The following is a 72,089-nucleotide window of genomic DNA, read 5'->3' on the forward strand; positions in this document are numbered from 1 at the left end:
CTGTCTGGCTATTTGCTTAATGAAGACTTTCTTACACGACTATCTTATCTGGGCAGAGGTGGGTAGTAACGCGCTACATTTACTCCGTTACATCTACTTGAGTAACTTTTGGGATAAATTGTACTTCTAAGAGTAGTTTTAATGCAACTTACTTTTACTTTTACTTGAGTATATTTATAGAGAAGAAACGCTACTTTTACTCCGCTACTTTTATCTACATTCAGCTCGCTACTCGCTACTAATTTTTATTGATCTGTTAATGCACGCTTTGTTTGTTTTGGTCTGTCAGACAGACCTTCAAAGTGCCTGCCTTACTGGTGACGTTTCACTCCGTTCCACCAATAAAATGCAGTCACTAGTGACGTATGACTCCGTTCCACCAATCAGATGCAGTCACTGGTGACGTTGGACCAATCAAACAGAGCCAGGCGGTCACATGACCTGACTTAAACAAGTTGAAAAACTTATTGGGGTGTTACCATTTAGTGGTCAATTGTACGGAATATGTACTGTACTGTGCAATCTACTAATACAAGTTCCAATCAATCAATCAAAAGTGTGAAGGAAAAAAGACCATTTTTTATTTCGACCGTACATCCCGTCACAAGCCTAAAGACTGACTGCACAGTTCCTGTCTTCACAATAAAAGTGCCGCTCCATCGCGCCTGCGCTTTCAAAATAAGAGTCTCCGAAAGCCAGCGCAAACAAGCTAGCAAGCTACGGAGTTTGCCGCCAATGTATTTCTTGTAAAGTGTGTGAAAACGAATATGGAAGCTGGACAAATAAGATACCAAAAACCAACCACTTTCATGTGGTATTAGACAGAAAGGAGGAACTTTTTTTCTCCTGCATTTGAAAATGTGGATGTTAAGCACTGCTGTCTGATTCCAATCAATGCAAGTCATCAGAATCAGGTAATACACCAACTTATATTCTTGCCTTCATGAAAGAAAGGAATCTATATGTGTTAAACATGCATGTATATTCATTAAAACACCTTTAACATGTAAACAAAAACGGCAAAATAAATACATATAAATGATATACTGTATATATCAATGTATATATATATATATATATATATATATATATATATATATATATGATATGTGTGTGTATGTTACTCATCAGTTACTCAGTACTTGAGTAGTTTTTTCACAACATACTTTTTACTTTTACTCAAGTAAATATTTGGGTGACTACTCCTTACTTTTACTTGAGTAATAAATCTCTAAAGTAACAGTACTCTTACTTGAGTACAATTTCTGGCTACTCTACCTACCTCTGTATCTGAGTGATATTTTCTCTCGTCTGAATTAATTTATGGGATTACAGGGGCTCTCCGCAACCATATTTAATGTACGGGATAAAAATGAGGCTACGATTAAGAAGTCAAAGCTCTGGTTAGACTGCATGAACAACAACAAAACAGAGGTCTTTCCAACGTTGCATGATTTTTTGTGTGCAAATAGGATAGGTTAGGATAGGACTTTATTGTCATTGCACAAGTACAACGAAACTATGTCACCTCAGTCTGACAGAGTCAAACGTAACATAACTACTCACCTCAGTGAGCTGGCTGCACAACTGCGCAGGTACTTCCTGGAAATTGACGAGTCGGACGGTTGGATTCAATATACCTTTTCTGCCATGCTTACTGCCTTAATGGCATCTGAACAGGAGAGCCTCATTGATATCGCAACAACAGGATCCATGAAAATTGAAGGGGAGGAAGGGGGTACGTAGCTGGAGATTAAATGTTTGAAGAGGTACGAGATGGTAAAACGTTTTGGGAACCACTGAGCTAGAGTATGCAGAATCATGACTTACGGGTATGGAGGCTCTTCAACGGCACACAAGAAGCCTGCATAGAAGATGACAAGGTCAGACACGTGTGTGCAGATAGTCCTATCAACAATGGAAACACTCACTTGGAGGCTCTTCAACGGCACACACAAAGCCTGCATAGAAGATGACAAGGTCAGACACATGTGTGCAGATAGTCCTATCAACAATGGAAACACTCACTTGGAGGGTCAGCGCTAGGTAGCAGACAGAAAGGAGAGAGGAAGAAGTGTTGAACATTCAAACCAAGCATGCATGTTGCAGACGGGAGAAGACTCTTACTTGGTAGGAGTTGCTAGTCCATCATCATCAAACTCTTCTTGGTGATGTTGAAAGAAGATGGCCAGCTTCTGCAGGGCTTCATGTCTTGTCCTTCAAAGTCAACACAATCTCACATCATCACCTAGACAACAGCATTGGGATCTCACATCACCTAGACAACAGCCTTGGGATCTCACATTATCACCTAGACAACAGTATTGGGATCTCACATCATCACCTGGACAACAGCCTTAAGATCTCACATTATCACCTAGACAACAGCCTTAAGATCTCACATCATCACCTGGACAACAGCCTTAAGATCTCACATCATCACCTGGACAACAGCCTTAAGATCTCACATCATCACCTGGACAACAGCCTTAAGATCTCACATCATCACCTGGACAACAGCCTTGTGATCCCCACAGCAAGTCCAGACCTCCCAGGACATCTGGATGTACACTACTCTATATAACACTGTATATAATACTCTATATTACATTCTATATAATATACTGTTATATTGCATATTACCCTTTATATAATATATCACACTGTATATTATACAGTATATTACATCAAAACATGTATGCACGTATAACACTTAAGACCTTTAGTGCATTAGTATGTAAGCAAATAAGTGTACTAATATGTTTCAGTTTAACAAACTGTTCAAACTCAAAGTCAAGTACAAAGAACAAGAGAATCTTAATAAACATCTTAAACCTTAATAAAAAAAATGACAATTTTATTCATTTCATTAAATTAATTACTTTAAGGGAAAATGCACTTTTTTGTTTTGCCCATCATTCAAAATAATTATGTAAGGCAAGAACACTTTTTTTTTTTAATACATTCTAAATATGCGGTCAAAAGACCGTTTACAATGGAGCCTATGAGAGTTGCTCTATTCTGCCAAGAAAGCGTTTTAAAAATCATCCTGAAACCTCCATTGAGGTTTTTTACACATGTAAGTATATATGTAATGTAGTAACATTTATAACAATATATACATGATGTAAGTATATATGTCATGTAGTAACATTCATAATAACATGTAATATATACATGATGTAAGTATATATGTCATCTAGCAACATTCATAATAACATGTAATATATACATGATGTAAGTATATATGTCATGTAGTAACATTCATAATAACATGTAATATATACATGATGTAAGTATATATGTCATGTAGTAACATTCATAATAACATGTAATATATACATGATGTAAGTATATATGTCATGTAGTAACATTCATAATAACGTAATATATACATGATGTAAGTATATATGTCATGTAGTAACATTCATAATAACGTAATATATACATGATGTAAGTATATATGTAGTATCTAGTAACATTCATAATAACATGTACTATATACATGATGTAAGTATATATGTCATGTAGTAACATTCATAACATGTAATATATACATGATGTAAGTATATATGTCATGTAGTAACATTCATAATAACATGTAATATATACATGATGTAAGTATATATGTCATGTAGTAACATTCATAATAACATGTAATATATACATGATGTAAGTATATATGTCATGTAGTAACATTCATAATAACATGTAATATATACATGATGTAAGTATATGTCATGTAGTAACATTCATAATAACATGTAATATATACATGATGTAAGTATATATGTAGTATCTAGTAACATTCATATGTAATATATACATGATGTAACTATATATGTCATGTAGTAACATTCATAATAACATGTAATATATACATGATGTAAGTATATATGTCATGTAGTAACACTCATAATAACATGTAATATATACATGATGTAAGTATATACAGGTAAAAGCCAGTAAATTAGAACATTTTGAAAAACTTGATTTATTTCAGTAATTGCATTCAAAAGGTGTAACTTGTACATTATATTTATTCATTGCACACAGACTGATGCATTCAAATGTTTATTTCATTTAATGTTGATGATTTGAAGTGGCAACAAATGAAAATCCAAAATTCCGTGTGTCACAAAATTAGAATATTACTTAAGGCTAATACAAAAAAGGGATTTTTAGAAATGTTGGCCAACTGAAAAGTATGAAAATGAAAAATATGAGCATGTACAATACTCAATACTTGGTTGGAGCTCCTTTTGCCTCAATTACTGCGTTAATGCGGCGTGGCATGGAGTCGATGAGTTTCTGGCACTGCTCAGGTGTTATGAGAGCCCAGGTTGCTGTGATAGTGGCCTTCAACTCTTCTGCGTTTTTGGGTCTGGCATTCTGCATCTTCCTTTTCACAATACCCCACAGATTTTCTATGGGGCTAAGGTCAAGGGAGTTGGCGGGCCAATTTAGAACAGAAATACCATGGTCCGTAAACCAGGCACGGGTAGATTTTGCGCTGTGTGCAGGCGCCAAGTCCTGTTGGAACTTGAAATCTCCATCTCCATAGAGCAGGTCAGCAGCAGGAAGCATGAAGTGCTCTAAAACTTGCTGGTAGACGGCTGCGTTGACCCTGGATCTCAGGAAACAGAGTGGACCGACACCAGCAGATGACATGGCACCCCAAACCATCACTGATGGTGGAAACTTTGAACTAGACTTCAGGCAACGTGGATCCTGTGCCTCTCCTGTCTTCCTCCAGACTCTGAGACCTCGATTTCCAAAGGAAATGCAAAATTTGCATGGTTGGGTGATGGTTTGGGGTGCCATGTCATCTGCTGGTGTCGGTCCACTCTGTTTCCTGAGATCCAGGGTCAACGCAGCCGTCTACCAGCAAGTTTTAGAGCACTTCATGCTTCCTGCTGCTGACCTGCTCTATGGAGATGGAGATTTCAAGTTCCAACAGGACTTGGCGCCTGCACACAGCGCAAAATCTACCCGTGCCTGGTTTACGGACCATGGTATTTCTGTTCTAAATTGGCCCGCCAACTCCCCTGACCTTAGCCCCATAGAAAATCTGTGGGGTATTGTGAAAAGGAAGATGCAGAATGCCAGACCCAAAAACGCAGAAGAGTTGAAGGCCACTATCAGAGCAACCTGGGATCTCATAACACCTGAGCAGTGCCAGAAACTCATCGACTCCATGCCACGCCGCATTAACGCAGTAATTGAGGCAAAAGGAGCTCCAACCAAGTATTGAGTATTGTACATGCTCATATTTTTCATTTTCATACTTTTCAGTTGGCCAACATTTCTAAAAATCCCTTTTTTGTATTAGCCTTACACAATATTCTAATTTTGTGACACACGGAATTTTGGATTTTCATTTGTTGCCACTTCAAATCATCAAAATTAAATAAAATAAACATTTGAATGCATCAGTCTGTGTGCAATGAATAAATATAATGTACAAGTTACACCTTTTGAATGCAATTACTGAAATAAATCAAGTTTTTCAAAATATTCTAATTTACTGGCTTTTACCTGTATATGTCATGTAGTAACATTCTTAATAACATGTAATATATACATGATGTAAGTATATATGTCATGTAGTAACATTCATAACAACATGTAATATATATATGATGTAAGTATATATGTCATGTAGTAACATTCATTTGTAATATTTACCTATTTTTATTATTTCAAGCATACGTGGTGCATTAATTAAAAAAACAATCACTTTTTTTCCCTTTCAACAACACGACTGATTATTACTCACTGCAGACTTCATGAGGCAACAAACATAATTAAACATCACTTACTGTACAAGGTCTGCTGTCATTAGGATGCAGACTGCTAGCATGTTCATATATTCCGGTTTAGATGAAGAATGACTGATAATCCTCACAAAGAAAAGGGGGATGGAACCAATTGTCTTTTCCTGTTCTCGCCATTGCCGGGATTAAATTGGCTGAATGTCCTTGTCCTTCTACTATCCAGGTAAGAGGCATGATTTACTATCATCTACAATCAAGTTCCATAGTTCATAACTTTATTGTATTATAAGTGCTATGTCTGCGTTAGCACTTATAATAACAATATGACCAATACTTGTTAAGATTCAAGTCATGAAATGTAAATGGAGTATTGTTCAGTGGTCATTTGTTGGGTTTTATGGGCAAAATAGAGGACCTCCCATTGGCTTTGTTGTTTACGAGTTAGAATGCATTAAAAAAATACATGTCTTTCATAATGATTGTAAACAGGCAATATTTCAAAACGACATATTTTTGAGAACTGTATTTCCTCATGAATTCACTGTTACATATTGACAACAGACAGGTGTTACAAAATAGCTAAGATAGGAAAAGGTTTAGGATTAAATAAACTCTGCTGCAAATTAGAAACTGGTAGTGATGGGTCCGGCAACACCGATGCGTCGAGCTCATAGAGCGAAACCCTGTGTCGGTGCGCGTACCGCTTTTAGAAAGTCACGCGACCGATCATGAGCTGTTTTGGTCACGTGACCGATACGCGAACTGTGTCGCACTGACGCCTCCTCTGTGCCCTGTGAGCGGGTCTTTTCTACAGCCCGAGAAATAATAACTAAGAAGAGAAATCGTCTAAAATGTAATACGCCGGAAAAACTTTTTTTTCTTTCTTTTTTTTTATAAAAATGTGTAAAAAAATAAAATAAAATAAATTCCCAGTCCACAATCATCCACAACACGTTCTCTTAGATTTCCATGTTATGATACATGTTCACATTATTTATTGACTGTATCTAAAAAAAGATAAAAAAATATTTTTATTTAAATGAAGATATGAAATAAACCTAAATGAAATACAATGACTTGGTTTATATTATTGTATATACTAGGGCAGGGGTCACCAACGCGGTGCCCGCGGTCACCAGGTAGCCCGTAAGGACCAGATCAGTCGCCCGCTGGCCTGTTCTAAAAATAGCTCAAAGAGCAGCACTTACCAGTGAGCTGCCTCTATTTTTTAAATTGTATTTATTTACTAGCAAGCTGGTCTCGCTTTGCTCGACATTTTTAATTCTAAAAGAGACAAAACTCAAATAGAATTTGAAAATCCAAGAAAATATTTTAAAGACTTGGTCTTCACTTGGAATAAGCGGTAGAAAATGGATGGATGGATGGGTCTTCACTTGTTTAAATAAATTCATTTATTTTTTTACTTTTCTTCTTATTACTTTTAGAAATACAATTTTAGAGAAAAAATACAACCTTAAAAATGATTTTAGGATTTTTAAACAAATATACCTTTTTACCTTTTAAATTTCTTCCTCTTCTTTCCTGACAATTTAAATCAATGTTCAAGTAAAAAATTTTTTTATTTATTGTAAAGAATAAATATTTTAGCTTCTGGTTTTTCGACGAAGAATATTTGCGAAATATTTCTTCAAACTTACTATGATTAAAATTCAAAAAAATTATTCTGGCAAATCTAGAAAATCTGTAGAATCAATTTTAAATCTTATTTCAAAGTATTTTGAATTTCTTTTAAAATTTGTGTTCTGGAAAATCTAGAAGAAATACTGATTTGTCTTTGTTAGAAATATAGCTTGGTCCAATTTGTTAAATATTCTAACAAAGTGCAGATTGGATTTTAACCAATTTAAAACATGTCATCAAAATTCTAAAATGTATCTTAATCAGGAAAAATTACTAATGATGTTCCATAAATTCTTTTTTTAATTTTTTCAAAAAGATTCAAATTAGCTAGTTTTTCTCTTCTTTTTGTCGGTTGAATTTTGAATTTTAAAGAGTCGAAATTGAAGATTTTATTTAAATTTTTTTCCTGTTTTCTCCTCTTTTAAACCGTTCAATTAAGTGTTTTTTTTCAGCATTTATTCTCTACAAAAAACCTTCCGTAAAAGGAAAAAAAAAAAATGTACGACGGAATGACAGACAGAAATACCCATTTTTTTATATATATACATTTATTTATTTAGCTATTCTTGTTTAAATCACACTTATGTGTAACTTACAAATGACAATATATTTATTTATTTAAGTGTGTATCAAACTGGTAGCCCTTCGCATTAATCAGTACCCAAGAAGTAGTTTTTGGTTTCAAAAAGGTTGGTGACCCCTGTACTAGAGCATAAAATCAGTGTCAGTTGAGTCGGTCCATAGGTTGCCTGGAGGGATTTTTAATGTCCAACAGATGTCAGTATTTAGTGACACAGTATCGACACAGTATCAATACAGTTTTGCAATGTGTCGAAACACTTCATGACGCCTCATCAACCCATCACTAGAAACTGGCATCATAATATATTTGTATAAACTAACACCACAACCAAAATAAATATGTTCATTGCAAAGTGTTTACCGTATTTTCCGCACTATTAGCCGCACCTAAAAACCACAAATTTACTCAAAAGCTGACAGTGCGGCTTATAACCCGGTGCGCTTTATATATGGATTCATATTAAGATTCATTTTCATAAAGTTTCGGTCTCGCAACTACGGTAAACAGCCGCCATCTTTTTTCCCCGTAGAAGAGGAAGTGCTTCTTCTTCTACGCAAGCAACCGCCAAGGTAAGCACCCGCCCCCATAGAAGAGGAAGCGCTTCTTCTTCTACTGTAAGCAACCACCCGCCCCCGTAGAAGAAGAAGAAGCGCGCGGATATTACGTTTCATTTCCTTTGTGTGTTTACATCTGTAAAGACCACAAAATGGCTCCTACTAAGCGACAGGTTTCCGGTTCATGAAAAGACGCAATCTCTCCATCTGCACACGGACTACTATTTCACAGCAACTGCCTAAAGACTTTCAAGAAAAGCTGGCTACTTTCCGTGCATATTGTAAAAACAAGATAGCTGAAAAAAAGATCCGGCCAGAGAACATTATCAACATGGACGAGGTTCCACTGACTTTTGATATTCCTGTGAACCGCACTGTGGATACAACGGGAGCACGTACGGTGAATATTCGCACCACAGGGAATGAGAAGTCATCCTTCACTGTGGTTCTAGCTTGCCATGCTAATGGCCAGAAACTTCCACCCATGGTGATATTCAAAAGGAAGACCTTGCCAAAAGAGACCTTTCCAGCCGGCGTCATCATAAAAGCTAACTCGAAGGGATGGATGGATGAAGAAAAGATGAGCGAGTGGTTAAGGGAAGTTTACGCGAAGAGGCCGGGTGGCTTTTTTTCACGCAGCTCCGTCCATGTTGATATACGACTCCATGCGCGCCCACATCACGCTGGTTTTTAATATATTATTAAAGTTTGACTGACCTATCTGACTGTTTTTTTGACATTCCTTTAGCGCAGTTAGATGCGGCTTATAACACGGGGCGGCTTATAGGTGGACAAAGTTTTGAAATATGCCGTTCATTGAAGGCGCGGCTTATAACCCAGGGCGGCTTATGGTGCGGAAAATACGGTATATGTTTTTTTAACATTATCATTATTATAATTGTGTATATGCTGGACTTTAGGACCCACAAATTGTAGCATATGCTTATTTCTTGGAAAGATCTCCAAACAATGGGCAAACGCGGTGAAGCTGCAATATGGCGAGGACTGTTGGACTTACTCATGGCTCGGCGTGTGCTGGGCGAGAGGCGGCTCCCATGCTGCTAAAGCCAATGGACATAGGCTCGTTACATAAAGAGAGAGAGGAAAAAGTGAGCAAAGCCATATTTCATGACAGATGTATTGCTTTTTCAGGTGTGTGTGCAAGGCTGGAGGGGAAACGACTCCCATGTTCTCATGTTGCACTTGTGTGTACTCACATGTTTCAGCCATGGAGCTGGGCAGCAGAACGCTGAAAGGATGAAGAAAAAAGCAACACTTGAGATGGTTTCTGTTGGATTCAATGAGCCGTGTAAGCTTCTTCTACTTTTGAGCATATTCCTTACACTGATGCATGTTGAATTGTGCTCACAGCTGGAAATACAAACACAGTAGTATCGACGCCACACTTTTTCATCCATTTGGTGGGCTTTTTGTACACAGTCCAAGTTATTGCATGTAACAAGTCAGTTTGCCTGCACATCATCCAAGACATGGGATAGGCCACATGGCCTCAAATCTATATCCCGATATGTATTGCAGCCTCCTTCGATAACTATGTATAGCACCAAAATATTTGGTATATAAATATTACAAACCCCGTTTCCATATGAGTTGGGAAATTGTGTTAGATGTAAATATAAACGGAATACAATGATTTGCAAATAATTTTCAACCCATATTCAGTTGAAAATTATTTGATAAACATTTTTTGTTTTTGCAAATAATCATTAACTTTAGAATTTGATGCCAGCAACACGTGACAAAGAAAGTTGGGAAAGGTGGCAATAAATACTGATAAAGTTGAGGAATGCTCATCAAACACTTATTTGGAACATCCCACAGGTGTGCAGGCTAATTGGGAACAGGTGGGTGCCATGATTGGGTATGAAAGTAGATTCCATGAAATGCTCAGTCATTCACAAACAAGGATGGGGCGAGGGTCACCACTTTGTCAACAAATGCCTGAGCAAATTGTTGAACAGCTTAAGAAAAACCTTTCTCAAGCAGCTATTGCAAGCAACTTAGGGATTTCACCATCTACGCTCCGTAATATCATCAAAGGGTTCAGAGAATCTGGAGAAATCACTGCACGTAAGCAGCTAAGCCCGTGACCTTCCATCCCTCAGGCTGTACTGCATCAACAAGCGACATCAGTGTGTAAAGGATATCACCACATGGGCTCAGGAACACTTCAGAAACCCACTGTCAGTAACTACAGTTGGTCGCTACATCTGTAAGTGCAAGTTAAAACTCTCCTATGCAAGGCGAAAACCGTTTATCAACAACACCCAGAAACGCCGTCGGCTTCGCTGGGCCTGAGCTCATCTAAGGTGGACTGATACAAAGTGGAAAAGTGTTCTGTGGTCTGACGAGTCCACATTTCAAATTGTTTTTGGAAACTGGACGTCGTAGAGGAAAAGAACCATCCGGATTGTTATAGGCGCAAAGTGTAAAAGGCAGCATGTGTGATGGTATGGGGGTGTATTAGTGCCCAAGACATGGGTAACTTACACATCTGTGAAGGCGCCATTAATACTGAAAGTACATACAGCTTTTGGAGCAACATATGTTGCCATCCAAGCAACGTTACCATGGACGCCCCTGCTTATTTCAGCAAGACAATGCCAAGCCACGTGTTACATCAACGTGGCTTCATAGTAAAAGAGTGCGGGTACTAGACTGGCCTGCCTGTAGTCCAGACCTGTCTCCCATTGAAAATGTGTGGCGCATTATGAACAACTTGAGCTGTACATCAAGCAAGAATGGGAAAGAATTCCACCTGAGAAGCTTCAAAAATGTGTCTCCTCAGTTCCCAAACCTTTACTGAGTGTTGTTAAAAAGAAAGGCCATGTAACACAGTGGTGAACATGCCCTTTCCCAACTACTTTGGCACGTGTTGCAGCCATGAAATTCTAAGTTAATGATTTGCAAAAAAAAAAAAAAAAAGTTTATGAGTTTGAACATCAAATATGTTGTCTTTGTAGCATATTCAACTGAATATGGGTTGAAAAAGGATTTGCAAATCATTGTATTCAGTTTATATTTACATCTAACACAATTTCCCAACTCATATGGAAACTGGGTTTGTACAAATATTTCAAAATGATTTAGTTGCGGACATTTCCGGTTGTATTATTCTCTCCAAACTAATTTACTGTTGCTAAGTGGTCAATTTGTGCTGCAACATGGTTCTATCTACACGGATGTCATGTTAGCACTTATTCTTCAGTTGGGCTACTTCATCTTAGTTTTGGGTAAGGGTTACGGAGGCAGTAGTAGTCATATCAAGACTGATACTTAAAACTTTCAAGATCCTTGAATGATTCAATTTATGATCACAATTCTAACCCGACAAAAAAACAGGATGGCTGTGAAACAATATCATTTCAATTGACTTTTGCACAGTTGAAGGACCTTAGCCGCTAACGAGGACGTGTTTGCTGTCAGATGTGTATGATGATGCAATCAAAAGCTCTATTGTCATTTATATCCTAGATATGCCACACAACCCAATTGCATACCTGCCAACTTTTGAAATCAGAAAAACCTAGTAGCCAGGGTCCAGGGGCCGCAGGCCCCGGTAGGTCCAGGACAAAGTCCTGGTGGGGGGTTCAGGCTTCGCCCCCCGACGCAAAATGATTATTAGCATTCAGACAGGTTAAAATGTTGCTAAAACCATCACTTTTCTATCAGTCACAGTGACTTTTCAAAACAAAAATATTACAGCAAAAATCATATGGGTTGATTGACATGTTTATTCTGTAAGCTAACTTCAATAGTTTGAAATTATTTTGACAGTTAATGCCAGTTATCCTGTCAACCTTTCACAAGACTTCAATTTGTTAATTGAAAGTATAAACACTTTTTACAGTAAACAAATGGTAAAACAGTACTAAACAATTCCATTAAAAAAAAAATTGGTGTCATTATTAACTTTCTGTCCAAGCTTGTATAATCTACTGCCTTGTTCAATTGTAAAAAATATCCTGTGCCTAAAATTCACATTTATATCACAATTATCATACTGTAAACATGGTAAGCTAACTTCATTAAAATTAATAGTCCTGTCAATAGCATGGAATTACAATTCAAATGTAGTTTTTTTGTAAGCCTTTCAAAAGAATTCAAAATATGAAAAATTAATGAAAATTAATTTAAGCCATCAGACACTTGAAAAGTGGCACATCACATCTCTAATGTAATCATTTTAACTTTTCAACAGAAATAGCACTGCAAAAATATTAAGGACATACTTCTGTATTTTGGTAGTTATGCTGTCAACATTTAACAAGATTTCTTCAACTTGGACTCCATCCATCCATCCATCCATCTTCTTCCGCTTATCCGAGGTCGGGTCGCGGGGGCAGCAGCCTAAGCAGGGAAGCCCAGACTTCCCTCTCCCCAGCCACTTCGTCCAGCTCCTCCCGGTGGATCCCGAGGCGTTCCCAGGCCAGCCGGGAGACATAGTCTTCCCAACGTGTCCTGGGTCTTCCCCGTGGCCTCCTACCGGTCGGACGTGCCCGAAACACCTCCCGAGGGAGGCGTTCGGGTGGCATCCTGACCAGATGCCCGAACCACCTCATCTGGCTCCTCTCGATATGGAGGAGCAGCGGCTTTACTTTGAGCTCCCCCCGGATGGCAGAGCTTCTCACCCTATCTCTAAGGGAGAGCCCCGCCACCCGGCGGAGGAAACTCATTTCGGCCGCTTGTACCCGTGATCTTGTCCTTTCGGTCATGACCCAAAGCTCATGACCATAGGTGAGGATGGGAACGTAGATCGACCGGTAAATCGAGAGCTTTGCCTTCTGGCTCAGCTCCTTCTTCACCACAACGGATCGATACAGCGTCCGCATTACTGAAGATGCCGCACCGATCCGCCTGTCGATCTCACGATCCACTCTTCCCTCACTCGTGAACAAGACTCCGAGGTACTTGAACTCCTCCACTTGGGGCAAGATCTCCTCCCCAACCCGGAGATGGCACTCCACCCTTTTCCGGGCGAGAACCATGGACTCGGATTTGGAGGTGCTGATTCTCATCCCAGTCGCTTCACACTCGGCTGCGAACCGATCCAGTGAGAGCTGAAGATCTTGGCCAGATGAAGCCATCAGGACCACATCATCTGCAAAAAGCAGAGACCTAATCCTGCAGCCACCAAACCAGATACCCTCAACGCCCTGACTGCGCCTAGAAATTCTGTCCATAAAGGTTATGAACAGAATCGGTGACAAAGGGCAGCCCTGGCGGAGTCCAACCCTCACTGGAAACGTGTCCGACTTACTGCCGGCAATGCGGACCAAGCTCTGACACCGATTATACAGGGAGCGAACCGCCACAATAAGACAGTCCGTTACCCCATACTCTCTGAGCACTCCCCACAGGACTTCCCGGGGTACACGGTCGAATGCCTTCTCCAAGTCCACAAAGCACATGTAGACTGGTTGGGCAAACTCCCATGCACCCTCAAGGACCCTGCCGAGAGTATAGAGCTGGTCCACAGTTCCACGACCAGGACGAAAACCACACTGTTCCTCCTGAATCCGAGGTTCGACTATCCGGCGTAGCCTCCTCTCCAGTACACCTGAATAGACCTTACCGGGAAGGCTGAGGAGTGTGATCCCACGATAGTTGGAACACACCCTCCGGTTCCCCTTCTTAAAGAGAGGAACCACCACCCCGGTCTGCCAATCCAGAGGTACCGCCCCCGATGTCCACGCGATGTTGCAGAGTCTTGTCAACCAAGACAGCCCCACAACATCCAGAGCCTTAAGGAACTCCGGGCGGATCTCATCCACCCCCGGGGCCTTGCCACCGAGGAGCTTTTTAACTACCTCGGCAACCTCAGCCCCAGAAATAGGAGAGCCCACCACAGATTCCCCAGGCCCTGCTTCCTCATAGGAAGACGTGCTGGTAGGATTGAGGAGGTCTTCGAAGTATTCTCTCCACCGATCCACAACATCCGCAGTCGAGGTCAACAGAGCACCATCCCCACCATACACGGTGTTGACACTGCACTGCTTCCCCTTCCTGAGGCGGCGGATGGTGGTCCAGAATTGCTTCGAAGCCGTCCGGAAGTCTTTTTCCATGGCCTCACCGAACTCCTCCCATGTCCGAGTTTTTGCCTCCGCGACCGCTGAAGCCGCACACCGCTTGGCCTGTCGGTACCTGTCTGCTGCGTCAGGAGTCCCATGAGCCAAAAGAACCCGATAGGACTCCTTCTTCAGCTTGACGGCATCCCTCACCGCCGGTGTCCACCAACGGGTTCTAGGATTACCGCCACGACAGGCACCAACTACCCTGCGGCCACAGCTCCAATCGGCCGCCCCGACAACAGAGGTACGGAACATCGTCCACTCGGACTCAATGTCCAGCGCCTCCCTCGTGACATGTTCAAAGTTCTTCCGGAGGTGGGAATTGAAACTCTCTCTGACAGGAGACTCTGCTAGACGTTCCCAGCAAACCCTCACAATGCGTTTGGGCCTGCCAGGTCTGTCCGGCATCCTCCCCCACCATCGCAGCCAACTCACCACCAGGTGGTGATCGGTAGAAAGCTCCGCCCCTCTCTTCACCCGAGTGTCCAAAACATGAGGCCGCAAATCCGATGACACAACTACAAAGTCGATAATGGAACTGCGGCCTAGGGTGTCCTGGTGCCAAGTGCACATATGGACACCCTTATGTTTGAACATGGTGTTTGTTATTGACAATCCGTGACGAGCACAAAAGTCCAATAACAAAACACCACTCGGGTTCAGATCCGGGCGGCCATTCTTCCCAATCACGCCTCTCCAGGTTTCACTGTCGTTGCCAACATGAGCGTTGAAGTCCCCCAGTAGAACGAGGGAATCACCCGGGGGAGCACTCTCCAGTACTCCCTCGAGTGAATCCAAAAAGGGTGGGTAATCTGAACTGCCGTTGGGCGCGTAAGCGCAAACAACAGTCAGGACCCGTCCCCCCACCCGAAGGCGGAGGGAGGCTACCCTCTCGTCCACCGGGTTGAACTCCAACGTGCAGGCTTTGAGCCGAGGGGAAACAAGAATTGCCACCCCAGCCCGTCGCCTCTCATTGCTGGCAACGCCAGAGTGGAAGAGAGTCCAGCCCCTGTCAAGAGAACTGGTTCCAGAGCCCTTGCTGTGCGTCGAAGTGAGTCCGACTATATCTAGCCGGAACTTCTCCACCTCACGCACTAGCTCAGGCTCCTTCCCCCCCAGCGAGGTGACGTTCCACGTCCCAAGAGCTAGCTTCTGTAGCCGAGGATCGGACCGCCAAGTGCCCTGCCTTCGGCTTCCGCCCAGCTCACATCGCACCCGACCTCTATGACCCCTGCTATGGGTGGTGAGCCCATTGGAGGGGGGACCCACGTTGCCTCTTCGGGCTGTGCCCGGCCGGGCCCCATGGGGACAGGCCCGGCCACCAGGCGCTCGCCATCGTGCCACACCTCCGGGCCTGGCTCCAGAGGAGGGCCCCGGTGACCCGCGTCCGGGCGAGGGAAATCTGGGTTCCTTGTTCGTGTTCTTCATAGAGGTCTTCGAGCTGCTCTTTGTCTGATCCCTCACCTAGGACCAGTTTGCCTTGGGAGACCCTACCAGGGGGCATAGAAGCCCCCGGACAACATAGCTCCTAGGATCATTGGGACACGCAAACTCCTCTACCACGTTAAGGTGGCAGCTCAGAGAGGAGTCAACTTGGACTTGAAAGCATAAATAGTATAAACACTTTTAACAGTATAACAGTACTAAACAATTCCAATAGATAACATTGGTGTCATTACCTTTTTGTGGCTAAAATCCGAAAAACATTGAAAGTTTTCCACTTGTATCGCTAGCAACGGCATTAGACTTGTGTTTTTTTTGTCCCAACGTGGTCTTTTACATCGCTAATTCCTCCGTGTCCGATCGAAAAATCTTGTCTGCACAAGGTGCAATTCGCGTAGTTTTCACCCTTTTTGGAACGGATAATTATTCCCGGATAGGCTTTTGAATATTCTTCACGGAATGACTGCAGTTTTCTTTTCGGTTTAAGAGTCGTTTGCGATTTTTCTCCGGCTGATTCCATGATCGTTCGCTCGTTTGGAAACAATGGCAACTGGTGCCTCGTGCTTGGCAGCGGTGCTATAAATAGCCTCGCGCATGGCATTGGGAATGGCTCGATAGGAAGTTACGGGAAGCAGTGTCGATTGTCATTGTTGTTACGCGATTTCGTGAATAAAACTTTTTTTTAATGAATGAAAAAACGTATTTTTTAATCACTGCAACCGTAACCCGGAATAGGTTGATGAAAACCGTACTAATTACGGGAAAACCGGAGTAGTTGGCAGGTATGCTCTTTGTGTGACCTCTCCCCCATTGCTCTTTGCCAGAAAGTCTTCAATAAAGGCCGTTTCATGTACGTAAAACTATAATTACTCCCTGTAAAATTAATTTGATGTTCTTATTTTTGGCAGATTAATTGAGTTTTGATTATTTCTTATAGTTGTTGTGCCATTTGGTGGTCCTCTAACCTTTTGTAATGGAAATTGAACTACCACTGTATCTGTCCACAGGAGAATGTTACTCCAAAAGAAAAAACTGTTGTATTTAACACATCAGTTGTATATTTGTTATTTATGTCATTTTAGCCAATGGCAAAGACAATTAGAAGTGTCCAATGGAGTTTTGCTTGAATGCCACAAATCGACACACCATGAATAGAAAGTCTGAGAAAAGAAAAGAACCCCGAAATACTGGACCCCTAATTGACACAATGAGCAATGTGAAGGAAACTAAATAAACTCCATTTGCAGACAAAACCTTTTGAAGTGACTTGACCGAACAAAAAGACGTTTGTGTGCCTTACTGGTGGTCGTAGGTGGTGGAGAGCGTCTCCTCTTCACAAGCCCACTCCTCACTGTCATCTGTGACTGAGGGAAAACTAATCAATGAAACAAGTCTGCTGTATTGACTTGCAGCACAGTCACAACATCAAAGAATGTAGGACAGCTGCTCTGGACTACAGGAGCAAAGGTCTGTTCAATCTTTCCAAACTTGTCACTTCTCCAAGTCTATGGTGAATACACATTTGTTCACATCTTACCCTTGCAGCCCAATGACCAGCACATTCATCTTCTACTTGTATTGGGGTTTTCCACAACTGCAAAATGGTTTCATTGGCACGGTCAGTTTTTATGTTTACCAATTGGTTTTTCTAATTTGCATTGGTACACACCTGCACTGCATCATAATGTGACTAATAGTTTGCCTTTCTCGTGTATGTCAACAAAGTAGTCTAATTATCTCATGCAGTGTAGTTTTACACCAATGTATGTCAACAAAGTAGTCAAACTATCTCATGCAGTGTAGTTTTACACCAATGTATGTCAACAAAGTAGTCAAACTATCTCATGCAGTGTAGTTTTACACCAATGTATGTCAACAAGGTAGTCAAACTATCTCATGCAGTGAAGTTTTACACCAATGTATGTCAACAAGGTAGTCAAACTATCTCATGCAGTGTAGTTTTACACCAATGTATGTCAACAAGGTAGTCAAACTATCTCATGCAGTGTAGTTTTACACCAATGTATGTCAACAAAGTAGTCAAACTATCTCATGCAGTGTAGTTTTACACCAATGTATGTCAACAAAGTAGTCAAACTATCTCATGCAGTGTAGTTTTACACCAATGTATGTCAACAAAGTAGTCAAACTATCTCATGCGGTGTAGTTTTACACCAATGTATGTCAACAAAGTAGTCAAACTATCTCATGCAGGGTAGTTTTACACCAATGTATGTCAACAAAGTAGTCAAACTATCTCATGCATGGTAGTTTAACACCAATGTATGTCAACAAAGTAGTCAAACTATCTCATGCAGGGTAGTTTTACACCAATGTTTGTCAACAAAGTAGTCAAACTATCTCATGCAGTGTAGTTTTACACCAATGTATGTCAACAACATAGTCAAACTATCTCATGCAGTGTAGTTTTACACCAATGTATGTCAACAAGGTAGTCAAACTAACTCATGCAGTGTAGTTTTACACCAATGTATGTCAACAAGGTAGTCAAACTATCTCATGCAGGGTAGTTTTACACCAATGTATGTCAACAAAGTAGTCAAACTATCTCATGCAGTGTAGTTTTACACCAATGTATGTCAACAAAGTAGTCAAACTATCTCATGCAGTGTAGTTTCACACCAATGTATGTCAACAAAGTAGTCAAACTATCTCATGCAGTGTAGTTTTACACCAATGTATGTCAACAAAGTAGTCAAACTATCTCATGCAGTGTAGTTTTACACCAATGTATGTCAACAAGGTAGTCAAACTATCTCATGCAGTGTAGTTTTACACCAATATATGTCAACAAAGTAGTCAAACTATCTCATGCAGTGTAGTTTTACACCAATGTATGTCAACAAAGTAGTCAAACTATCTCATGCAGTGTAGTTTTACACCAATGTATGTCAACAAGGTAGTCAAACTATCTCATGCAGTGTAGTTTTACACCAATGTATGTCAATAAGGTAGTCAAACTATCTCATGCAGTGTAGTTTTACACCAATGTATGTCAACAAAGTAGTCAAACTATCTCATGCAGGGTAGTTTTACACCAATGTAAGTCAACAAAGTAGTCAAACTATCTCATGCAGTGTAGTTTTACACCAATGTATGTCAACAAAGTAGTCAAACTATCTCATGCAGGGTAGTTTTACACCAATGTAAGTCAACAAAGTAGTCAAACTATCTCATGCAGTGTAGTTTTACACCAATGTATGTCAACAAAGTAGTCAAACTATCTCATGCAGTGTAGTTTTACACCAATGTATGTCAACAAAGTAGTCAAACTATCTCATGCAGTGTAGTTTTACACCAATGTATGATAACAAAGTAGTCAAACTATCTCATGCAGTGTAGTTTCACACCAATGTATGTCAACAAGGTAGTCAAACTATCTCATGCAGTGTAGTTTTACACCAATGTATGTCAACAAGGTAATCAAACTATCTCATGCAGTGTAGTTTTACACCAATGTATGTCAACAAAGTAGTCAAACTATCTCATGCAGGGTAGTTTTACACCAATGTATGTCAACAAAGTAGTCAAACTATCTCATGCAGGGTAGTTTTACACCAATGTATGTCAACAAGGTAGTCAAACTATCTCATGCAGGGTAGTTTTACACCAAAGTATGTCAACAACATAGTCAAACTATCTCATGCAGTGTAGTTTTACACCAATGTATGTCAACAAAGTAGTCAAACTATCTCATGCAGGGTAGTTTTACACCAATGTTTGTCAACAAAGTAGTCAAACTATCTCATGCAGGGTAGTTTTACACCAATGTATGTCAACAAGGTAGTCAAACTATCTCATGCAGGGTAGTTTTACACCAAAGTATGTCAACAACATAGTCAAACTATCTCATGCAGTGTAGTTTTACACCAATGTATGTCAACAAGGTAGTCAAACTATCTCATGCAGGGTAGTTTTACACCAATGTATGTCAACAAGGTAGTCAAACTATCTCATGCAGTGTAGTTTTACACCAATGTATATCAACAAGGTAGTCAAACTATCTCATGCAGTGTAGTTTTACACCAATGTATGTCAACAAGGTAGTCAAACTATCTCATGCAGTGTAGTTTTACCCCAATGTATGTCAACAAAGTAGTCAAACTATCTCATGCAGTGTAATTTTACACCAATGTATGTCAACAAGGTAGTCAAACTATCTCATGCATGGTAGTTTTACACCAATGTATGTCAACAAAGTAGTCAAACTATCATGCAGGGTAGTTCTACACCAATGTATGTCAACAAAGTAGTCAAACTATCTCATGCATGGTAGTTTTACACCAATGTTTGTCAACAAAGTAGTCAAACTATCTCATGCAGTGTAGTTTTACACCAATGTATGTCAACAAAGTAGTCAATCTCATGCAGTGTAGTTTTACACCAATGTATGTCAACAAAGTAGTCAAACTATCTCATGCAGGGTAGTTTTACACCAATGTATGTCAACAAAGTAGTCAAACTATCTCATGCAGGGTAGTTTTACACCAATGTATGTCAACAAAGTAGTCAAACTATCTCATGCAGTGTAGTTTCACACCAATGTATGTCAACAAAGTAGTCAAACTATCTCATGCAGTGTAGTTTTACACCAATGTATGTCAACAAAGTAGTCAAACTATCTCATGCAGTGTAGTTTTACACCAATGTATGTCAACAAAGTAGTCAAACTATCTCATGCAGTGTAGTTTTACACCAATGTATGTCACCAAAGTAGTCAAACTATCTCATGCAGTGTAGTTTTACACCAATGTATGTCAACAAAGTAGTCAAACTATCTCATGCAGTGTAGTTTTACACCAATGTATGTCAATAACATAGTCAAACTATCTCATGCCGTGTAGTTTTACACCAATGTATGTCAACAAAGTAGTCAAACTATCTCATGCAGGGTAGTTTTACACCAATGTATGTCAACAAAGTAGTCAAACTATCTCATGCAGTGTAGTTTACACCAATGTATGTCAACAAAGTAGTCAAACTATCTCATGCAGGGTAGTTTTACACCAATGTAAGTCAACAAAGTAGTCAAACTATCTCATGCAGTGTAGTTTTACACCAATGTATGTCAACAAGGTAATCAAACTATCTCATGCAGTGTAGTTTTACACCAATGTATGTCAACAAGGTAGTCAAACTATCTCATGCAGTGTAGTTTTACACCAATGTATGTCAACAAAGTAGTCAAACTATCTCATGCAGTGTAGTTTTACCCCAGTAAATTACTGTATATGGAAAAACTGTAGCACTGTTTGTTAACCGATAAAATTCTGGTAACTGACCTGCCATTTTTTTTTTTACTGTAGTCTGTTTTTGCAGTGAAGGGACAAGTGGCACAAAATGAATTTCCAAATGTTTCACCCGATTCAAAGTGTTCCAACTTAAATGATAAATGATAAATGATAAATGGGTTGTACTTGTATAGCGCTTTTCTACCTTCAAGGTACTCAAAGCGCTTTGACACTACTTCCACATTTACCCATTCACACACACATTCACACACTGATGGAGGGAGCTGCCATGCAAGGCGCTAACCAACACCCATCAGGAGCAAGGGTGAAGTGTCTTGCTCAGGACACAACGGACATGACGAGGTTGGTACTAGGTGGGGATTGAACCAGGGACCCTCGGGTTGCGCACGGCCACTCTTCCACTGCGCCACGCCGTCCCTTCACACTGTTCAGCCTGTTCTGCAATCGTAAGCTTTTTCTGGACAAATTCCAAAAATTCCCAGATTTCCAGGTTTTCCGGGACATTTTTCCCCATTTAAAATTTGTCAATTTTTCAAACTTCCACCATTTCCACATTTTTCACCCGATTCAAAGCATTCCAACTTCATACTGTTCAGCCTAATCGGGAATCGCGGGCTTTCCATTGACAAATTCCAAAAATTCCCAGATTTCCCAGAATTCCAGGTTTTCCAGGACATTTTCCCCCGTTCACAATGAATTGGCCATTTTTCAAACTTCCACCATTTCCACATTTTTCACCCGATTCAAAGCGTTCCAACTTCAAACTGTTCAGCCCAGTTGGGAATAGCGGGCTTTCCCTTGATAAATTCCAAAAATTCCCAGATTTCCGGGACATTTTTCCCCATTTAAAATGTGTAAATTTTTCAAACTTCCACCATTTCCAAATGTTTCACCCAATTCAAAGCGTTCCAACTTCAAACTGTTCAGCCTATTCTGGAATCGTAAGCTTTTTCTGGACAAATTCCAAAAATGTCCAGATTTCCCAGAATTCCAGGTTTTCCGGGACATTTTTCCCCATTTAAAATTTGTCAATTTTTCAAACGTCCACCATTTCCAAATGTTTCACCCGATTCAAAGCGTTCCAACTTCAAACTGTTCAGCCTATTGCGGGCTTTCACTTGATAAATTCCAAAAATTCCCAAATTTCCCAGAATTTTTCACCGTTCATAATGGATTGTCCATTTTTCAAACTTCCACCATTTCCACATTTTTCACCTTATTCAAACCATTCCACCTTCAACACATTCCACTCATTCTGGACATTCAAACAATCAGTTTCCAAGTTCAAAAAAATTCCAGAAATTCCCATTTTTTCAAACCCATTTTTTCTGGCGACTACTACTTCCACATTTTTCAACCCACTTCAACCGTTCCACCGTCCAAACATTCCTCTTAATCAGGACACAAAACAAAGTTGTTTTTTTAACTGGAAAAAAATCCCGGTTTTCCCGAAATTCCTGGAATTCCTTAATACAATTTCTTAATTAAAAATGTTACTACTTCAACATTTTGAAAAATTCTAACTGTTCTAAACTCATTCAGAACATTCAAATGTTTTAGCATTTTCAAAAGAATTCCCTCTTTTCCCGGAATTCCCAAATGTTCATGAAATTCCTAGTGAAATGAATGGGACATTTTTCTTTTAAATTTTTCATCTAATAAAAAAAAAACGGAAAAAAAATTCAGTGTTGAAAAATTTGCTGCTTCAAAAAACAAGACTGATTTGAAACTTGACACCTTATTGGCTGGTTGTAAGACAGAATCGATTTCTTTAGTCTTAATTTACCGGAAGTGGCAAAACTGAATTTTTATACACTGAATTATTAAAACCAACATTTTTAAACAATGAATTTTTATACACCAAATTTTTTTACACTGAATTTTTTAAACATTTAATTTTTATACACTGAATTTTTAAAAACTGAATTTTTATAGATGTAATTTTTAAACACTGAATTTTTAAAAACTGAATTTTTGTACAATTAATTCTTATGCACTGAATTTTCATAAACTGAATCTTTAGACGCAGAATTTTTAAACACTGAATTAGTAGGCTTGGAATGGCAGCGACATGGTCGCATCATAATAGAATATTGACGGTATTGGAAGTCATTGGATGGTGCAGAGGTACTTACAACTGCTTGTTAATACAGGGTGGCTTGAGGACCTGTAGAAGAAAAGCAAAGATTGATTTGATGGCTCTTGAGCCACACTGATGTCAAGTACCTGCTCCCAATGCTGATGGTGTCCCCCTCCAGGTTGCCACCACGCCCAGCTGCTTGGGCCTTCTTGCCAAGTTCCAGCATTTCCTTCATATTCAGCTCCACATTCATTACTGAAATGTAGCCATCTGAGAAAAGCAGAGAAAAGTGCAATCCCTGGACTATATTGAGAGAACAAAGCTGGAAAGGATGTTTTGTGTTGACTCTCACATTTGTGGTTGGCATCCCGCGCCAACCATCTGCCTTTGGGGCAGTTTGTGGTGCGAATGATGCTGACCGTGTCCCCGCTGGTCACAGGCAGGTCGTTCTTACGCACTTTACTGGCCACCATCACCTTGGCATGGTACATGGGCTCTTCACCACCTGTCACCTGAACAAGCATATCCATCCAAGGTGACTTGAACATTCAGGAATAACAACACACACTGCGGCTAAGACTTAATATTGTCCAGAACCTACTTTGAACTTCTTTTTCATTTCATTCTCTTTCTTCTCTCTTTCCTTCTGCTCCTTTTTCTCCTTCTCCAGCCGCTGCTTCTCCCTCTTCTTCTGCTCCTTGCACTCGGCAAAGTTGGGGCTCTGGCGCTCCTTGCTGAAGACAAAATGGAATGTTGACTGAACATGAAGAGAAGCACATGTAGTTTCAAAGAGTGACGGAGACAGGTCATAACCCAAAGCTCATGACCATAGGTGAGGATGGGAACGTAGATCGACCGGTAAATTGAGAGCTTTGCCTTCCGGCTCAGCTCCTTCTTCCCCACAACAGATCGATACAGCGTCCGCATTACTGAAGATGCCGCACCGATCCGCCTGTCGATCTCACGATCCACTCTTCCCCCACTCGTGAACAAGACTCCTAGGTACTTGAACTCCTCCACTTGGGGCAGGGTCTCCACCCTTTTCCGGGCGAAAACCATGGACTCGGACTTGGAGGTGCTGATTCTCATCCCAGTCGCTTCACACTCACCTGCGAACCGATCCAGTGAGAGCTGAAGATCCTGGCCAGATGAAGCCATCAGGACCACATCATCCGCAAAAAGTAGAGACCTAATCCTGCAGCCACCAAACCGGATCCCCTCAACGCCTTGACTGCGCCTAGAAATTCTGTCCATAAAAGTTATGAACAGAATCGGTGACAAAGGGCAGCCTTGGCGGAGTCCAACCCTCACTGGAAACGTGTCCGACCTACTGAGCTTTGGGTTATGACCGAAAGGACAAGATCACGGGTACAAGCGGCCGAAATTAGTTTCCTATGCCGGGTGGCGGGGCTCTCCCTTAGAGATAGGGTGAGAAGCTCTGTCATCCGGGAGGAGCTCAAAGTAAAGCCGCTGCTCCTCCACATGGAGAGGAGCCAGATGAGGTGGTTCGGGCATCTGGTCAGGATGCCACCCGAACGCCTCCCTAGGGAGGTCTTTAGGGCACGTCCAACCGGTAGGAGGCCACGGGGAAGACCCAGGACACGTTGGGAAGACTATGTCTCCCGGCTGGCCTGGGAACGCCTCGGGATCCCCCGGGAGGAGCTGGACGAAGTGGCTGGGGAGAGGAAAGTCTGGGCTTCCCTGCTTAGGCTGCTGCCCCCGCGACCCGACCTCGGATAAGCGGAAGAAGATGGATGGATGGATGGATGGACGGAGACAGGACGAGCGAGCATCCCAGTCAATAAACTAAAGACTTTATAAACAACGGAGACAGCCCTCGCAAAAATGACTAATGATCTACTGCCAACGATGGATTCTGATGCGTCATCTATGTTGCTGCTTCTTGATCTTAGCGCTGCTTTCGATACCGTCGATCATAATATTTTATTAGAGCGTATCAAAACACGTATTGGTATGTCAGACTTAGCTTTGTCGTGGTTTAACTCTTATCTTACTGACAGGATGCAATGCGTCTCCCATAATAATGTGACCTCGGACTATGTTAAGGTAACGTGCGGAGTTCCTCAGGGTTCGGTTCTTGGCCCTGCACTCTTTAGCAATTACATGCTGCCGCTAGGCGACATCATACGCAAATACGGTGTTAGCTTTCATTGTTATGCTGATGACACCCAACTCTACATGCCCCTAAAGCTGACCAACACGCCGGATTGTAGTCAGCTGGAGGCGTGTCTTAATGAAATTAAACAATGGATGTCCGCTAACTTCTTGCAACTCAACGCCAAGAAAACGGAAATGCTGATTATCGGTCCTGCTAAACACCGACATTTATTTAATAATACCACCTTAACATTTGACAACCAAACAATTACACAAGGCGAATCAGTAAAGAATCTGGGTATTATCTTCGACCCAACTCTCTCCTTTAAATCACACATTAAGAGTGTTACTAAAACGGCCTTCTTTCATCTCCGTAATATCGCTAAAATGTGTTCTATTTTATCCACTAGCGACGCTGAGATCATTATTCATGCGTTCGTTACGTCTCGTCTCGACTACTGTAACGTATTATTTTCGGGTCTCCCTGTGTCTAGCATTAAAAGACTACAATTGGTACAAAATGCGGCTGCTAGACTTTTGACAAGAACAAGAAAGTTTGATCATATTACGCCTATACTGGCTCACCTGCACTAGCTTCCTGTGCACTTAAGATGTGACTTTAAGGTTTTACTACTTACGTATAAAATACTACACGGTCTAGCTCCGTCCTATCTTGTCGATTGCATTGTACCATATGTTCCGGCAAGAAATCTGCGTTCAAAGAACTCCGGCTTATTAGTGATTCCCAGAGCCCAAAAAAAGTCTGCGGGCTATAGAGCGTTTTCTATTCGGGCTCCAGTACTATGGAATGCCCTCCCGGTAACAATTAGAAATGCTACCTCAGTAGAAGCATTTAAGTCCCATTGTTGGAATAATTGTTTGTAAGTTATCACAAAAAAAATGTTGTATTATGAATGCTGTATTTCGAGGCCTAACAAGAGGAAGAAGGCTCGTGAAACGCCACTGTGATTTCAACACGGACAGATGGCAGGATCTGCTCAACTCCCAGAGGAACTCTCTTTGAAGTGTTAAACGAACTCTCTTTGAAGTATTTCACAAGCTCTCTTCCAACTATTTGGTAACTGAAGTCAACGCTATTTACGACCCGCTGCCCTCTTGAAGTCACTGTGGTCAGGAGACGGGAGGGGTTATCCATTGTCCTCCAACACCTGCCCCGGCTGGATCCAGGAAGAGCCCAAGCCCGAGAAATCCGCTTCTTGGACTTCAAAGCGACCGAAAACAATGACTCTTTTACACACTTACCATTCCTGCTGTGACATATGTTGGTGCGTGAACATGGAACATCTGAATTAAAAGAGGAGACGAAAACCTTCTTCGTCAGAGCGTGCTAAGACACTGTAAGAGGTTACAGGTTGACGCATGTCTCTCCTCAATTGAGTCCAAATTGAATTCTGTCTCGGTTTGATTCTTTGCCTTTTGTCTTGTTTAATAGATGTCCTGTGTTTGAACGTGACACCCATCTTAAAACTCATTTGTATACTCTAGCCTTTAAATAGCCCCCGTTAGACCAGTTGATCTGCCGTTTCTTTTCTTTTCTCCTCTGCTCCCCTATTCCTTGTGGAGGGGGGGGGGGGGGGGGCACAGGTCCGGTGGCCATGGATGAAGTGCTGGCTGTCCAGAGTCGGGACCCGGGGTGGACCGCTCGCCTGTGCATCGGCTGGGAACATCTCTGCGCTGCTGACCCGTCTCCGCTCGGGATGGTGTCCTGCTGGCCCCACTATGGACTGGACTCTTACTATTATGTTGGATCCACTATGGACTGGACTCTCACAATATTATGTCAGACCGGTCTCCCCTAGAGTGGGGGGGTTACCCACATATGCGGTCCTCTCCAAGGTTTCTCATAGTCATTCACATCGACGTCCCACTGGGGTGAGTTTTTCCTTGCCCTTATGTGGGCTTTGTACCGAGGATGTCGTTGTGGCTTGTGCAGCCCTTTGAGACACTTGTGATTTAGGGCTATATAAATAAACATTGATTGATTGATTGAGGTGTTACATACCTGTGCACATGATTAGAAGATGACTGTTCTGCTGACACAGCGGCCCTGTTGGAATCGGCACAGTGGGAGAAAATCAAAGGCTGTCCTCCATCTGGCAAAAATCTATGTCAAATTACAAAAAGAGATGCTCATACCATGGATTCCGTGGCCAAATGTTAAGAGACACCTCCTCCTTCTTGAAGTAAACACAATCAATTATTTGTCATTCAGCAGCACAGATGGAGTAACAACTAGGACAATTAGGACACAATATAATAATAGGACTGTCTTTCTTACTCCGTACGGAAGATGGCACCTTAATTCTGAACGCCACGACTGACTTGGTTGCACCGAGTGAACGTAACTTAAACATGCAAAAGTTATGTTGAGAAGAAATTGTTTGTGACAGACTAGAGATGCGCGGATAGGCAATTTATTTCATCCGCAACCGCGTCAGAAAGTCGTCAACCATCCGCCATCCACCCGATGTAACGTTTGATCAGAACTGCACCCGCCCGCCATCCGCCCGCACCCGCCCGTTGTTATATATCTAATATAGACGATGCAAGGCATTAGTGAGGCATACCTGCCAACTACTCCGGTTTTCCCGTAATTCATACGGTTTTCATCAACCTATTCCGGGTTACGGTTGCAGTGATAAAAAATACGGTTTTTCATTAATTAAAAAAAAAAAAGGTGAAAACTACGCGAATTGCACCTTGTGCAGACAAGATTTTTCGATCGGACACGGAGGAATTAGCGATGTAAAAGACCACGTTGGGACAAAAAAACACAAGTCTAATGCCGTTGCTAGCGATACAAGTGGAAAACTTTCAACGTTTTTCGTCGCCCAAACAGATTCTTTGGATGTGATAAATGCCAAAGTTTTATTTACGGAGGCAATAATTGAGCATGGATTTCCAATCGCACTGGCTGATCACATGGGACAGTTAAATGTTTGTAATGCAACCTTTAAAAATCATTACGCGGTGATCGCGGTCCCAAAAATAAACTTTTCTTGCATGATAATGTCCAGAAAAATTCGCTTTATATTACTATAGAGTCCTTTTAACGAATGAGTTTGATGGTTTATCACAAACCTTAAATGAAAGAAGTCCTTTGTTCTCCTGCACCATGCATATGCGCTTTGGCCTTGCTTCGTGTTTGGTGCGCAATCCTGTCGGCTGTATTTCACAGCACGACATACTGTTAAAAGTGTTTATACTATTTATGCTTTCAAGTCCAAGTTGAAGAAATCTTGTTAAATGTTGACAGCATAACTACCAAAATACAGAAGTATGTCCTTAATATTTTTGCAGTGCTATTTCTGTTGAAAAGTTAAAATGATTACATTAGAGATGTGATGTGCCACTTTAAGTGTCTGATGGCTTAAATTAATTTTCATTAATTTTTCATATTTTGAATTCTTTTGAAAGGCTTACAAAAAAACTACATTTGAATTGTAATTCCATGCTATTGACAGGACTATTAATTTTAATGAAGTTAGCTTACCATGTTTACAGTATGATAATTGTGATAGAAATGTGAATTTTAGGCACAGAATATTTTTTACAATTGAACAAGGCAGTAGATTATACAAGCTTGGACAGAAAGTTAATAATGACACCAATTTTTTTTTTTATGGAATTGTTTAGTACTGTTTTACCATTTGTTTACTGTAAAAAGTGTTTATACTGTTTATACTTTCAATTAACAAATTGAAGTCTTGTGAAAGGTTGACAGGATAACTGGCATTAACTGTCAAAATAATTTCAAACTATTGAAGTTAGCTTACAGAATAAACATGCCAATCAACCCATATGATTTTTGCTGTAATATTTTTGTTTTGAAAAGTCACTGTGACTGATAGAAAAGTGATGGTTTTAGCAACATTTTAACCTGTCTGAATGCTAATAATCATTTTGCGTCGGGGGGCGAAGCCCTGAACCCTCCAACAGGACCTTGTCCTGGACCTACCGGGGCCTGCGGCCCTTGGACCCTGGCTACTAGGCTTTTCTGATTTCAAAAGTTGGCAGGTATGGTGAGGTTATAAAGCTTTTGCCTGTTAAAGAAAGAAGACTGATCCAATGCAGCAGACTTTCGCGTGCCACGCTGTCACGACCCAGACGCACACCAGTGCGCAATCATATGGGAGCCACGCTGAGCGCACCTCCAAGCGCGTCTCGCTGCCGGCGACGGCCAGGTATGGGCCCGACGCTCCAGCGCCATCCATCTTCAGGGCTAGTTGATTCGGCAGGTGGGTTGTTACACACTCCTGAGCGGGTTCCGACTTCCATGGCCACCGTCCTGCTCTCCATATCAACCAGGGTGAGCCCCACCCCCTTCGTGAGCGCACTGCGCGCGGAGTGACGCCTGCTACGCGCCCCCGGCAACGGGGGTGGCGGGCAGGCAAGCTGTGCGGGCGGAGTGCGCGGAGTGACCCATGTTACGAGCCCCCGGCCACGGGGGTGGCGGGCAGGCAAGCTGCCTACCTGCTGCGTGTGACGCCGGCCGCGGCGAAGGCGGACGAGGCGGGGTGTCGGTGCGCGCGGTGGTGACCCTGGACGTGCGTCGGGCCCTTCTCGCGGATCGCCTCAGCTACGGCTCCCGGTGGGGCCCTCTCGGGGGAAGGGGCCTCGGTCCCGGACCCCGGCGAGGCGTCCCTTCTCCGCTCCGTAAAAGTGTCCATCTCTTTTCTTTTTTTTTCTTCTGTTGTGGCATATGCAGCAGGTGCCTGCTCGTTTTTCGTATGTGGGTAACAACATTTAACTATGTATATATATTTCCGAATTGGTTTAACTGCCACCCGCCTGAATCTATTTAAAAACTAATTTTTTTTTTATTTCAACCGCCCGACCCGCGCGCGGATAAAATCTTATTTTTTTTAATTTCATCCGCCCGATCCGCGGATAATCCGCGGACTCCGCGGTTGTGTCCCCAAACCGCGCATCTCTATGACAGACACACTTTTCAGACATGCTGAATTGTGCAAATGTAACTTGTTAATGTCTGAAACAAATACGTCAAATGGTGATATCGGGGGGTGTACAGTGATGTGTGGAATAGTTTTTAAATCAGCGCACATTTTCTTTGGCCCTAAAACCCTGTTTTTTGTTTTAAATCGGATAAGATGCGCATGAAGGAAACCAAACTGACGTTGTGAGTCAATAACTTCATGTTATGTTTGATAAGGTGGTAATGTCTGTAATAATAAGCTTAGTTGTCATCCACTCTGAACTGGCCGCCTCCTCTCCCACCTTCTCCACTACCCCTGATCATGCCCCCCCCTTTACTCTCCAACCACCCACTCAACTTCTTCTCCGAAATCACCACAACTGACCTATCCTCCATAACTTCTGGTATGAAAAGCCTCCACCTGCATCCTCGACCCAATCCCATCCACTTTAGTCATAGCCTGCCTCCCCTCACCACTATAATTAACTCCTTCCTATCCACTGGCTCTGTCCCTCCTGCCCTCAAGCTGGCTGCCATCACCCCCATTCTCAAGAAACCCGGTCTCGACCCCAACTCCCCCAACAACTACAGGCCCATCTCCAACCTCCCCTTCCTCTCTAAAATTCTCGAACGTGCAGTTGCCTCCCAAATCAAATCCCACCTTCACCACAATAACCTATACGAAAAGTTCCAATCCGGCTTCCGCTCACTCCACAGCACAGAAACTGCCCTCCTCAAGGTCACCAATGACATCCTCCTCTCCGCCGACTCTGGTTCCCTCTCCATCCTCATCCTCCTCAGTTCTGCCTTCGACACCATCAACCACTCCATCCTCCTAACACGCCTCCACTCCTCCCTTGGTTTATCCGGCACTGCCCTCTCCTGGATGAAATCCTACCTCTCTGACCGTCAGCAATTCATCTCAACCAACAACTGCACCTCCTCCACTGCCCCAGTCACCCACGGCGTCCCCCAGGGCTCAGTACTTGGCCCCCTACCCTTCACCATCTACCTCCTACCCCTCGGTCAGATCCTCCGACACCACGGCCTTCAATTTCACTGCTATGCCGACGACACACAACTATACATTTCCACCACGACCATCGCCACAGCCACCCACACCACCTGCCTCACAGACATAAAAACCTGGATGCAAAAAAAAACTTTCTAAAACTCAACTGCAAGAAATCTGAAATAATTATCATTGGCCCCGACTCCCTCACTCGCTCCACTCAGGACTTTTCATTAAACATCGACGGCTCCCTTGTCACTACCTCCACCCACATCCGCAATCTAGGTGTAATTTTCGACCCCACCCTTTCACTCCTCCCCCACGTAAACCACATCACCAAAACTGCATTCTTCCACCTCAGAAACATTGCCCGTCTCCGGCCCTCCCTCACATCCTCCGCTGCCGAAACCCTCACCCACGCCTTCATCTCATCCCGGCTAGACTACTGCAACAGCATCCTCTACGGCATCACCTCCAAAACCCTCAACAAAACTGCAATACGTCCAGAACTCTGCTGCCCGCCTGCTCACCGGAACCCGCTCCAGAGAGCACATCACACCTGTCCTTCATGACCTCCACTGGCTGCCTGTCAAATACAGAATCACCTTTAAAATACTCCTCACCACCTACAAGGCACTCCATAACCTGGCACCACCCTACCTCTCTGACCTCCTCCAGCCACACGTCCCGTCCCGTTCCCTCGGGTCTAGTGATGCCGGCCTCCTCGAGGTACCCCAAGACCAGGCGCCGAACCTGGGGCGACAGGGCCTTCTCCGTGGCTGCCCCCTCTCTCTGGAACGCTCTCCCCAGGCACATCAGAGATGCCCCCTCCCTCCCTACCTTCAAAGCCACCCTAAAAACTCACCTCTTCACATTAGCCTTTCCAAACTGACCCTGCCCTAGGTGTCTCTTATTTATTTATTTATTTTTATTTATTTTTTCACACACACATGTAAAGCGACTTTGGGTATTTAGAAAAGCGCTATATAAATCCCAGGTATTATTATTATTATTATTATTAGTTGTAGCATAACTAATTATTCACATGAAACAACCATGCCAATGCCACAGATACATTGCAGTTCTGTGGGAAAAGGAAAAGGATTTACCACTGGGTGGTTGTCAGCATATGGATCTGCAAACAAAATGGTTGGCAAAGACATGAATCTCATTCATGGGTTTTGTTTTCAGAAACCAAATAGAAACTTACTTTTTACGCTGACTTTCTGCCTGCGCAAGTTCTGGCTCAGGATGAACTTGTTGACGTTTTCCACATCTTCATACACGTTGTCACATTCATAGTCTTGTTGATGGACACTAGAAGGATAAAGAAAGATTCAGGAAAGGCTGAGAAAACAAGTTTGATGAGATCTCACCATGTATGCGTGTCAATCTCCTCATTGGCCGGTGCGTCTTGAAAACCCAGCTGGGTTTCCTCAGGGGCAGAATGGCCTTCGGTCTCATCAAGATGAAGGGCTGAGGGCACCATCACGTCCTCACTCTGCATCAATGGATCCAGCGTTAGGAAGTCTGTCAGATTTGTGGGTTCAGAGAAGCTGGCTGGATCAAGAGGTATTCCGTTCAGACAGCCCAGGTTCAGATCTGGAGCAAAAGGGCTCTCACTGGCCCCTGTGGAATTGCAGGTGTCGGACTGAGGAGCCTCAAACTCAAGGACTCCAGTTGGAGTTGGTGCAGGAGGTGGAGAGTTAAGAGCTCCTAAGTCTAGAAACTCCAGATCGAGAGCGGCAATGTCTACCGCTTCAGCCTGTAATGGTTCTTCATTGGGGTTCTCAAAGTCTGGAAAGTCAGGAGCATCCAGGACAGCGTTGGAGATGGACACGTGCTCTGAGTCTGGGGCATCTTGCATGATATCAGGGAGCATGTCTAGGAAGAAATAGCACAAAAGCAGCAACACTCCTTGTAGGGCTGCACGATTAATCAACATGGAGCTTTTAATTAGTGCAATAAATAACTGCAAAACTGACTTTTTCCCCACTTTTTACCGCCATTTGAGTGACAGACATTTTCGCCAATCAGAATTGTTTAGACACACGTTTATTTGTCTCTCGCTTTAAAGAAGGAGAAAGATGTCTCAGACTGTGCATGGCACAGTAGAAATAACTGAACGCAGTGAGACCTCCTTTCACAATTAAGTGCTATCCTATCGTCTCAGCGCTCACAGAGTAACACAAATAAGATGACAGAGCCAGCTTCAAATCAGATGGGCAATATGGGCCCATCAACACAGACGAACAACTGGGGAAAAAAAAAAGCAATGTAAAAAGTTAAATTTTTATTTAGGTTAAATTTTTGCTTGCAGAAATGAGTCAATTTGATTGTTTTGTTTGTTTATTTAACTTATTTACACTGCAATGATAAAAATGTCAACAGTGACGAGAAATATAAGTCCATCCATCCATCCATCTTCTTCCGCTTATCCGAGGTCGGGTCGCGGGGGCAGCAGCCTAAGCAGGGAAGCCCAGACTTCCCTCTCCCCAGCCACTTCGTCCAGCTCCTCCCGGGGGACCCCGAGGCGTTCCCAGGCCAGCCGGGAGACATAGTCTTCCCAACGTGTCCTGGGTCTTCCCCGCGGCCTCCTACCGGTCGGACGTGCCCTAAACACCTCCCTAGGGAGGCGTTCGGGTGGCATCCTGACCAGATGCCCGAACCACCTCATCTGGCTCCTCTCGATGTGGAGGAGCAGCGGCTTTACTTTGAGCTCCTCCCGGATGGCAGAGCTTCTCACCCTATCTCTAAGGGAGAGCCCCGCCACCCGGCGGAGGAAACTCATTTCGGCCGCTTGTACCCGTGATCTTGTCCTTTCGGTCATAACCCAAAGCTCATGACCATAGGTGAGGATGGGAACGTAGATCGACTGGTAAATTGAGAGCTTTGCCTTCCGGCTCAGCTCCTTCTTCACCACAACGGATCGATACAGCGTCCGCATTACTGAAGACGCCGCACCGATCCGCCTGTCGATCTCACGATCCACTCTTCCCCCACTCGTGAACAAGACTCCGAGGTACTTGAACTCCTCCACTTGGGGCAAAATCTCCTCCCCAACCCGGAGATGGCACTCCACCCTTTTCCGGGCGAGAACCATGGACTCGGACTTGGAGGTGCTGATTCTCATCCCAGTCGCTTCACACTCGGCTGCGAACCGATCCAGTGAGAGCTGAAGATCCTGGCCAGATGAAGCCATCAGGACCACATCATCTGCAAAAAGCAGAGACCTAATCCTGCAGTCACCAAACCAGATCCCCTCAACGCCTTGACTGCGCCTAGAAACTCTGTCCATAAAAGTTATGAACAGAATCGGTGACAAAGGGCAGCCTTGGCGGAGTCCAACCCTCACTGGAAACGTGTCCGACTTACTGCCGGCAATGCGGACCAAGCTCTGGCACTGAGCATACAGGGAGCGGACTGTCACAATCAGACAGTCTGATACCCCATACTCTCTGAGCACTCCCCACAGGACTTCCCGAGGGACACGGTCGAATGCCTTCTCCAAGTCCACAAAACACATGTAGACTGGTTGGGCAAACTCCCATGCACCCTCAAGGACCCTGCCGAGAGTATAGAGCTGGTCCACAGTTCCACGACCAGGACGAAAACCACACTGTTCCTCCTGAATCCGAGGTTCGACTATCCGGCGTAGCCTTCTCTCCAGTACACCTGAATAGACCTTACCAGGAAGGCTGAGGAGTCTGATCCCACGATAGTTAGAACACACCCTCCGGTTCCCTTTCTTAAAGAGAGGAACCACCACCCCGGTCTAATATAATATAAGTCTATTCTTTTAAATGGCTACTTGCATAATATGATATAATATGATTACATGACATGATAAACGCTTTAATCGGTTATTTCTTCAGTTTAAGAGCATGATGTAGACAAAAGTTCGGAGTCTGTCTGCATAAAGTACAACATTTTTGGAAGTAAATGATTGCATATCGTTCTAATGTGTGGCACCTTAAGACAAGAATGTTGATTGACAGTCTAAAAGTAACACACATTATTTTTGCACTTTTTATACATTCATAAAATATAAAAATGGACAATCGACTCGCAATTTGAGAGAAAAATTGCAATTAGGTTTTTTCAAAACTTTAACCCCTGCTCACTCAGCACTGAGAAAATCTATATTAGTAGGGGTCTTAAAAAATGTCATTCACATCCAAATCCCGGTTCATATTTCTTCCGATTCATAATGTTCAGCATTTAAAAAAAAAAAAAAAGTTTTAAGAATCAATTTCAAAAAGGCTACGTCCATCTAAGTCACTGTGCGTATTTATCAGCAGCCAAGAGGACCTTTAGTAACCTGTTTTGATCATTTTCATAGCAAATAATACATTGTGAGATACCATTTGAGTGGAGAATTGATTCTGAGTCTAATCATCAGTTGTTATAAGGCTGGCGTGGCTAATGTTTACAGGTTTGACATCAAAACCAGTTAGTATTTAAATACAATTCAAGTGTTAGCAATATCACATCAGAGATACTGCAACACATTATCAGGAGTGAAAGGTTTTAGATTATTTACACTTCTGAAACATTGTTGGACTGCCTAAAAACATGTTTCTCAGCTGTAATACACTTTTCCACCACTTGTGGCAGTAATGACGATATCAAACGAACACAACAAGTCTGGAGATAACAGTCAGAGAAGCTTCTTAAGCGCAAAAATTATGACTCAAGTGATGAAGTGATTTTAATCTAGACTTAAATTTTATTTAGTTTAGTTACAAATATTCATTATTGATTTCAGCACAACATAATTGTATGTACTTTTATATTCCTGGGTTATTTATGAGTCCCTTCCGAGTCATACCAAAGACTATAAAAATGGGAGCCATTACCTCCCTGCTTGGCACTCAGCATCAAGGGTTGGAATTGGGTGTTAAATCACCAAAATGATTCCTGGACGTAGCTCACTGCTCCCCTCACCTCCCAGGGGGTGAAGAAGGGGATGTGTCAAATGCAGAGGTTAATTTCACCACACCTAGTGTGTGTGTGTGTGTGTGTGTGTGTGTGTGTGTGACTATCAGTGGTACTTGAACTTTATGCACTATATTTGGTTAGTATGTAATTGTCTAAGCCAGGGGTGCTCACACGTTTTCTGCAGGCGAGCTACTTTTCAATTGATCAAGTCGTGGGGATCTACCTCATTCATATATATAATTTATATTTACTTATTTATGAAATATATGTTTTTGTTAACAAGTTAAAGGTGTTTAATGATAATGCAAGCATGTTTAACACATATAGTTAATATTGTTAATAAATTAAAGGTGTTTAATGATAATACAAGTATGTTTAATACATATAGTTAATATTGTTAACAAGTAAAAGGTGTTTAAAGATAATGAAAGCATGTTTAACTCATATAGTTACTATTGTTAAAAAACTAAAGGTGTTTAATGATAATACAAGCATGTTTAATACATATAGTTAATATTGTTAACAAGTTAAAGGTGTTTAATGATAATACAAGCATGTTTAACATAGTTAATATTGTTAAAAAATTAAAGGTGTTTAATGATAATACAAGAATGTTTAATACATATAGTTAATATTGTTAACAAGTTAAAGGTGTTTAAAGATAATACAAGCATGTTTAACACATAGTTAATATTGTTAATAAGTTATAGGTGTTTAAAGATAATACAAGCATGTTTAACACATATAGTTAATATTGTTAACAAGTAAAAGGTGTTTAAAGATAATGAAAGCATGTTTAACTCATATAGTTACTATTGTTAAAAAATTAAAGGTGTTTAATGATAATACAAGCATGTTTAATACATATAGTTAATATTGTTAACAAGTTAAAGGTGTTTAATGATAATACAAGCATGTTTAACACATAGTTAATATTGTTAAAAAATTAAAGGTGTTTAATGATAATACAAGAATGTTTAATACATATAGTTAATATTGTTAACAAGTAAAAGGTGTTTAAAGATAATGAAAGCATGTTTAACTCATATAGTTAATATTGTTAAAAAATTAAAGGTGTTTAATGATTATACAAGCATGTTTAATACATATAGTTAATATTGTTAACAAGTTAAAGGTGTTTAATGATAATACAAGCATGTTTAACACATAGTTAATATTGTTAAAAATCTAAAGGTGTTTAATGATAATACAAGAATGTTTAATACATATAGTTAATATTGTTAACAAGTTAAAGGTGTTTAAAGATAATACAAGCATGTTTAACACATATAGTTAATATTGTTAACAAGTAAAAGGTGTTTAATGATAATACAAGCATGTTTAACACATATAGATTCCTTTCTTTCATGAAGACAAGAATATAAGTTGGTGTATTACCTGATTCTGATGACTTGCATTGATTATGCAGTGGTGCTGATAAGGTCCGCATTTTCGAATGGAGGAGAAAAAAAGTCCTCCTTTCTGTCCAATACCACATGAAAGTGGTTGCTTTTTGGCATTTTATTTGTCCAGCTTCCCGGTAAGGTCTATTCAGGTGTACTGGAGAGGAGACTACGCCGGATAGTCGAACCTCGGATTCAGGAGGAACAGTGTGGTTTTCGTCCTGGTCGTGGAACTGTGGACCAACTCTATACTCTTGGCAGGGTCCTTGAGGGTGCATGGGAGTTTGCCCAACCAGTCTACATGTGCTTTGTGGACTTGGAGAAGGCATTCGACCGTGTACCCCGGGAAGTCCTGTGGGGAGTGCTCAGAGAGTATGGGGTAACGGACTGTCTTATTGTGGCAGTTCGCTCCCTGTATAATCAGTGTCAGAGCTTGGTCCGCATTGCCGGCAGTAAGTCGGACACGTTTCCAGTGAAGGTTGGACTCCGCCAAGGCTGCCCTTTGTCACCGATTCTGTTCATAACCTTTATGGACAGAATTTCTAGGCGCAGTCAGGGCGTTGAGGGGATCTGGTTTGGTGGCTGCAGGATTAGGTCTCTGCTATTTGCAGATGATGTAGTCCTGATGGCTTCCTCCGGCCAAGATCTTCAGCTCTCACTGGATCGGTTAGCAGCCGAGTGTGAAGCGACTGGGATGAGAATCAGCACCTCCAAGTCCGAGTCCATGGTTCTCTCCCGGAAAAGGGTGGAGTGCCATCTCCGGGTTGGGGAGGAGATCTTGCCCCAAGTGGAGGAGTTCAAGTACCTCGGAGTCTTGTTCACGAGTGGGGGAAGAGTGGATCGTGAGATCGACAGGCGGATCGGTGCGGCATCTTCAGTAATGCGGACGCTGTATCGATCCGTTGTGGTGAAGAAGGAGCTGAGCCGGAAGGCAAAGCTCTCAATTTACCGGTCGATCTACGTTCCCATCCTCACCTATGGTCATGAGCTTTGGGTTATGACCGAAAGGACAAGATCACGGGTACAGGCGGCCGAAATGAGTTTCCTCCGCCGGGTGGCGGGGCTCTCCCTTAGAGATAGGGTGAGAAGCTCTGTCATCCGGGAGGAGCTCAAAGTAAAGCCGCTGCTCCTCCACATCGAGAGGAGCCAGATGAGGTGGTTCGGGCATCTGGTCAGGATGCCACCCGAACGCCTCCCTAGGGAGGTGTTTCGGGCACGTCCGACCGGTAGGAGGCCACGGGGAAGACCCAGGACACGCTGGGAAGACTATCTCTCCCGGCTGGCCTGGGAACGCCTCGGGATCCCCCGGGAGGAGCTGGACGAAGTGGCTGGGGAGAGGAAAGTCTGGGCTTCCCTGCTTAAGCTGCTGCCCCCGCGACCCGACCTCGGATAAGCGGAAGAAGATGGATGGATGGAGCTTCCGTACTCCTCTGTATACACTTTACAAGAAATACATTGTCGGCAAACTCCGTAGCTTGCTAGCTTGTGCACGCCAGCTTTCTGTGACTCCTATTTTGTTAGCGCAACTGTGCAGTCGGTCTTTGGAGTTTTGACGACAGGTACGGCGCCAGAGTCTGTTGAAATAAAGTGTTTCTCGCCTTCCAGTCGGTAATTTCAATGAGCTGGCAGCAGTCAGTGTCATCTCAGAAGACCCTCGGGTCGGGTGCCGTGAATGTCAATCAAGTGACGAAAGTGACGTCATAGTGAAGATTTATGATCGCTCATTTTTAGGACAATTTTTTTAATACCTGGCTGGTGATCGACTGACACACCCTCCGAGATCGACTGGTAGCTCGCGATCGACGTAATGAGCACCCCTGGTCTAAGCAGCCTGACCTAAACTAGAGGCTAAGTCATAATCTTTGTGATGAACACATAAAAGACTAAGACAGGTCCAAAAGGTGAAGGATTGCTGGACTACAGTTCTATTACCTGCTTCTAATAATGCTGTGTTTGAGTATGTAAATGTAAAAGCACTTCAATGTCTCATCCTTCAAGGCCAACACCAAATGTCTTCTTGCTGTAGCAGGAATGAGGGCGCCTGAATATGTCCAAAGTAAAAATGAGAAGAAAAAGGACGCACCATTGACCAGAGGGCTGAGATCCACTAATGGAGGCCTGGGGGGCTTCAATGGCTTCAGCGCCAGCGAGCACAAGTCAGGCAGGGGCTTCTTTGGAGGAGGCCAGCAGGAAGGATGCTTGATTACTGCAGTAGGCTCTTGGGAGACACAAAGCATGGTTAGAGAAACAGCATGGGAGGAATTTACAAGTGAGACCCACTTGGAGGCCAACTGTTGACTCTGGAGAAAGGACGAGCAGAGATGCAAGCCAGGGGGGGAAGGAGGACAGGTGAAGGTGAACGCAGACTCTTTGTTTTGCTGAAGATCAACATCCGCCGGCGAGAGAACTTCTTCTTTGCCTTCTCCAAGGTGCTAACAAAGCCATTGGTCTCTGCTGACGGAGGTGTGACCGAGACATCTGATTGCCAAACAGCGTCCACTGAGGTCTCAGTTTCCACAGAGGGCAGCTCGCCAGGAGCACTGAAAGGTCTGGTGCTCAAGTCGGTGTACGTGGGCTCCTCCACCTTTTCTGGGTTTAACTTGGACACTTTGGACTTGAAAGGAAGCAGCACATTCTTCTTTTTGACTTTGCTTTGTGAGAGCACTTCTTTCACCGTCTCCAGTTCCTCTTCTTGTCCAGGCACCGGTCCTTCTTTCAGGGACTGCCCTGTCATGCGCTCCCCGCTATGGGACGGGGAAGAAGGGCAGGTCCCCTGAGGTGGAAAAGAAATTGGCCGCCTTCCCCCAGAAGCCCGCGGTCCATCTCTCAAGATGACCCTGGGAAGCATTTTGCTCTGGTTTTCGGTGGCAACATTGAGACTGTTGACCAGAGAACTGCAGTGGCCTCCGGCAGGAGGAAGGTTTTTGGGTTTCTGGGCTACAGCTGGTCGAGTGCTTTTACTTTGAACCAGGAGAGCCTCCTCCTGAAACTTGGCTCTCAGAGCTTGGAACTTGATTGCTTTTGCCTGAGGAAAAGAGACAGTGATGTAACAAAGGTTAGGCCAGGTCACAAGATTAGGTACACCTGTACTCACCGATCATTTCAGACGCAGCATTAAAAAAGCAGCCTGTTGCTGTTATTAGGACACGTACCTCATTCCAATCAAGTATGTATGATTCTGATTAGGGATGTCCCGATCCGATATTTGGATCGGATTGGCTGCCGATATTTGCCAAAAATTGCGTATCGGCAAGGCATGGGAAAATGCCGATCCAGATCCAGTTTAAAAAAAAACTCCGGTCCGTGTTTTCCAACGCACCTATTTAAATAATACATTCCACTTTTCTGCTGCTCCGTAATTTCCGTTCCGCATTTTCCAGCACACCTTCAACACATCCACAATTCTCACGCAGTTGCTTTTAGCTGCTGGCATTACACGACAGGCTCTTCTCACTCTTTCCTGTGTCTCCCTCTCACAGACAGCGAGCGCACCTTCTTACACACGTCACATACTGTCACGTCATACGTCACATACGTATACGTCCTCTCCCAGCAGAGAGCGAGGTAGCGGCATGGCTAACGTTAGCTGTGATGCTAGCGCAGCCGCGAAGGTGCGCGCCTGCTCAAGCGTCCTCTGCGCACGGCAAATCTATGCCACGCACAAAATCAAATAAAAAAATAAGCGCATAACAATTTTCGACACACGGACACGACAGAGACAACAGTTTTCGTCATCATTGTTCAAATATTGTGACGTCTGTCGAGACGCTTATCTCCATTCGGTGCCACACGTCCACACCATCAAAATGGCAAAAATGTCCACATCAACACCGTATGAAAAAATTTTTGATTTTTTTAGTTGTGATTTCCTTCTATGCATGAAAGTTTAAAAGTAGCATATATTAATGCAGTATGAAGAAGAATGTTTTAATGTATACATGCAAGCCTTGAAAGAACATTTTGAAAATCAAGACTACATTACCTGCAAATGGGTGCATTTCTACCCTATATTTTAACTTTAGATTTATTCTCATATCAAACTCTTTTGGCTGTCTTTTTGACACTTACATCCGGCGCCCCCCTCCACACCCTGGATTATAAATAATGTAAATAATTCAATGTGATTATCTTGTGTGATGACTGTATTATGATGATAGTATATATCTGATAGTATATATCTGTATCATGAATCAATTTAAGTGGACCCCGTCTTAAACAAGTTGAAAAACGTATTGGGGTGTTACCATTTAGTGGTCAATTGTACGGAATATGTACTTCACTGTGCAACCTACTAATAAAAGTCTCAATCAATCAATCAAAACACATAGAATCATCATACTGCTGTGATTATATGCATCAAGTGTTCATTCAAGGCTAAGGCAAAATATCGAGATATATATTGTGTATCGCAATATGGCCTTAAAATATCGCAATATTAAAAAAAGGCCATATCGCCCAGCCCTAGTTCAATGATGCCATTTCTGTTTGTCATGTATAAATTTGTCTATTTTGTGTTTATCCTTGAATAAACAGGTCAGTTTCTTGTTACCAACCATTGTGTATTATTCAAACTCCCCTAATTCAGCTGGCTAGTTGTTATCAAGAGTACTAAAACCCTTTTCAACATGATTCTGACAACTAAGTAGGCTAAATAACTGTAAACTTTAATACATGCTCGGATAGGCCAGTATCGGTCAGTATCGGTATCGGATCGGAAAAGCAAAAACAATATCGGTATCGGATCGGAAGTGCAAAAACCTGGATCGGGACATCCCTAATTCTGATAGGAAAATGATCATTATTATGACAGTATTGTTGACTTTTCTCATAAAGTACTTAGACGAGGGCTAGGGACCAACTTATTTATCATTTAAATAACTCAAAGAGAGACACTATTTAGCATTTTTCATAGACTTTTAGGTCTTACTACTTGATCCATTTTAATGGCCAAGATTTGGTTGTAAATATCAGTTTGTATTCTAGCACTTGAAGATGTATCAAGTGAAGTGAATTATATTTATATAGTCATTTTTCTCTAGTGATTCAAAGCACTTGACATCACTAAGCTACATGGGTGGCACTGGGAGCAAGGTAAGTCAAGTGTCTTGCCCAAAGACAACGGCAAACACCAGGATGGAGGAAGCTGGGTTCGAGCCAGGAACCCTCAAGTCGCTGGTCGGCCGCTCTACCATCTGAGCAGTCAAAACATTCCTCTCCATTCTTCAGATACTCGCAGGTTTTGAGTGTTACTAAAACAACTCTCTCCTTTGAGACACACATTAAGAGTGTTACTAAAACAACTCTCTCCTTTGAGTCACACATTAAGAGTGTTACTAAAACAACTCTCTCCTTTGAGTCACACATTAAGAGTGTTACTAAAACAACTCTCTCCTTTGAGTCACACATTAAGAGTGTTACTAAAACGGCCTTCTTTCATCTCCGTAATATCGCTAAAATGTGTTGTATTTTATCCACTAGCGACGCTGAGATCATTATTCATGCGTTCGTTACGTCTCGTCTCGACTACTGTAACGTATTATTTTCGGGTCTCCCTATGTCTAGCATTAAAAGATTACAGTTGGTACAAAATGCGGCTGCTAGACTTTTGACAAGAACAAGAAAGTTTGATCATATTACGCCTATACTGGCTCACCTGCACTGGCTTCCTGTGCACTTAAGATGTGACTTTAAGGTTTTACTACTTACGTATAAAATACTACACGGTCTAGCTCCAGCCTATCTTGTCGATTGCATTGTACCATATGTCCCGGCAAGAAATCTTCGTTCAAAGAACTCTGGCTTATTAGTGATTCCCAGAGCCCAAAAAAAGTCTGTGGGCTACAGAGCGTTTTCTATTGGGGCTCCAGTACTATGGAATGTTCTAGCAGTAACAGTTAGAGATGCTACCTCAGTAGAAGCATTTAAGTTCCATCTTAAAACTCATTTGTATACTCTAGCCTTTAAATAGCCCCCCTTTTTTAGACCAGTTGATCTGTAGTTTATTTTCCTTTCTCCTCTGCTCCCCTTGTAGAGGGGGAGACACACAGGTCCGGTGGCCATGGATGAAGTGCTGGCTGTCCAGAGTCGGGACCCGGGGTGGACCGCTCGCCTGTGCATCGGTTGGGAACATCTCTGCGCTGCTGACCCGTCTCCGCTCGGGATGCTTTCCTGCTGACCCCACTATGGACTGGACTCTTACTATTATGTTGGATCCACTATGGACTGGACTCTCACACTATTATGTTAGATCCACTATGGACTGGACTCTCACTATTATGTTAGATCCACTATGGACTGGACTCTCACTATTATGTTAGATCCACTATGGACTGGACTCTCACTATTATGTTAGATCCACTATGGACTGGACTCTCACTATTATGTTAGATCCACTATGGTCTGGACTCTTACTATTATGTTAGATCCACTATGGACTGGACTCTTACTATTATGTTAGATCCACTATGGACTGGACTCTCACTATTATGTTAGATCCACTATGGTCTGGACTCTTACTATTATGTTAGATCCACTATGGACTGGACTCTCACTATTATGTTGGATCCACTATGGACTGGACTCTCACTATTATGTTGGATCCACTATGGACTGGACTCTCAAAATATGTCAGACCCACTCGACATCCATTGCATTCGGTCTCCCCTAGAGAGAGGGGGGGGGGGGGGGGGGGGGGGGTTTACCCACATATGCGGTCCTCTCCAAGGTTTCTCATAGTCATTCACATCGACGTCCCACTGGGGTGAGTTTTTCCTTGCCCTTATGTGGGCTCTGTACCGAGGGTGTCGTTGTGGCTTGTGCAGCCCTTTGAGACACTTGTGATTTAGGGCTATATAAATAAACATTGATTGATTGATTGATTGATTGATTGAAAACCAATGTACCAAAGTCCACATCTTAACTTTGGGTTACAGTAAATAAGCTCCTCACTGTAATATATCATCTATATTGATTATAGATCTTTAACTTCTTCTTATTTGATCAATTAACATCTTTTTTGAGAGCTTTATCACACTTGAACTTACCATATCTTGCAAGAAATGTTTACACATGATAGGAAACAGGGAAATACAGCTGAGGCCAGGAAGTAATCCATTTTAGATGCATCGCAATCGCACATGGACGAATATAGAATCCATTAGTAAACGTCAATAATCGATGCATTTGTTGTAAATAAAGTCATGCAGACAGTTCTAAAATGTGTCTGACTGATCTCACCAAGACATCCCACATGTTATTTTATCCATCCATCCATCCATCTTCTTCCGCTTATCCGAGGTCGGGTCGCGGGGGCAGCAGCCTAAGCAGGGAAGCCCAGACTTCCCTCTCCCCAGCCACCTCGTCCAGCTCCTCCCGGGGGATCCCGAGGCGTTCCCAGGCCAGCCGGGAGACATAGTCTTCCCAACGTGTCCTGGGTCTTCCCCGTGGCCTCCTACCGGTCGGACGTGCCCTAAACACCTCCCGAGGGAGGCGATCGGGTGGCATCCTGACCAGATGCCCGAACCCCCTCATCTGGCTCCTCTCGATGTGGAGGAGCAGCAGCTTTACTTTGAGCTCCCCCCGGATGACAGAGCTTCTCACCCTATCTCTAAGGGAGAGCCCCGCCACCCGGCGGAGGAAACTCATTTCGGTCGCTTGTACCCGTGATCTTGTCCTTTCGGTCATAACCCAAAGCTCATGACCATAGGTGAGGATGGGAACGTAGATCGACCGGTAAATTGAGAGCTTTGCCTTCCGGCTCAGCTCCTTCTTCACCACAACGGATCGATACAGCGTCCGCATTACTGAAGACGCCGCACCGATCCGCCTGTCGATCTCACGATCCACTCTTCCCTCAATCTTGAACAAGACTCCGAGGTACTTGAACTCCTCCACTTGGGGCAGGGTCTCCTCCCCAACCCGAAGATGGCATTCCACCCTTTTCCGGGCGAGAACCATGGACTCGGACTTGGAGGTGCTGATTCTCATCCCAGTCGCTTCACACTCGGCTGCGAACCGATCCAGCAAGAGCTGGAGATCCTGGCCAGATGAAGCCACCAGGACCACATCATCTGCAAAAAGCAGAGACCTAATCCTGTAGCCACCAAACCAGATCCCCTCAACGCCTTGACTGCGCCTAGAAATTCTGTCCATAAAAGTTATGAACAGAATCGGTGACAAAGGGCAGCCTTGGCGGAGTCCAACCCTCACTGGAAACGTGTCCGACTTACTGCCGGCAATGCGGACCAAGCTCTGACACTGATCATACAGGGAGCGGACCGCCAAAATCAGACAGTCCGATACCCCATACTCTCTGAGCACTCCCCACAGGACTTCCCGAGGGACACGGTCGAATGCCTTCTCCAAGTCCACAAAACACATGTTATTTTATTTCACGTCCTAAAGCCAGATGTGTGTACGCCGCCTAGAATGTGTTACTGGCCAGTAAAAACTGAGCTCATGGCCCCTGGTCTGCAAGTTGGAGAGTGGTGATTCCCAAAGTGTGGTACGCAGGCTCCATCTAGCGGTATGCCAAAGAATCCATCAATGAAACACTGTCATGGCGTTATCAGCCTCCAGTACAGTCTGTAGGCCGGAGTCAAGGCCAAAATAAAGAATGGAGACACAACTTAGTCTGTCATTTCAGTGTTTCCCACACATTCATTTATTTGTGGCGGCCCGCCACGAAAGACTTACGTCCGCCACAAATGGATTTTTCGGCTTTTGACTCGCTCGACCGCTCATAAAAGCAATGGGACTGTCTGTGAATGTTGCTTGTAGTTACAACTCCGGTGCAGTAGGTGGCGGTAGCATTGTAACTCCGCCAATAGCACTTAATTCACCTGGTGGGCCAGAAGAAGAAGAAGAAGAAGAAGAAGAAGAGGGACGGACGGGATCAAAATACGAGGGTAATATAGGTTATAAGTAGATAGGTTATAGCTGCATCGCTCGCGGCTCGTCATATATTTAACATTAATCCGCGATTTCACCGAGCGTTTTACTGACGCCGAAAAGGGGGGGGTAAAGGAGACAGATTCTAGGGGCCCATGATGGAGGGGGGCCCAGAGAGGCCCCTAATGATGATGAAATTATAATACAGAAAAATAATGACACCAAGTTATTAACTAACATATAGTCATATATGTTTTATTTTCCATGTCCTGGTAACAATACCTTTATTTGTTTTGGAAGCATCAACCCCTGCAGGGCCCTCCCTCCCCCCCTCTATTTACGTAAAATGGTTCAGTCCGACTGGATCAGCTGCAGGTAGCGCACCGGCGATTTGTCACAGACAGCGCCACAGCGCAAAGCAGAGGAGACAGCAGTATGCCTCAAAAATCAGGCAGCCAAAAAAGAAAGGAAAAGAAAATAAGAGAGGAGAAGGAGTTGAAGGGTCGACAATATGTCACCCAATATTTCCAAAAAAAGGTGGGTTTGTTAGTTGTGGTGGAAAGTTATGCATATTAACTTTGTCCCTGCCTGTGGTAATAAGCTAGCTCAAGAAAACTCTGGATTTTTACATTTTACTGCTATATTAGTTAAATAATCAATCCAGTCAAACATTTATCAAGCTGTTCTTATTCAATAAGAGTTTATTTCCAATTTAAGAATTAGTGGTGCAGCAAATAAATGACTCAAAATGAATTCCATTGTATTCAGAGTGCTCAGTTCTTCCCCTGCTGTACATGTCAACTGTGATGCTGTTCTTCTTTAAAAAATATGGTAATGATAGTCAAAAATACCATTAAAATGCATAATTGTATGTAAAATAGCATCAAAAAATGTTGCCGCTGTGTTGGGGGCCCTGTAAAGATTATTTTCATGGGGCCCAAAATCCCTAGCGGCGCCCCTGATAAACACACATGGACTGAAGCTCAATTGTCCACTGTCCACTGCAGCATGCGAATGCAATGAAAAGAATAAAATCTGAGCCAACCAGCTGTTAAAATGTTGTCCAGGTTAATATTTTGGCCGTTAAAGGCCCTTCATTTCAAGATTTCAACTGTGATCGGGCTTTAAACAGGTGGCTGACCTGTTCAGATGGGTGTAACTGCTACTGGTCAAATGATGTGAAATAGCATTTCATTTTACATGTATGCAATGCCATTTAAATGTAATTATAGATAATAATAATAATACTAATAATAAATACTGTGTAGTGTTGTAAATAGTCAACAGGAAGGATTTTAGTAAGATATAAGCCATGAGCACTACACAACCAGAAAAAAACCTAGGCAGGACAAGTAAAAATATTGGGGCAAGTAGATTTGAGAAGTCGGGCAAGTAGAAAAAAACCTTAACGTTGAACCCTGCATGTGTTGAGCTGCTGCCGCTTAAGGTTAGACGGCACTGTACATAGAGCGCTTCTGCTCGTTAATAATACATTCTAATGTTGGATGTTCACTCCTTCACACAGATGAGTATAGAAAAATATTTTCAACGGCCGAAAAGGGCTCGACTTGGAGAGGAGGTAGGCCTACAGTCCGGACCACAGGTGCGACCTGTTCAGCAGCAGCAGGAGGAGGAGGAGGAGGAGGTTGACTGACTGTGGCAGGACACCTCTGCCTCTGTTTCACTTCATGTTGCTGGTAAATAATATGGTTGTAGTAGTAGGCTAAAGTTAAATTATTTAGTATTCACTAATTAAAGGGGCAGAGCTTTAAGAGACATTTTAGCTTTTATATTTTATAAGATATATTTTTTGTAAGAACCACAATTAATACATATATTTCAGTGAATCACTAATTGTTCAAATCTGTATATAAATATGTACATAAAATGTTGTAATTATATTCCAACTCCGCGTTCTTCTTGGTCATCGCCGCTGCCGCCGCCACCCCTCACCCCCCGACTACACCACCACAAATAGATGCCTGTCCTGTGGGAAACACTGCATTTCTATCACTCAACACGCCTGGGAAGCAAATGATCTTGCCTCGCCTTCCAGACAATCAACAAGCGACGGATACTGAGCGGTGCACACGTGAGGTAAATAGTCCACTTTTAGATTCATCGCAATTCGGACAATTATGAGATGGATCAGTCAACGTCAATAATGCATACCTGCCAACTTTTGAAATCAGAAAAACCTAGTAGCCAGGGTCCAGGGGCCGCAGGCCCCGGTAGGTCCAGGACAAAGTCCTGGTGGGGGGTTCCTTCGCCCCCCCGACGCAAAATGATTATTAGCATTCAGACAGGTTAAAATGTTGCTAAAACCATCACTTTTCTATCAGTCACAGTGACGTTTCAAAACAAAAATATTACAGCAAAAATCATATGGGTTGATTGACATGTTTATTTTGTAAGCTAACTTCAATAGTTTGAAATTATTTTGACAGTTAATGCCAGTTATCCTATGATTGTAAATGTATTCAAAATCTTTTGACATTAACTTTATATGTTGAAACTTTCAACAACTTGAAAGAATAAGATTTTTGAGAGTATTTGGTTCAAATTACACAATATAATTAAAGCTGCAAGGAGCATTGGTCGGGCCCGCATATTTGGCAGGTGCTAGTCCTAAGTGTCCCAATACTTTTGTTCAGTTTTCGTCATAAGTGTCCCAATACTTTTGTCTACTTTTGTCTACTTTTAGTCCGAATTGTCCCAATACTTTTGTGTAGTGTACCAACCTTGTCTGCATTGTGTGGGCACGCTGGTGCTTCCTGCTTTTAAGCAGCCTTCTTGAAAAAACAGCAGCATCAGCGCAGCGGTTCTTTGAAGGGTCATAAAATTAAAACCGGAACCGGTATCAAAACTCTTTCGCCAACTTTTAATCAGAAGGGTTCAATCTCTCTCCTGTGTTAGTTTGAAGCCGAAACGACAAACGCGCTCAGAGGAGATAATGTTTGAAGAAAGGTGACCGTTTTTTACAAAAATGTTGTGTTGAAGGGGGAATAGCAAACTTCCTGTAGATTTTTGCTGGGGGTTGTCAATTTATGAAATGTAGGTCTAAGTGAGACCTACGGAGAGGTTTTTGTTTCATGTCTCTCCGAACTTTCCAGTGGGAGTTACAGGCAGTTTTGTCATTTTTTTCTTCCGAGGAGCAGTTTTTTCTCCGTTTTATTAAAAAATTGCTCTAGAGCGCAATTTTGAGATTTGGGGTTAGATTTTTTTATTAGATCGCAATTTTTGCCAGTCCTGATGTGTGCGTTCGGTTTGGTGAGTTTTGAAGCATGTTAAGGGGGTCAAATTACAGCTCAAAGAGGCAAAAGTGACTGTTTTTAGTACTTTTTTGTCTTGAAGGGGGAATTGCCAACTTCCTGTTGATTTTAGCCCGAAGATATACAATTATGAAAACTAGGTGTAAGTCAGACCTACATAGAGGTTTTTGTTTCATGTCTCTCCGACCTTCCTAGTGGGAGTTACAGGCAGTCTAGTTTTTTTCCCTAGGGGGCGCTAGAGCGCAATTTTGATTTTTGCGGTTCAGTTTTTTTATTAAAAGACAATTTTCGCAGGTCCTGATGTGTGGGTCAAATATGGTGAGTTTTGAAGCATGTTAAGTGGGTCAAATTAGTGCTCAAAGAGGCGGCGGAAGAAAAAGAATAAAGAATAAAACCTTACAAATACAATAGGTCCTTATGTCCCATTGCATAAGGACTCCCTTTGGGAGTCCTTATGCAATGGGCCATGCGGGCCCTAAATAAGACATGTCATTATTGATATTGCAGACATTGTAACAAGAAACTTCAGGTCGAAATTTTGGTTTATGAAAGAAATATAAATAAATATAAATATAAAACTTCATGACGACATTTATCAAATTAATAAAGAGTAATAGAATAGTATGATAGTTATATGTTACTTGTTTTGAACATGTTATTGTTATCACAAATAAAAAGATATACTGTACACAGAAATTATTTTTGATTTGATTTATTGTTTATGTAATAAAAGATTTACTTAAAATTGTATGTTTTGTGAGTTTTTTTATGCTACGAACTGTACTTACCGGCGATGTAAACCGAAGGAGACATTTCCGTAATGAAAGCTGCAACACCCTTTTTAGATCCCATCATCACTGCAGCATTATCGGCAGCAAAGCAAACCAAATTCTGCCAAGGAATTTCGTTTGAGTTAGAGATGTGCGGATAGGCAATTATTTCATCCGCAACCGCATCAGAAAGTAGTCAACCATCCGCCATCCACCCGATGTAACATTTGATCAGAACCGCACCCGCCCATTGTTATATATCTAATATAGACGATGCAAGGCATTAGTGAGGTTATAAAGCTTTTGCCTGTTAAAGAAAGGAGACTGATCCAATGCAGCACAGACATTCGCGTGCCACGCTGTCACGACCCAGACGCACACCAGTGCGCAATCATATGGGAGCCGCGCTGGGCGCACCTCCAAGCGCGTCTCGCTGCCGGCGACGGCCGGGTATGGGCCCGACGCTCCAGCGCCATCCATTTTCAGGGCTAGTTGATTCGGCAGGTGGGTTGTTACACACTCCTTAGCGGGTTCCGACTTCCATGGCCACCGTCCTGCTGTCTATATCAACCAGGGTGAGCCCCACCCCTTTCGTGAGCGCACTGCGCGCGGAGTGACCCCTGTTACGCGCCCCCGGCAACAGGGGTGGCGGGCAGGTAAGCTGCGCGGGCGGAGCGCGCGGAGTGACCCCTGTTACGAGCCCCCGGCCACGGGGGTGGCGGGCAGGTAAGCTGCTGCGCGTGACGCCGGCCGCGGCGAAGGCGGACGAGGCGGGGTGTCGGTGCGGTGGTGACCCTGGACGTGCGTCGGGCCCTTCTCGCGGATCGCCTCAGCTACGGCTCCCGGTGGGGCCCTCTCGGGGGAAGGGGCCTCGGTCCCGGACCCCGGCGAGGCGTCCCTTCTCCGCTCCGTAAAAGTGTCCATCTCTTTTCTTTTTTTTTCTTCTGTTGTGGCATATGCTGCAGGTGCCTGCTCGTTTTTCGTATGTGGGTAACAACACCTACTCAGTGGCCTAGTGGTTAGAGTGTCCGCCCTGAGATCGGTAGGTTGTGGGTTCAAACCCCGGCCGAGTCATACCAAAGACTATAAAAATGGGACCCATTACCTCCCTGCTTGGCACTCAGTATCAAGGGTTGGAATTGGGGTTAAATCACCAAAAATTATTCCCGGGCGCGGCCACCGCTGCTGCCCACTGCTCCCCTCACCTCCCAGGGGGTGATCAAGGGTGATGGGTTAAATGCAGAGAATAATTTCGCCACACCTAGTGTGTGTGTGTGACAATCATTGGTACTTTAACTTTAACTTTAACTTTAACATTTAACTATGTATATATATTTACGAATTGGTTTAACTGCCACCCGCCTGAATCTATTTAAAATCTAATTTTTTTTAATTTCAACCGCCCGACCCGAAACGCGGATAAAATCTAATTTTTTTTAATTTCATCCGCCCGATCCGCGGATAATCCGCGGACTCCGCGGTTGTGCCCGTAAACCGCGCATCTCTAGTTTGAGTCTATTTCTTCCGCGAGTATTTTGTAAATGTTTTCGCCTGTGGAAGCCGTATTGCATTCCCTCAAAGACAGAAGTACTGACAATACTTTTCCAATGTCGTCATCGAAATATCGAACACAAATGGGGTACAGTTTTACATCGTCATAATCGGTGCTGCCGTCAGTCGACATGCTAAATGGTTCCGTCTTCATGACATCGGCGATACTTTTTGAGGATTCTGTTCCAAGACACTGAATAATGTTTGATGTTTTGGTTGGACCACATCCATATTTTTTGGCGATTTTCGAGTCGGGAAACATTTTCCGAAATAACTGTCCCATGTGATCCGCCAGTGCGATTGGAAGTCCATGCTCAATTATTGCCTCCGTAAATAAAACTTTGGCATTTATCACATCCAAAGAATCTGTTTGGGCGACGGAAAACGTTGAAAGTTTTCCACTTGTATCGCTAGCAACGGCATTAGACTTGTGTTTTTTTTGTCCCAATGTGGTCTTTTACATCGCTAATTCCTCCGTGTCCGATCGAAAAATCTTGTCTGCACAAGGTGCAATTCGCGTAGTTTTCACCCTTTTTGGAACGGATAATTATTCCCGGGTAGGCTTATGAATATTCTTCACGGAATGACTGCAGTTTTCTTTTCGGTTTAAGACTCGTTTGCGATTTTTCTCCGGCTGATTCCATGATCGTTCGCTCCTTTGGAAACAATGGCAACTGGTGCCTCGTGCTTGGCATTCGGAATGGCTCGATAGGAAGTTACGGGAAGCAGTGTCGATTGTCATTGTTGTTACGCGATTTCGTGAATAAAACTTTTTTTTAAATATTTTTTTTAAATTAATGAAAAACCATATTTTTTATCACTGCAACCGTAACCCGGAATAGGTTGATGAAAACCGTACTAATTACGGGAAAACCGGAGTAGTTGGCAGGTATGATAATGGGTTGATTTCATGCAAATGTAGCTGACCACCTCACCGTGAGATCAGACCAGCTCCGTCATTTTAGGACACTTACTGTATGTTCCAGTTTGGCACATACAGTATTTCATGTCACATAATAACTTAATAAAGGACACTTACTGTCCGTTCCAGTTTGGCACATATTTCCTGTCACATAACTTAAAGGCCTACTGAAATGCGATTTTCTTATTCAAAACGGGGATAGCAGGTCCATTCTATGTGTCATAATTGATCATTTCGCGACATTGCCATATTTTTGCTGAAAGGATTTAGTATAGAACATCGACGATAAAGTTCTCAACTTTTGGTCGCTGATAAAGAAAGCCTTGCCTGTAGCGGAAGTAGCAGACGAGTAGCGTGACGTCACAGGTTGTGGAGCTCCTCACATCTGCACATTGTTTACAATCATGGCCACCAGCAGCGAGAGCCATTCGGACCAAGAAAGCGACAATTTCCCCATTAATTTGAGCGAGGATGAAAGATTTGTGGATGAGGAAAGTGAGAGTGAAGGACTAGAGGGCAGTGGGAGCCATTCAGATAGGGAAGATGCTGTGAGAGGCGGGTGGGACCTGATATGACTAAAACAGTAAATAAACCCAATATACTCTATTAGCCACAACACAACCAGGCTTATATTTAATATGCCACAAATTAATCCCGCATAACAAACACCTCCCCACTCCCGTCCATATAAAATCGCCAATACAACTCAAACACCTGCACAACACACTTAATCCCACAGCCCAAAGTACCGTTCACCTCCCCAAAGTTCATACAGCACATATATTTCCCCAAAGTCCCCAAAGTTACGTACGTGACATGCACATAGCGGCACGCACGTACGGGCAAGCCATCAAATGTTTGGAAGCCGCAGCTGCATGCGTACTCACGGTACCGCGTCTGCGCATCCAACTCAAAGTCCTCCTGGTAAGAGTCTCTGTTGTCCCAGTTCTCCACAGGCCAATGGTAAAGCTTGACTGTCATCTTCCGGGAACGTAAACAATGAAACACCGGCTGTGTGTGTGTTGCTGCAGCCGCCCGCAATACACCGCTTCCCACCTACAGCTTTCTTCTTTGCTGTCTCCATTGTTCATTGAACAAATTGCAAAAGATTCACCAACACAGATGTCCAGAATACTGTGGAATTTTGCGATGAAAACAGACGACTTAATAGCTGGCCACCATGCTGTCCCAAAAATGTCCTCTACAATCCGTGACGTCACGCGCTGACGTCATCATGCCGAGACGTTTTCAGCAGGATATTCCGCGCGAAATTTAAAATTGCACTTTAGTAAGCTAACCCGGCCGTATTGGCATGTGTTGCAATGTTAAGATTTCATCATTGATGTATAAACTATCAGACTGTGTGGTCGCTAGTAGTGGCTTTCAGTAGGCCTTTAATAAAGGACACTTACTGTATGTTCCAGTTTGGCACATATTTCATGTCACATAACTAGGGATGGGTCCGGCAACACCGATGCATCGGCGCATGCGTCGAGCTCATAGAGCGAAACCCTGTGTCGGTGCGCGTACCGCTTTTAGAAAGTCACGTGACCGATCATGAGCTGTTTTGGTCACGTGACCGATACGCGAACCGTGTCGCACTGACGCCTCCTCTGTGCCCTGTGAGCGGGTCTTTTCTACAGCCGGAGAAATAATAACTAAGAAGAGAAATCGTCTAAAATGTAATACGTCGGAAAAACTTTTCTTTTTTTTTTATAAAAGTGTAAAAAAATAATATTAAAAAAATTCCCAGTCCACAATCATCCACAACACGTTCTCTTAGATTTCCATGTTATGATACATGTTCACATTATTTATTGACTATCTAAAAAAGATAAAAATATATTTTTATTTAAATGAAGATATGAAATAATCCTAAATGAAATACAATGACTTGGTTTATATTATTGTATATACTAGGGAAGGGGTCACCAACGCGGTGCCCGCGGTCACCAGGTAGCCCGTAAGGACCAGATCAGTAGCCCGCTGGCCTGTTCTAAAAATAGCTCAAAGAGCAGCACTTACCAGTGAGCTGCCTCTATTTTTTTAATTTTATTTATTTACTAGCAAGCTGGTCTCGCTTTGCTCGACATTTTTAATTCTAAAAGAGACAAAATTCAAATAGAATTTGAAAACCCAAGAAAATATTTTAAAGACTTGGTCTTCACTTGGAATAAGCGGTAGAAAATGATGGATGGATGGGTCTTCACTTGTTTAAATAAATTCATTTATTTTTTACTTTGCTTCTTATTACTTTTAGAAATACAATTTTAGAGAAAAACACAACCTTAAAAATGATTTTAGGATTTTTAAACAAATATACCTTTTTACCTTTTCAATTTCTTCCTCTTCTTTCCTGACAATTTAAATCAATGTTCAAGTAAAAAAAAAAATTTTATTGTAAAGAATAATAAATATTTTAGCTTCTGTTTTTTCGACGAAGAATATTTGTGAAATATTTCTTCAAACTTACTATGATTAAAATTCAAAAAAATTATTCTGGCAAATCTAGAAAATCTGTAGAATCAAATTTAAATCTTATTTCAAAGTATTTTGAATTTCTTTTAAAATTTTTGTTCTGGAAAATCTAGAAGAAATACTGATTCGTCTTTGTTAGAAATATAGCTTGGTCCAATTTGTTAAATATTCTAACAAAGTGCAGATTGGATTTTAACCAATTTAAAACATGTCATCAAAATTCTAAAATGTATCTTAATCAGGAAAAATTACTAATGATGTTCCATAAATTCTTTTTTTTTATTTTTTCAAAAAGATTCAAATTAGCTAGTTTTTCTCTTCTTTTTGTCGGTTGAATTTTGAATTTTAAAGAGTCGAAATTGAAGATAAACTATGTTTCAAAATGTTATTTTAATTTTTTTCGTGTTTTCTCCTCTTTTAAACCGTTCAATTAAGTGTTTTTTTCATCATTTATTCTCTACAAAAAAACCTTCCGTAAAAAGGAAAACAAAATGTACGACGGAATGACAGACAGAAATACCCATTTTTTTATATATATACACATTTATTTATTTAGCTATTCTTGTTTAAATCACACTTACGTGTAACTTACAAATGACAATATATTTATTTATTTAAGTGTGTATCAAACTGGTAGCCCTTCGCATTAATCAGTACCCAAGAAGTAGTTTTTGGTTTCAAAAAGGTTGGTGACCCCTGTACTAGGGCATCAAATCAGTGTCAGTTGAGTCGGTCCATAGGTTGCCTGTAGGGATTTTTAATGTCCAGCAGATGTCAGTATTTAGTGACACAGTATCAACACAGTATCAATACAGTTTTGCAATGTGTCGAAACGCTTCATGACGCCTCATCAACCCATCACTAGTTTGCAATGAATGACATTTTCACTGAATAAAGCAATTGAAAAGTGACGTCATGAAAGTCCTGGCTAGCACAGGTAACGATGTCGCTAAAATGTCAAAAGTCTTTACCTCCTCCATGGTATCTGCTTTGGTTCGTCACTGTCCAGGTCGGCGCACTTGCAACGCAGCCTGGACTTCAGTGGCTTGAGGGTTTTGTCCTCTTTGGAGCAACTTTCAGGGTCAAGTCTTGTGCTAATTAGAGGCGACGCCAGGGCAAACAATTTGAGTCTCCGCGCTGTGCGGACTGCGCATGCGTGACGTGCGTCACTCCGTACGTGCGCGTTCATGAGGTCACGAGCACTCAACGATCATGAAAAAAAAAAAGCGTCTAAATAGGTTTAATGGTACTTTTTTATGTCGTTTATTGCCAATTTTAGATGCAACTTTGATTTCGTTTTTTTGACAGATAAAAAAAATTCATTAGATTAAAATGTTATTTGTTATAAATGTCATATTTTATCATCATTGCAATGAAAGGAACACAAATCAATTAAATACTTATTAACTGCTTAACTATGTCTTCATTAGAACTTTATTTATTTAGTAACTTTAACTTTAATTGCAACGTATGTATTGAATAATTATTTACTTATGTAACAGGTATAAGAAATACTTTGATTATTTTTGAGTGAAATTCCTGTTAAAATATGTATATTGTTTGTTATGCAATGAGAGGTCATCTGCTGGTACCTAAAAGTCTATAAATATGACCACAAACAGGAAGCTGTTAGCAGACTTCCCGCACTCTGCTAATGGCTCAGATCCCACATCAGGGCAAGGAAAAACTCAGCCCAATGGGACAATGAGAAACCTTGGAGAGGACCGCAGATGTGTGCAGCAGTTGAAATGCTATATTGGGGAATTTTCCTTTTCAATTGGTTGTTGCTCACGTCAGATGTATTACTATTTTGCACTGAAGTGGATATTATTTTCCCCCTGTAGACATTGAAACCAGCGGAGGTGCTAACCACATATTGTGTGTCTGATCACTCATTGCAGCGACCAGTACACAACCACATCATCCAATCCAGCCTGTACAGCAGTTACACTTGTTTATTCATTTACTGATTTTCATCTTCCTTTATTTAACCAGCTAAAAAGTCATTGAGATCAAAAGTCACTTTCACAAGAGAGACCTGGTCAAATCAGGTGTCATCAACACAAACAACAACAACAACAACAAAGAATAGCAGTCACACGCTGTAGTTAAACAACAACAAACACACACTAGTTAAACAACAACAAACACACACTGTAGTTAAACAACAACAAAGAGTAGCAGTCACACACTCTAGTTAAACAACAACAAGCACACACTGTATATAAACAACAACAAACACACACTGTAGTTAAACAACAACAAACACACACTGTAGTTAAACAACAACAAAGAGTAGCAGTCACACACTGTAGTTAAACAACAACAAACACACTGTAGTTAAACAACAACAAACACACACTGTAGTTAAACAACAACAAACACACACTGTAGTTAAACAACAACAAAGAGTAGCAGTCACACACTGTAGTTAAACAACAACAACAAACAGACACTGTAGTTAAACAACAACAAAGAGTAGCAGTCACACACTGTAGTTAAACAACAACAAACACACACTGTAGTTAAACAACAACAAAGAGTAGCAGTCACACACTGTAGTTAAACAACAACAAACACACACTGTAGTTAAACAACAACAAATAGACACTGTAGTTAAACAACAACAAAGAGTAACAGTCACACACTGTAGTTAAACAACAACAAACAGACACTGTAGTTAAACAACAACAAAGAGTAGCTGTCACACACTGTAGTTAAACAACAACAAACACACACTGTAGTTAAACAACAACAAACAGACACTGTATTTAAACAACAACAAACAGACACTGTATTTAAACAACAACAAACAGACACTGTAGTTAAACAACAACAAACACACACTGTAGTTAAACAACAACAAACACACACTGTAGTTAAACAACAACAAAGAGTAACAGTCACACACTGTAGTTAAACAACAACAAACACACACTGTAGTTAAACAACAACAAACACACACTGTAGTTAAACAACAACAAACACACACTGTAGTTAAACAACAACAAAGAGTAGCAGTCACACACTGTAGTTAAACAACAACAAACACACACTGTAGTTAAACAACAACAAACACACACTGTAATTAAACAACACCAAACACACACTGTAGTTAAACAACAACAAAGAGTAGCAGTCACACACTGTAGTTAAAAGCACAACTGACTTCTAACATAAACATAAAAACAGGCATTTGGTAAAAGAAAAAGAAAGATTGAATAAAAACAATGACAAACATGTTGTATTTATTGTTGTGTTACAGAATGGGCAGTAACACACACGTTAGTAATAAAAAGGCGTAGGATTGAATAAGCTTTTCCTTTTCCTACTCCTTTTCGGACATGCTGTAATTATGTGATGTAATGTTTGGAATAAACTAACAGCATAAACATAACCATCAAGTCTACATTCTTAGCTGTACTGTCATCTAAAACAACAACAATTTATTGTCCTAAATGCCTTAGAACAGTGGTCTCCAACCCCCGGGCCGCGGCTCGGTACCGGTCCGTGGATCGATTGGTACCGGCCACACAAAAAATAAAAAAAAAATAAAAAATATAGATTTTTTTATTTTTATTAAATGAACATAAAAAAAAACAAGATACACTTTTTGTGCTATGGTTAGACTGGTGACCCCAGTCACCCTAGAGGGTACCAAATTAACACCCCTTGGAACTCCTGTTTCAGCGGCCTCTCTAACTTCCCGCAGAGGACGCCATGTTTTATCTCGGAGGAGTGTAACGGGCTCCTTTGATTTGATGAGGAACCCTGAGGGTGTTTACTTTGATGCAATTGGACAACCAAGGGGGGTCCCACCACAACATAAATTGTGGTGTGAATCCTGTGCAGGTTTCGAGAACCTTCCTATAATTGGTGCTATTTTCCCTGTGACTGCTACTAAAAACGTAGAACGCATTAACTATGTTTTTTATAATCTGTTGAGACTGACCAACCTGACTCGTGATGCTGTTGAGGGGCTTGCTGAGTCTGTCCAGAAGAGTGTAAGAGGTGTCCAATTCTCAGCGTGTCGCCCGGACGAGCCCCCAAATTGTTGCGTTTTGGACCAGTTGTTCCTCCCAGGGAATTCAAGTCACAATTCGCTCCCAAGCTCTTTACGACACTTTAAAGCTGAGTTGAAAAACCACCAGAGACAGAATAGGTATTTTGTTGTATATTCTCAAAGCTTTGCCAATATACATTTTGAGACCAGTCTAACCCTAGAACATTCTATTGCGCCTCCCCAATTGGTCTGTCTTCCCGATCCCCACCACCCTCTCTCTCGTCCCATCTCTGTAGACAAAACAAATGCTAGTCAAAACACATTCCAAAGAACTCAAGGTTAACACACACAGTATACTTGCTGACAGAGCATCAAGAGAAGAAATGGAAAACACGAGCTGTTTTCAAATATGACAAAGAAATGGAAGAAGTACAACTTCTACACCAATACATCATCCCACTACCATCAGGGCGCAGGTACAGAACAATCAAATTCCGGAGGGCCCGCCTCAGGAAAAGCCTGATCCCTGCAGCTATAGCCGCCCTTAACAGCAGGCCCGGCCGACCTGTCTGACAAGCCTGTAAATGTGTGTTAGTCATGTATGATGTCTTTTTGTTATTTTTTTTGTGTGATGTGTAATGTCTAGTGTTTAAATGTACGGCAGTGACAATGAATGAATTTCCCCAAGGGGACCAATAAATCTAATCAATCAATCAATCAATCAACTTAAATTCGGATATATGTAAATATCTGCCTCCGACACAACCCACAAAACCTCCCTGCCCCATTTACACTCATTTACACTCATTCACACTCATTCGCACAAAAGGGTTGTTTCTTTCTGTTATTAATATGTCTGGTTCCTACATTATATATCAATACAGATCAATACAGTCTGCAGGGATACAGTCTGTATTGGGTCCGTGGGACAAATTTTCGAGCGTTGAGCGGTCCGCAGTTCCAAAAAGGTTGGGGACCGCAGCCTTTGAACACTATGTTCCTAAAATATGTCAACAGTTCTTCTGAAACAAGCAACTTTCCCGGCTGGGCCTTTGTTTACCCTTCATCAATGATTTACTGATTGATTGGCAGAAGGTGAGGAGTCTCCAACATGATCTCATTGTGGTCCAGCATGGTTCCTCTGCTCCTGTGTTGGTGCACGCTGCAGGTTCTCAGCACTAATGGAAACGCTCACAGGAACCTTGGGACGCCAGCACTAAACAGGTGCAGCAAATATTGTCATTGAATACATGTTGCACATCGTTAGAATGACAATGTCTTTTTCAGGACCAGCATGACCGCTGCGAGGAGAGTTCGAGCTGTCAACGGACCGATACCAATCAACTGCAAACTGGAGAGCTGGTCTCCATGGACACCATGTGACTCTTGCACTGACCAAAAGGTAAGACTTCAGATGGAATAAATGCACATTATTGTCCATCATGTCAGTGTTTACAGTATGGACAGCAAGTCCAAGGGGACCAATAATACCTTCTGTGGAATTGAACGTTTAGGATCTTTGGATAGACTGCTTTTCTCATAACAATATTGTTGTTCCCGTATCATTTTAAAAAGGGACACAATGGCGATAGTGACATACAGTCGCGATCAAAGTGTACATAGACTTGTAAGGAACATCATGTCATGGCTCTCTTGACTTTTCTGACATGGACTTGTTTCTTCAGCATTGTCCACACCTTTAAGTCAGGACTTTGGGAAGGCCGTTCTAAAACCTTCATTCTAGCCTGATTTAGCCATTCTTTTACCACTTTTGAGGTCATTGTCCTGTTGGAACACCCAACTGCGCCCAAGACCCAACCTCCGGGCTGATGGTTTTAGCTTGTCCTGAACAATTTGGAGCTAATCCTCCTTTTTCATTGTCCCATTTAAAGCAGCAGTTCCTTTGGCAGCAAAACAGGCCCAGAGCATAATACTACCACCACCATGCTTGACGGTTGACATGGTGTTCCTGGGATTAAAGGCCTCACCTTTTCTCCTCCAAACATATTGCTGGGTATTGTGGCCAAACAGCTCCATTTTTGTTTCATCTGACATCACATGGACAAAGATAAGACCTTCTGGAGGAAAGTGTCAAAACTTGGACTATGGAGTTTTTGTTTTCCCAAGATGCAAGAGAATTTGGATCGGACATGGCTTGAAGGTGGGTACATGATTTATTTATCAAAAAAAAGAATAAACGAAAAGCGCGCACTTTGGCGGAGGTAAAAAAAAACTTGGCGAATGAAAACAAAACTTGCACAAAGGCAGAAACTGAACACGAAATAAAAACACTTACTGTGGCATGGGATCGTGAACAGGGCTTGAAACGAGGGGATAGCAGGTTTAGAAAAGATATGACTCCAGGACGAACAACAGAAAATGAAAAGCTTAAATAACACAGACATGATTAACGAAAACAGGTGCGTGACTCAAAACGTGAAACAGGTGCGTGATGTGACAGGTGAAAACTAATGGTTGCTATGGTGACAAACAAGAGTGCACAATGAGTCCAAACGTGGAACAGGTGAAACTAATGGGGTAATCATGGAAACAAGACAAGGGAGTGAAAAGACAGAAACTAAAGAGTCCTATAACTAAACAAAACATGACTTAAAACAAAACATGATTACACAGACATGACAGAAAGTTCTGTGGTCAGATGAAACAAAAATTGAGCTGTTTGTTTGCTATTTGCTGCTGCCAATGGAACTGGTGATTTGCAGAGAGTAAATAGGACAATGAAAAAAGAGGATTAGCTCCAAAGTCTTCAGGACAAGCTAAAACCATCAGCCCGGAGGTTGGGTCTTGGGTGCAGTTGGGTGTTCCAACAGGACAATGACCTCAAAAGTGGTAAAGGAATGGCTAAATCAGGCTAGAATGAAGGTTTTAGAATGGCCTTCCCAAAGTCCTGACTTAAAGGTGTGGACAATGCTGAAGAAAGTCCATGTCAGAAAAGCAACACATTTAGCTGAACTGCAGCAATTTAGTGGTCAAGTGGTCAAGCAGAAGCTTGTGGATGGCTACCAAAAGCGCCTTATTGCAGGTCAACTTGCCAAGGGACAGCAAGTATGTGCTCCAATCACTACATCACAAAAACTCAAATGATTGCAAAGTCAAGACAGCCATGACATGATGTTCTTTACAAGTGTACGTACACTTTTGACCACCACTGTAGCCATTTCTGTTTCATGAACAGCCTAAGCCAGTGTTTCTTGACCGTTGTTTGGTCCCCCAGAGGGTCGCCAAATATATCTGTTTACAGCTGTGGTCCGAATGGGCCGCAGATGTACTCAGATGTAATACACTTGTCCACCACTTGTGGCAGTAATGACAATATCAAACAAACAGAAGAAGTCTGCAGCTGAAGTCTTAGAGAAGTTTCTTAAAGGAGCCTGTCACGTTCAAACACTGAGGACATCTATTAAACAAGACAAAAGGCAAGGAATCAAACAGAGACAGAATTCAATTTGGACTCAATATCGAGGAGAGACATGGCCACTGCACTCTCTGTACAGTCCTGCACCACGCTCTGACGAAGAAGGTTTTCGTCTCCTCATTTATTCAGATGTTCAATGTTCACGCACCAACACATGTCACAGCAGGAATGGGAAGTATGTAAAACAGTCATTGTTTTCGGTCTCATTGAAGTCCAAGAAGAGGATTTCTCGGGCTTGGGCTCTTCCTGGATCCAGCTGGGGCAGGTGTTGGAGGACAATGGATAACCCCTCCCGTCTCCTGACCACAGGGACTTCAAGAGGGCAGCGGGTCGTAAATAGCGTTGACCTCGATTACCAAATAGTTAGAAGAGAGTTTGTGAAATACTTCAGAGAGAGTTCGTTTAACACTTCAAAGAGAGTTCCTCTGGAAGTTGAGCAGATCCATTCTGTCCGTGTTGAAATCACAGTGGCGTTTCACGAGCGTTCTTCCTCTTGTTAGGCTTTGAAAGACAGCATTCATAATACAACGTTTCTTTTGTGATAACTTACAAACAATTATTCCAACAGAGCCATATGTAATAATGTGGCCAGAAAAGGTACTGCAATCACGGTCAAAATTCTGTAGTCCTCTCCCCCTCTACGTGACTGAGGTTGCCAGATTTGCAACTGAATCCAGCTGGATGGACTGGTCTACTCCAAGGAACTTCAAACTTACTTACCTTCTTACTCGGGGTTGAGGTCTGGGACCATAATAGCTGAGTAGACAATGTCAATAACCAACACAGAAATGAGTCTATTTTCAGGAAGAAGTGCGTACAATATGACAACAATCATATGGTTATTGTCAGTACTATCAGAAAACAAAGACTACAACCAACACTAGCAATGGTTATACTGGTGACAATAAGTAGAGCATGTTTAGCAGCCTAATGTACGCCCAAAACTAAAGAGGAGACATTTGAGCAAGGTATGCTTCTAGGCTACTGTTTCAAACCTTTCACATTGCCATATAACTTGGTACATGTGGTCCACAATATGCAAACACCAATAAGATGTCACGTTCAAACACTGAGGACATCTATTAAACAAGACAAAAGGCAAGGAATCAAACAGAGACAGAATTCAATTTGGACTCAATATTGAGGAGAGACATGGCCACTGCACTCTCTGTACAGTCCTGCACCACGCTCTGACGAAGAAGGTTTTCGTCTCCTCATTTATTCAGATGTTCAATGTTCACGCACCAACACATGTCACAGCAGGAATGGGAAGTATGTAAAACAGTCATTGTTTTCGGTCTCATTGAAGTCCAAGAAGAGGATTTCTCGGGCTTGGGCTCTTCCTGGATCCAGCTGGGGCAGGTGTTGGAGGACAATGGATAACCCCTCCCGTCTCCTGACCACGGCAACTTCAAGAGGGCAGCGGGTCGTAAATAGCGTTGACCTCGGTTACCAAATAGTTGGAAGAGAGTTTGTGAAATACTTCAGAGAGAGTTCGTTTAACACTTCAAAGAGAGTTCCTCTGGAAGTTGAGCAGATCCTGCCATCTGTCCGTGTTGAAATCACAGTGGCGTTTCACGAGCCTTCTTCCTCTTGTTAGGCCTCGAAAGACAGCATTCATAATACAACGTTTCTTTTGTGATAACTTACAAACAATTATTCCAACAGAGCCATATGTAATAATGTGGCCAGAAATGGTACTGCAATCACGGTCAAAATTCTGTAGTCACTCTCCCCCTCTCCGTGACTGAGGTTGCCAGATTTGCAACTGAATCCAGCTGGATGGACTGGTCTACTCCAAGGAACTTCAAACTTACTTACCTTCTTACTAGGGGTTGAGGTCTGGGACCATAATAGCTGAGTAGTAGTGATGGGTCCGGCAACACCGATGCATCGGCGCATGCGTCGAGCTCATAGAGCAAAACCCTGTGTCGGTGCGCGTACCGCTTTTAGAAAGTCACGTGACCCATCATGAGCTGTTTTGGTCACGTGACCGATACGCGAACTGTGTCGCACTGACGCCTCCTCTGTGCCCTGTGAGCGGGTCTTTTCTACAGCCGGTGAAATAATAACTAAGAAGAGAAAGCGTCTAAAATGTAATACATCGGAAAAACTTTTTATTTTTATTTTTATAAAAATGTGTAAAAAAATAAAATTAAAAAAATTCCCAGTCCACAATCATCCACAACACATTCTCTTAGATTTCCATGTTATGATACATGTTCACATTATTTATTGACTGTATCTAAAAAAGATACAAATATATTTTTATTTAAATGAAGATATGAAATAATCCTAAATGAAATACAATGACTTGGTTTATATTATTGTATATACTAGGGCAGGGGTCACCAACGCGGTGCCCGCGGTCACCAGGTAGCCCGTAAGGACCAGATCAGTCGCCCGCTGGCCTGTTCTAAAAATAGCTCAAAGAGCAGCACTTACCAGTGAGCTGCCTCTATTTTTTAAATGGTATTTATTTACTAGCAAGCTGGTCTCGCTTTGCTCGACATTTTTAATTCTAAAAGAGACAAAATTCAAATAGAATTTGAAAATCCAAGAAAATATTTTAAAGACTTGGTCTTCACTTGGAATAAGCGGTAGAAAATGGATGGATGGATGGGTCTTCACTTGTTTAAATAAATTCATTTATTTTTTTACTTTGCTTCTTATTACTTTTAGAAATACCATTTTAGAGAAAAAATACAACCTTAAAAATGATTTTAGGATTTTTAAACAAATATACCTTTTTACCATTTAAATTTCTTCCTCTTCTTTCCTGACAATTTAAATCAATGTTCAAGTAAAAAAAATTTATTGTAAAGAATAATAAATATTTTAGCTTCTGGTTTTTCGACGAAGAATATTTGTGAAATATTTCTTCAAATTTACTATGATTAAAATTCAAAAAAATTATTCTGGCAAATCTAGAAAATCTGTAGAATCAAATTTAAATCTTATTTCAAAGTATTTTGAATTTCTTGTTCTGGAAAATCTAGAAGAAATACTGATTTGTCTTTGTTAGAAATATAGCTTGGTCCAATTTGTTGAATATTCTAACAAAGTGCAGATTGGATTTTAACCAATTCAAAACATGTCATCAAAATTCTAAAATGTATCTTAATCAGGAAAAATTACTAATGATGTTCCATAAATTCTTTTTTTAATTTTTTCAAAAAGATTCAAATTAGCTAGTTTTTCTCTTCTTTTTGTCGGTTGAATTTTGAATTTTAAAAAGTCGAAATTGAAGATAAACTATGTTTCAAAATTTTATTTTAATTTTTTTCATGTTTTCTCCTCTTTTAAACCGTTCAATTAAGTGTTTTTTTTCATCATTTATTCTCTACAAAAAACCTTCCGTAAAAGGGAAATAAAATGTACGACGGAATGACAGACAGAAATACCCATTTTTTTTTATATATATAAATTTATTTATTTAGCTATTCTTGTTTAAATCACACTTACGTGTAACTTACAAATGACAATATATTTATTTATTTAAGTGTGTATCAAACTGGTAGCCCTTTGCTTTAATCAGTACCCAAGAAGTAGTTTTTGGTTTCAAAAAGGTTGGTGACCCCTGTACTAGGTCATAAAATCAGTGTCAGTTGAGTCGGTCCATAGGTTGCCTGTAGGGATTTTTAATGACCAGCAGATGTCAGTATTAAGTGACACAGTATCGACACAGTATCAATACAGTTTTGCAATGTGTCGAAACGCTTCATGACGCCTCATCAACCCATCACTACTGAGTAGACAATGTCAATAACAAATCTCGAACCAACACAGAAATGAAGTTTTTTTCAGGAAGAAGTGTGTACAATATGACAACAATCATATGGTTATTGTCAGTACTATCAGAAAACAAAGACTACAACCAACACTAGCAATGGTTATACTGGCGACAATAAGTAGAGCATGTTTAGCAGCCTAATGTACGCCCAAAACTAAAGAGGAGACATTTGAGCAAGGTATGCTTCTAGGCTACTGTTTCAAACCTTTCACATTGCCATATAACTTGGTACATGTGGTCCACAATATGCAAACACCAATAAGATGTCACGTTCAAACACTGAGGACATCTATTAAACAAGACAAAAGGCAAGGAATCAAACAGAGACAGAATTCAATTTGGACTCAATATTGAGGAGAGACATGGCCACTGCACTCTCTGTACAGTCCTGCACCACGCTCTGACGAAGAAGGTTTTCGTCTCCTCTTTATTAAAATATTCAATGTTCACGCACCAACACATGTCTCAGCAGGAATGGGGAGTATGTAAAACAGTCATTGTTTTCGGTTGCTTTGAAGACCAAGAAGTGGGATTTCTCGGGCTTGGGCTCTTCCTGGATCCTGCTGGGGCAGGTGTTGGTGGACAATGGATAACCCCTCCCGTCTCCTGACCACAGTGACTTCAAGAGGGCAGCGGGTCGTAAACAGCGTTGACCTCGGTCACCAAACAGTTGGAAGAGAGTTTGTGAAATACTTCAGAGAGAGTTTGTTTAACACTTCAAAGAGAGTTCCTCTGGAAGTTGAGCAGATCCTGCCATCTGTCCGTGTTGAAATCACAGTGGAGTTTTACGAGCCTTCTTCCTCTTGTTAGGCTTTGAAAGACAGCATTCATAATACAACGTTTCTTTTGTGATAACTTACAAACAATTATTCCAACAACCAATGAGGAATTATTTGTCTACGTTTCACATTGCCATGATGACTAATGTTGGAAGCCATTTCCTCAGCGTCTCAGCATATTGAGAAGGAAATAGGCACTGACACTACACATATCCATCCATCCATTTTCTACCGCTTGTCCATATCCACTTAGATTTTATTTGTACTAAATATATGTTGTCCTGTCAGTTGGATGACACATGCTAACTAGCATATATTTACCCTGTTAGCCTGGGCTAGCATGCTAACATTGGTTGCAGGAAGATACTATCTTTGTTAGACAAGATCATAGACTGTATTGGGCAATATAGTTTACACACCAAATGTCCATTTCCATGTATTACAAGTCACAAGAAAAGGTACATGCCTGACTTACCTAACAAGGAGGAAATGAGCAAGTTTGGCGTCCGATGAAAACAAATGTATGGTCTCCATCTTTCAAACGCGTCCCCGATACAAATCCTGGTTTTGTTCCTGGCTTTGTCATGAATATGTTGAGAATGGTAACTTTTAGATGGACTAAGGTCTGACATGTTTAGTAACTTTACCGGTGGCAATAGCCAGACCGAGATGGCAACCTGGATGTGACAAAACTCACGGAATTTCTAATTGGTCAAACGGTGGAGGGCGGGGCATCAAAATGAAAACAATAATATTTTAGGGCTGTAAATGTAATTTACTGGATCGGTTCGCAGCCGAGTGTGAAGCGACTGGGATGAGAATCAGCACATCCAAGTCCGAGTCCATGGTTCTCGCCCGGAAAAGGGTGGAGTGCCATCTCCGGGTTGGGGAGGAGATCTTGCCCCAAGTGGAGGAGTTCAAGTACCTCGGAGTCTTGTTCACGAGTGAGGGAAGAGTGGATGGTGAGATCGACAGGCGGATCGGTGCGGCGTCTTCAGTAATGCGGACGCTGTATCGATCCGTTGTGGTGAAGAAGGAGCTGAGCCGGAAGGCAAAGCTCTCAATTTACCGGTCGATCTACGTTCCCATCCTCACCTATGGTCATGAGCTTTGGGTTATGACCAAAAGGACAAGATCACGGGTACAAGCAGCTGAAATGAGTTTCCTCCGCCGGGTGGCGGGGCTCTCCCTTAGAGATAGGGTGAGAAGCTCTGCCATCCGGGGGGAGCTCAAAGTAAAGCCGCTGCTCCTCCACATCGAGAGGAGCCAGATGAGGTGGTTCGGGCATCTGGTCAGGATGCCACCCGAACGCCTCCCTAGGGAGGTGTTTAGGGCACGTCCGACCGGTAGGAGGCCGCGGGGAAGACCCAGGACACGTTGGGAAGACTATGTCTCCCGGCTGGCCTGGGAACGCCTCGGGGTCCCACAGGAAGAGCTGGACGAAGTGGCTGGGGAGAGGGAAGTCTGGGCTTCCCTGCTTAGGCTGCTGCCCCCGCGACCCGACCTCGGATAAGCGGAAGAAGATGGATGGATGGATGGATAAATGTAATTTAGATATGATCATATGAACTACTGTTATCAGTTATAGAGGTGTTGGAAAATAAGATTATTTATTAATGACATACCATTTAATGATGACATTATTACGTATGGCTCCTTTAAGCACATACAACATGACTACAGTGGTGAAGCTGTATTTTCACTTTTATTTGAATTCTTTGAATATCTATGAACATATTTATTGTTCATTTATTTTTAGTTATTTGAGTGCCTTCTTGGGCAGTTTATTTGGTTATTACTTATTAGTTTTAATTAGCCTGACCTATTTTGTTGAGGTGTTAAATAAAGAATCATATGTGTGATTGATATCATTTTGACAAGGTTGCAGACAGTAAGTGGGTCAGAGATAATTAGTGAGCATGATTACAATCAAGATGACTAATTCATTGTTAATATTTCAGTGGGCCCCAGGCCCCTGTGCAGTGGAAAAGTTGGAGGTTAAAAGGTTAAGAACCCCTGGAAAAAAAACATGATTTTTTTTCTTCAGTTGCGTTTCCGAAAGCTGGAGAAAGCGTCTCAGTTTGGTGGGACGGCGTGCTTTGAGACCCTGTGGGAGACGCTGGCGTGTCCGGCAACAAGTGGCCCGTGTTTGGTGCCCGACTACTGCGGCCAGAGCGTCACCTGCAAGGAGACAGGCCAGTTCAGTATTTGCCCACAAAGACATGTTGTGTTGCCGTGGCAACACTGGAGATGTTCTCCTCTGCTAATCAGGATGACTTCCATGGTGTAGGACGCTGCATCAGCCCGTCTCTTCGCTGTAACGGAGAAGCAGACTGCGATGATCTTTCCGATGAAGAGGATTGTGAAGACCTCAATCTGAGAAAGGACAAGTGTTCCGCACTCCTCAGCATTCCTGGCGCCGAGCGTGGAACTCAGGGGTAAAGATCTTTCTGTAGCTGCCAAGTAGAGTGAACCCAGGTCTCAACTAAAGACCTTTGAACTGTCAACAAACATGTCTGTCTGCGGCTCTCGGAGTCCTGCCAACTTCTTCTAAACTTGAGAGGTCCACACGAGGAGACCATTAGCAGCCATTTTCTACAAGGCAGACCTCGCTGGTTAGAACCTCAAGCAGCATATGTTCCATCTCACTGGTTAGAACCTCAAGCAGCATATGTTCCATCTCACAAGCAGCATATGTTCCATCTCACTGGTTAGAACCTCAAGCAGCATATGTTCCATCTCACTGGTTAGAACCTCAAGCAACATATGTTCCATCTCACTGGTTAGAACCTCAAGCAGCATATGTTCCATCTCACTGGTTAGAACCTCAAGCAGCATATGTTCCATCTCACTGGCTAGAACCTCAAGCAGCATATGTTCCATCTCACTGGTTAGAACCTCAAGCAGCATATGTCCCATCTCACTGGTTAGAACCTCAAGCAGCATATGTTCCATCTCACTGGCTAGAACCTCAAGCAGCATATGTTCCATCTCACTGGTTAGAACCTCAAGCAGCATATGTCCCATCTCACTGGTTAGAACCTCAAGCAGCATATGTTCCATCTCACTGGTTAGAACCTCAAGCAGCATATGTTCCACCTCACTGGTTAGAACCTCAAGCAGCATATGTTCCCTCTCACTGGTTAGAACCTCAAGCAGCATATGTTCCATCTCACTGGTTAGAACCTCAAGCAGCATATGTTCCACCTCACTGGTTAGAACCTCAAGCAGCATATGTTCCATCTCACTGGTTAGAACCTCAAGCAGCATATGTTCCACCTCACTGGTTAGAACCTCAAGCAGCATATGTTCCCTCTCACTGGTTAGAACCTCAAGCAGCATATGTTCCATCTCACTGGTTAGAACCTCAAGCGGCATATGTTCCATCTCACTGGTTAGAACCTCAAGCGGCATATGTTCCATCTCACTGGTTAGAACCTCAAGCGGCATATGTTCCATCTCACTGGTTAGAACCTCAAGCGGCATATGTTCCATCTCACTGGTTAGAACCTCAAGCAGCATATGTTCCATCTCACTGGTTAGAACCTCAAGCGGCATATGTTCCATCTCACTGGTTAGAACCTCAAGCAGCGTATGTTCCATCTCACTGGTTAGAACCTCAAGCAGCATATGTTCCATCTCACTGGTTAGAACCTCAATCAGCATATGTTCCATCTCACTGGTTAGAACCTCAAGCAGCATATGTTCCATCTCACTGGTTAGAACCTCAAGCAGCATATGTTCCATCTCACTGGTTAGAACCTCAAGCAGCATATGTTCCATCTCACTGGTTAGAACCTCAAGCAGCATATGTTCCATCTCACTGGTTAGAACCTCAAGCAGCATATGTTCCATCTCACTGGTTAGAACCTCAAGCAGCATATGTTCCATCTCACTGGTTAGAACCTCAAGCAGCATATGTTCCATCTCACTGGTTAGAACCTCAAGCAGCATATGTTCCATCGCACTGGTTAGAACCTCAAGCAGCATATGTTCCATCGCACTGGTTAGAACCTCAAGCAGCATATGTTCCATCTCACTGGTTAGAACCTCAAGCAGCATATGTTCCACCTCACTGGTTAGAACCTCAAGCAGCATATGTTCCCTCTCACTGGTTAGAACCTCAAGCGGCATATGTTCCATCTCACTGGTTAGAACCTCAAGCAGCATATGTTCCATCTCACTGGCTAGAACCTCAAGCGGCATATGTTCCATCTCACTGGTTAGAACCTCAAGCAGCATATGTTCCATCTCACTGGCTAGAACCTCAAGCAGCATATGTTCCATCTCACTGGTTAGAACCTCAAGCAACATATGTTCCA

General features: G+C 42.3%; 2 protein-coding genes across 2 annotated transcripts in view; one reads left to right on the forward strand and one right to left on the reverse strand.

The window, feature by feature from the left end:
* Positions 1-1,826: 1,826 nt before the first annotated feature.
* On the reverse strand, positions 1,827-56,938 carry LOC133577201 (uncharacterized). Its single transcript, XM_061930834.1, has 19 exons — positions 56,728-56,938; positions 40,155-40,899; positions 39,958-40,092; positions 32,907-33,414; positions 32,741-32,847; positions 32,640-32,665; positions 27,719-27,759; positions 27,585-27,629; positions 24,045-24,177; positions 23,796-23,955; positions 23,590-23,713; positions 23,499-23,530; positions 17,391-17,454; positions 9,773-9,804; positions 9,574-9,616; positions 2,128-2,217; positions 2,029-2,042; positions 1,932-1,961; positions 1,827-1,864 (listed from the first exon to the last, which is right to left on the reverse strand). Exons 1-19 carry the CDS (start codon positions 56,734-56,736, stop codon positions 1,827-1,829), a joined length of 2,376 nt encoding a protein of 791 aa, XP_061786818.1. The 5' UTR covers positions 56,737-56,938.
* Positions 56,939-60,843: 3,905 nt separating this feature from the next.
* The window catches only part of c8a (complement component 8, alpha polypeptide), a 24,363-nt gene continuing 13,117 nt past the window's right edge, over positions 60,844-72,089 (forward strand). Inside the window, exons 1-4 of the mRNA XM_061931083.1 lie at positions 60,844-60,983; positions 61,047-61,161; positions 69,815-69,962; positions 70,058-70,205. Coding sequence (XP_061787067.1) covers positions 60,871-60,983; positions 61,047-61,161; positions 69,815-69,962; positions 70,058-70,205 — 524 coding nt within the window. The 5' untranslated portion in view covers positions 60,844-60,870. The remainder of the gene's footprint in view (positions 60,984-61,046; positions 61,162-69,814; positions 69,963-70,057; positions 70,206-72,089) is intronic.

This window comes from Nerophis lumbriciformis, linkage group LG37, assembly GCF_033978685.3.
Source record: "Nerophis lumbriciformis linkage group LG37, RoL_Nlum_v2.1, whole genome shotgun sequence".
Classification (NCBI taxonomy): Eukaryota; Metazoa; Chordata; class Actinopteri; order Syngnathiformes; family Syngnathidae; genus Nerophis; species Nerophis lumbriciformis.

Coding starts and splice junctions, on each gene's coding strand:
- LOC133577201 (XM_061930834.1), bottom strand. Junction 23,714..23,795: donor GCGGGATGCCAACCACAAAT/GTGAGAGTCAAC, acceptor TGCTTTTCTCAG/ATGGCTACATTTCAGTAATG. Junction 17,455..23,498: donor CCCTGTATTAACAAGCAGTT/GTAAGTACCTCT, acceptor GTTTTCCCTCAG/TCACAGATGACAGTGAGGAG.